This window comes from Nuphar pumila, chromosome 1, assembly GCF_984573655.1.
Source record: "Nuphar pumila chromosome 1, dmNupPumi1.hap1.1, whole genome shotgun sequence".
NCBI classification, from domain to species: Eukaryota; Viridiplantae; Streptophyta; class Magnoliopsida; order Nymphaeales; family Nymphaeaceae; genus Nuphar; species Nuphar pumila.
The window spans coordinates 23,020,535-23,092,623 of record NC_143249.1 but is presented as its reverse complement, the minus strand read 5'-3'; the positions used below and the strand labels follow the sequence as shown (position 1 = coordinate 23,092,623).

General features: G+C 37.2%; 2 protein-coding genes and 1 pseudogene across 3 annotated transcripts in view; 1 reads left to right on the top strand and 2 right to left on the bottom strand.

Moving 5' to 3' along the window:
* Window positions 1-3,118: 3,118 nt before the first annotated feature.
* LOC149848332 (alcohol dehydrogenase 1-like) lies at window positions 3,119-15,559 on the bottom strand (annotated as a pseudogene).
* Window positions 15,560-23,147: 7,588 nt separating this feature from the next.
* LOC149848331 (peroxidase 43-like) lies at window positions 23,148-45,571 on the top strand. Its single transcript, XM_090004023.1, has 9 exons — window positions 23,148-23,167; window positions 23,269-23,309; window positions 23,355-23,622; window positions 25,262-25,415; window positions 25,830-25,908; window positions 43,397-43,593; window positions 43,718-43,897; window positions 44,047-44,212; window positions 44,886-45,571. Exons 1-9 carry the CDS (start codon window positions 23,148-23,150, stop codon window positions 45,305-45,307), a joined length of 1,527 nt encoding a protein of 508 aa, XP_089860149.1. The 3' UTR covers window positions 45,308-45,571.
* Window positions 45,572-59,802: 14,231 nt separating this feature from the next.
* LOC149848330 (GDP-Man:Man(3)GlcNAc(2)-PP-Dol alpha-1,2-mannosyltransferase-like) overlaps window positions 59,803-72,089 on the bottom strand; it is a 19,834-nt gene continuing 7,547 nt past the window's right edge. Inside the window, exons 4-7 of one of the 2 annotated variants that reach the window (XM_090011152.1) lie at window positions 61,122-61,190; window positions 60,829-61,022; window positions 60,365-60,474; window positions 59,803-60,263 (exon numbers count right to left, since the gene is read on the bottom strand). In XM_090011152.1, the coding sequence (XP_089867278.1) occupies window positions 60,028-60,263; window positions 60,365-60,474; window positions 60,829-61,022; window positions 61,122-61,190 (609 nt within the window). In that variant the 3' untranslated portion in view covers window positions 59,803-60,027. The remainder of the gene's footprint in view (window positions 60,264-60,364; window positions 60,475-60,828; window positions 61,023-61,121; window positions 61,191-72,089) is intronic. The other variant, XM_090011160.1, reaches the window with a different exon arrangement.

The following is a 72,089-nucleotide window of genomic DNA, read 5'->3' as shown; positions in this document are numbered from 1 at the left end:
GATTGAGTCTAGGTGATGAGGTGTATTGGACCTGGATCTAGCTAGATCCAATAATACAATGCGTCTGCAAAAGTAAAAGCATGTTAAGTATGTTGGTTGGGACTGATTTTATAAAATTATAGCTGTTCTCAAAATTGCATAAATCTTGGACCTGGATTCAGGGCCAATCCGATTAAGTCCAAGTGGAGGAAGCCAAGCTACAATGCGCTTGATATGGTCAATCAAAGCTGGAACACTAGACACACTTGACTGAACACATTCAGCATAATGAAAGGGAGACCACTCTCTAGCTAGATGGTGAAAATGGGCCAGATTCATTCTGGATCAGGCTGATCCATACCAATTAATACTATGAAACAGTGGGTCCAAATCCATGTCCATATCTAAGCTAAAATTGAAGAGGGAGTCGGATCCAAATCTAATCCTTGTATGGTTACATCAGATCCATTAAAAAATATTGAAAGCAAGAGCTTTACACTTAAAATTTAAAAATTAGATATCAGATGGGTTTGCTTGAGAATGGACAGGATCTAGTCTGGATTTAGGGTCACTTTTTGCACCCAGAGTTGGTAACTTTACATGAACAAATTACAGAATGCAGGATCTGGTCTGGGTTTAGATCCACTTTGATACAAAACATTGAGCTAAATCTAACACTGGTAAACAAACCAACCAGTTTGTGGCTCGGTCTGCTCGGTTTGGTTCGGCTTGCTGAAGATAGTTTGTAATTGTCAAGTTGGCTTTGCGAGATGAGCCACAAACTGCTCCTGTAGTGTAACTGAGCCGTGAACAATGGGTGTTTGTTTGGTTTAGTCACATTTAGATGAGCTTATATAAGATTTATATGTATAGAAGCTTATTTGTTTTAGTTGAATATGTAGGCAACCAAGAGGTCAGGGTTTCCATTTTTACCGTGGACCCTCCAGAAAATTTGTTTTTTATTTTATTTAACAAGCCATCTCCTGACTCAACTCATCTGAATGGGACCAGTGTGACAAATATCGCGAGATTTATGAAAATCTCGCGATAATATCACAAGAAATTGTCTGAAAGTTTAAAACGGCAATTTCTTGCAAGATTTTCAAAATATCACGAGATTTATGAAAAAACATAAATACCGTTATTTAAACACAATATTTACGTCTTAAACAGCTATTTATCAGGAAAAAATCCCATATTTTTATTTTTAAATAATTTTTTATTAATATTTTCTTATAAAAAATAAATTTTATATTTTTTAATTAATTTTTTATTGCCGAGATTTTGCCCAAAAAAATGCAAGATTTATGGATTTTTTTCAATTTCTCACGAGTTTTTGAAAACCGAGAAATTGCCGATAAAAACTTGTGTCACTATGAATGGGGCCCTTACGAGCTTAAGCTCGACTCGGCTTACATGAGCCAGATAAGCCGAGAGCAGTGGCTTGCTGTAATTGAGCCGAGCCCGAACAATCCTTGTTCGGTTTCTTCTGCTTGTGTAGCAAACCTACCTAAACCAAAACCTAGGTTTGACAAGATCCATTTGGAAAAAACCAAAACCAATCTGAACAATAATCTGGATCCAATTTTCAAGTACAAATTTGGGAAAATGTATCAGTTCAAGTACAAATCTGAACAATAGTTATAGGTGAGGGCTATGCAAATTTAGTTTTTCAATGTAGCCTTCTCAGCCTAGAATCAGTCTACTATTCTCTTAAGGCATTAAAGAACCACGAGAAGAGGGACGAATGTCATGAACTTTGCAATTTTTCATAAATGTACTGCGTGAATTTGGTCACGCTTTACTTTGGTTTTTTTTTTCTCTCTTTTTTTATAGATAATGCAGGAAAACCGCTGCTTTGGTTTGGGATTAAGAGGTACCATGTTGATCATGACCTTGTTTCGCGGTGTCTGCAGCACAAAATTCAATAAGTAGCTTCAGCTGCACCCCGGTTTGGTGGCACAAAATTTACTTGGTTGGCTTCGCCAAAAGGCCTCATCTCTATAAGCCCGGCTAGCTATAAGTCCCCCTCGCAGTAGGGAATCTACCCCTCGCCTCTCTCAGTCAGGGGTGGCAAATGAGCCCAATGAATCGAAAAAGAGGGTGTTCAAGATTGGCTCATTTTTCGTGTGAGATCGAACAAGCCAGCTTATATATATATATATATATATATATATATATATATATATATATATATATATATATATATATATATATATATATATATATATATATATATATATATATATATCAGAGTTGAAAATAAGATAATTTATACCCTAAACCTAGTAACAAGCTTGAACTGACTCATTTACAAAATAAAAAATTGTTTTAAACTTGCAAGCAACGCAATCTTATGGATTGCAAGCCGAACACTTCAACCATATGCACTCTACGATAGAAATTCCATGTGAAATATAATATTGTAATAAACTAAAGAGCTTATACGAGCGGAGCCAAGTTGAACATTGTTTGGTTTTCCGAGCCTATTTCACGAGTTCGAACGAGCTTTTTATTGGCTGTTCATCTCGTTTTCCAGCCCTACGTATCCTAAGAATCGTATGAATATTTGTACTAAGTGGATCACCATGAGAAATGTACCCACATTAAACGAAACGATCACACGATGATCTGTTCATCCATACCAGGCATTCTATGATCAGTGGGGTTTGACCTCCATTCAAATATCTGGAGGAAATGGATAATCTCACGTCTAATCTGTGGACTATCTGCCTTTAAAGCATTCCACAATTAGCACCCTCTGACTCTTGATGGCCATGTGGAGCATGTAATCAAGAAACAACGGCATGCATAGACTGCACATGACACGAATGTAATTCTTATATGAGAATGGTATCTCCTAGTTCATTTAGAAATTCAAGGAAACAAGATGGACGCACAAAACTTGGGAATGATTACCATGATCAAAACATTAGAAAATAGTTGGTTTCTGTCTACCCCATATAACAGACACAACTCGTACAGACTGAGAGAAAATTAATCCAAAAAACTAAAAAATTGGAATCTATATATATTCATGCACTAAAAAGGTCGGTCGATTCTGCAGAGTTGCATCAAAGCAACACACAACAAAATTTCCTTTATTTTCTTCCAATTGTATCACTGACAGTCTTCGTGCCTAATCCTGCATGTGGATGATGCAGCGAATGCCTTGCCCGCTGAGCATCAAATCAAAGGCCACATATGTTGATTTCTTCAAATGAAACGTGGTGTGTGATGAACTTGTCCAATTCAAACTCCCGTGACAAGGAACACAAGATTAGTAGGACCCCAAAGAGTAGTAAATACAAACTGAAAAGAAGGTTCCAGTCTGTAAGTGAAAAGAATGAACAGAACCTTTACTACTGCTTTTGGTAGAACAGGAAGGAGGAGAGCTTACCTTCTTCATGTATAACTCAACAACCCCGGGGATATCAGTTCGGGTCTTGTAGTTACCATAGAACGTTCCTTTTAGGGTTTTCTCGTTCAAAAAGTTTATCGGTTTAGTAGTGAATACTGCATCTTTGTGGGGGACACCAACCAGGACAGCAAGGAATTGTTTTAGAACGCTTTCCAATGGAGCAAAGAACACAAGCAAAGGAAAGCCTAATCATCAATTGTGAGTTTAGAAGCTTAAAGGTTTTAGTGAAGAAGAAAATATGTAATTCATTTTGAATTGAGGAACCACAATGAAATATGCAGGTAATGATGAACAATGCATTACTTACACCATGAACACATTCGAAGGCAGAAATCATGGCTTTAATGTTGCCGGTGCACTCAACACTCCTGTCAACGCCACAATTTGTCATCTCCGCAATCACCTGCAAGAGGCCATTAATGCAATTAGTCATTAACTGCTACCCAACAGCATAGGATGATGCATCTAAGAAATAATGCACTTTCCAGTCTAATTACAGGATTTGTTAAAACTAATACATTGCATACTATAGAGAAGAAATAGCATATAGAAAAGAAAAAAAGAATAGTTTATTAACGGAATAATGCTAGGAAAGAAATTAAAACGTGGGTTTGTATATAGAAACCTCTTGAACAGGTCTGTTGTAGTCCAATGGGTTCACAAACTCTGTGCAACCAAATTTCTTTGCTGAAATCATATAAGAGCAGATGAGTCACTGATTTACATGCGAAATAGCAGGAAAGTGAACCAAGACAATGCCATTATAGCTCACCTTCTTCAAACCTGTTAGGGTTCAGGTCAACTCCAATGATTCTTGCAGCACCAGAAACTCTTGCACCCTCAGCAGCCTGATAAAATGTACCATAAAGACATTTAATACCAAGAATGCACAAAAAAAACAAAAAACAAATGTAGAATAATTAGACGGCAAATTACCCAAAAAATAAGAGGGAAAAAAAAACTTACAGCAAGGCCTACAGCACCCAATCCAAAAACAGCCACAGTTTGACCTTTTTTTTTGGTTTAGCAACATTCACAGTAGCACCGAAGCCTGAAAAATGAATTTCAAAGGAATATTAATCACAGACAGAAATTGCTTTAGAAGAACTTTTTTGTTGAATGATACAGACTAAGGATGTGAGGCTTATCCAGAAAAGAAGTTTCTATTACCTGTTGATATTCCACAGCTGAGGACACAAACTTTGTCAAGGGGTGCTTCAGGGTTGATCTTGGCAAGGCAACCGAAATGTACAACTGTGTGTGTATTCACTGAAAGTGGAAGTACCCACAAAGTGATAGATGGGTTGCCCCTTGATGGAGAACCTTGATTGCCCATCAGCAAGCATCACTCCCCTATCTGTGTTGATCCTAAGAAGATCACACATGTTGCTCTCTTAAGAATTACAATGAGCACATTCTCTACATTCCCCAGTGAAGACAGGGAGCACATGGTCACCAGGCTTAAGGTCAGTCACACCTTCACCAACGCTCTCAACAATCCTGCCAAATGGCAAATCAGGCTTTTATAAGGGGAAGAAAGGAAGTAAAAGGAACAAAGAATATGTTCTCTTTATTCATTAAGGACTTTGTACAAAGTCTTAGAAACTCCAATAGACAATCAATGAGGAAATAAGGACGACAAAGGAAAATACATTTACATGGTAGATTGTACAGTATGCGAGTAGAACATAGGGAATGCAAGGACGATTCCAGTTGAGAAATTTTTCAGTGGGGCAAGAAATCTGAGATGGATCGAATCTGAATACATGTTATCGGATCCAATTAGTTATTTAAGGTAGTTGGATCCAATTCAGTTTTAGTTTTTCATCCAAATATGAATCCAACCCTTAATTAGGGGTAGGAAACGGGCCGGGCTGCTGATGGGCCAAGCAGACCCGGCCCGGCCCTCCATGGGCCCAGTTTGGGCCAAGATTTTAGACCCGAGCCTGTTAGGTACCGGGCTGAAACCCGGCCTGCTATATGCATAGGCCGTGGCCGGTCCAGCCGGATGGGCCTGAGTTATTTATTAGCTTTTAAATATAAAATTAAAAAATTAACTATTATTACATAGTAACTTGATAATTATTACTATTTAATTAATTAGTTGCATTAATTTTATGAAAACTAAAAAGCTTATTAGTTGGTTACATGGAAAGTTGAGAACTTTTTAATTATTACTATTTACAAATGAATTTGAGTGAGGTTAGACCGGATCCGGTCAGCTTCACATTGGCCCAAGACCATGCAGCTGCTTTTCAAACCCGAGCCTGTTTAGAACCGGGCCATCTCTGGGGCGGCCCACACTTAAAGCCCAACGAGCCAAGCTCTAAACAGGGCCGGGACTATGCCCACTCCTACCCCGAATCTGATTATACAAAATCCATCAGGTTCAGCAATTGCTTAGATCCGATATGAAGAAACAGTCCAAATGGAAGGACCATGCAGATATCATTCTTTTTATTTTTATCTTTTTTGGGGCAAATAAAATGGGTTGAGGAGAGGTTGGGAAAATAGATGAAGATGGTTTTCATCAAAATGTTGACTGCATTCCCTTGGACTAGGAAAACATTCCTCAATAAAGAAGCCAGAAAATTAATGAAGGGCAAAAGAAAAGAAGGATCAGACCTATACCCAAGAGAGTATTTGGTCAGTTTTTATTAGTTCAAGAACATCGCAATAAAAATGTAAACTAACATCCATAATGTATTACAGAGATATAGTACGTCATGGGGTCAACAAACAGAAAAAACACAAAAGGAAAAAAATATTTCCTCTTTTCAAAAAAAGAAAATACTATTGAATATATATATATATATATATATATATATTAAGGGTTCTTTTTTGTTAGGTCTCGTTAGGCTCCATAGTTGGAAGTGTTTTATGATAGATCTGAACTGTTAGATGTGTTTATCATGCTGGATTGAGTAGGAATCTATTTTTGAATCATATTTTTTGACAAAACAATATTTTTTTATGAGTCAGAAAATTTGCTGCCTTTAGAGACATTGATTTTTTGAATCACTAAAAAAAACCTATATACAGTTAAGATTCGAGCAATCCAAAAACCGCTTCCCACTAAACAAAACCTATAGATTACATCTATGGTGTTAGATGTGATAACAAAATACTAAAAACTATTGATTTTTGAGGAGCCTAACGAGAAAAGGGGGCCTAAGGAGCACATTACTCTCATACACACACGAGAGAGAATAAGCCTTTGGTGCAGATGTGCATACAATATCAATGAGTTGAAACTTTATGGATGTATTCAACAAATTCAATTTGTTAGAAATCAACTCTTAGATCATGTTTAAAAAAAAGAAGCTTTTTTGTCATAAAATTTTGATTTATTACTGCCATTGATTTTTGAATCACTAAAAGCTTACCTTATATATGACAGCATAGTTTCTTAAACGAAAATTAGAATCAATAGATTCAACTAATATGCAACATAATAAAAATATGATAAATAATGTTTTTAATCAAACAAATCAGTTAAATATTGTCCAGAAAGCCATAATACAAATATGTCTGTTACTATTAAATGCATAATATCTTTCCAGTCCTTGACTAGGGAACAACGTCGTAACGTGGGTTGACCTGTCTTATATGCAAATTTGCACTATTCATCATCTTTTTTTTTCTTCTGGTGGGACCCAGCGATCACCCTGCCTTACGTGGCTCACCTCTCATCATCCTTTTTTTTTTCTTAAACATCACTGAGGTGTCCCATGTGGTAAGTGGGGTCCTGTGTCAAGCTGAAGGCTGAGGATTGAATCCCTCTGCCACATGGGAGGGCTGTTGATCTGCCTAACCCCAGCTTGCCTTTAAAAAAAAACTCTTTTTTTTAAATAGTTATTTTTTGAGCGCATGCATGAAGAATCATCTAAGGAAAATTCACCCACTAAAACAAGCAACAAAAATTTCAATGAAATAGTTTTTTTCTTAACATAAATTAAAGCAAAATGGAAAAAAATGTACACCGTTATTTCAATATATAGTGGCATAATTTTTATTTTGAAAGGCAAGTGGGGGTTAGGCCGACCCCCACCAATTACTACTCAATGTACAGTTTGAACATGCAACCGCCCACCACAAGGAGACGTGCACTGATAGCTCCTTCCAACCACGCGGATCCCCGTTAGTACAATGACTTATCTTTTATACAAGGAATATCAACGATATTAAAAAATATCTTGATTTTGTCAAGATATTTTTAGATTACCGTACTTTTTTTTCAAAAGGCAAGCTGGGGTTAAGGTGGCATACCCTTACCAATTTATTTGATGATTTTTTGTAATACCCCAATCTGAAACCTCGAGAGTCCGAGTTTGATTGATATTACTTTAAAAAGAAAAAGCATACAGAGTTCACACAGATAAACATGATTAATTTTTTTTATTCTTTCTCCAATAACTCAGTTTCTTTCACAATATTCATCATTCATAATATAAAAAATAACAAGTACATAAATGTTTAATGACAAGAAAATAAAATTAGCAAGTACTTTGCTGAAGTATAAGTAACCGATCATATTTTGTCTATGCTAGTGTGCCTGGAACCTACACTTGTAATTATATAAGGGGTGAGTCTAGAACCCAGTAAGAAATAATTATAAACAAATAAAGACTTCAACTTACAACTGTAATAGGCTCTAAGCTCTTAGTCTGAGTTTAGTTTTTAATACTTCATACAAGGTTTGTATATTTTAATTATTTCCTATTTAATTCTTTCAAACACTTATTCACACTAAACTAAAACACTAAGTTGGCTATACCGGTCATAACTGTCTATGGGTGTAGCAACCCGTGTAGAACACCCAAATTCTACATGTTGGTTAGACTATAAACCATATACTCACAGTGATCCTCAGACCCCTAGGCACTGTAGTGAAACAAAAAGAAAACCCCACTGGTAGTTAGCTAGGAGGTCAGACTCAATCTTAATCTTGGCATGGTTCATGCTACATCCTAACCATAATAGTTTTCAATCATCCATGGTTATCTAGAGTCCCAAACACTATGTGGGAATAATCTCAAGTCATAAATTAAGTTTATCACATTGAATCATATTCTCAAGCTCGTATTTTACTCATTCTTTCATGAGTAATATTGTGAAATGATCACGACAAATCTCACTCTTTAATCTCAAAATGATATTAGGGTTCACACTTATCTCATATTAAGCATGCAAAAATGTAGAGTTTCTACATCATTAAATCACCGGTGGCCCACTCTCTATAATGGTTGTACTTTGACCGTGAACCAGGTAGCCCTTTCCACATGTCGCTACTTCTGAAATTTAAGAAGTTATGTATGCTAATCTCAATATAACCATTAACATGACATGGATAGAATAAATAGACTCAAGTCTAATCACAATCTTATCATAATGCATGTTATTTATAATTTATCACACAGATATGCTATCACAAAATAATCTCTTTCTAATATGCATGACATATTATGATTAGCATGTGTATGTAATTATTTCATAATTTCATGCATGGTCATTTATACACACCATGTTCACACTCAAGAGCTATCTTTTTAATCATGCTAATTCATGACATTATAATAACATACAACGCAAAAAGGTTTATTCACAACTAAAATTACTTATAATATCCCTTAACTCAAATACGAATGTTTGGCTCTGATCAAAATCGAGTTTCAAGATGCTCTATTAGTAATATCTGATTATTACACAAGCATATTCATATTAACACATAACTTTTTATATTTTGACAAAATTACCAAAATATTTCTTTCAAGTTCACTCATCAAACCTTGATTTTTGTGCCTCTGATTTAACCAAAACCATAGGACACATAGATTTTTCTCTACGATATGAGTCCAACACATCAAATCTCACTCAATTTCGAGTTTGAAGTGCAAAGTTATGCCCATTTTACCTAAATGGATCTTGTGGCACTTTGGTCATTTTGATAATTATTCTCAAAATTCAAAAAACTAATCATAAATTGGATCTAAATTTTTTTTTAATCTAGATCCAAAACTGTCTGACTGGATCCAAACCTATTTTTTATCTAGATCCAGAACTGTCAGACCGAATCTTGACCCAGTTCTGATATGGATCCAAAATTGATCCATTTTGTTGTATTCAGTTCTAGCTTTGATCTGAATCCAGTACTGATCTGAACCATATCCAATTCTATTCTAGATTCAGATCAGTCAGGCAGGATCCTGACTGAGATCTATATGGATCCAATTTTATTTGGATTTGTCCAGACTGATTGAACCCATATTTAGTCTGGTTCAGATCAAACATGATCCAAACTGAGAACCGAGATCCAGTCAAAACAGGCTCGGTCTGATTCACACCCAGACTGGTTCGGTCTGACTGAGTTGGTCCAAACTAATTCTGGTTCGGTTTGGATCAGTTCGATCTGAACCGGTTCGACCCGATATATATATATATATATATATATATATATATATATATATATATATATATATATATATATATATATATATATATATATATATACTACCTGATTCGGCCCAGACCGACAGGTTTCGTCTTCTCAGATGTAGTGGGGCCGACCCTCTCTCTCTCTCTTGGTGCTATATCGGGGTCCCCCCCCCCCCGGCTCCTTGTTTTTTTCTGCGCCTGTAACCTGCTGACCGCCATGGCTGCTGGCCCTCTGTTCGTTGAAAAAAAAAAGGAGAGGAAAGGAATAACACCTTACCTACGTCACTGCCCGTTCGGTAAGTCTCCTCCTTTCTATGCAACAATTTTCCTCTTTTCTTTTTTCTTCGCGCCTCTCTCCCTCTGTCGCATACTTGATCGTGTGGGGGGGGGGGGGGGGGGGGGAGGAACTGTGTGAGGGCTTTTATAGCCCTCATGGTGGGTGAGGATAACCTCACCCCCCTCCCGTCGATAGTGAGGGATGAGGTTTATCCTCACCCCCCCCCCCCCTTCTCTACGAGATTTGGAGATGGCGGTTTTGTCGATTTTAGGGGAAGCGTCTTCCCTCACTTTTTAAAAAAAAAAAATCTCTCCCAGACTGTTTCGTTGAGGGTGGTTTTACATTTTTTTTTTACTTTTTATACATGTGGATCTTTCCTGAGATGTTCTTAATTAATTATGACAATAATTTTAATTAATTATGCCTTGTATTAATACATAATCTTGGGGAATCATGCATGATATCATCACACTTGAACTCAGTTGGTCACTTTTACGTAATCCATTATTCAAGTTAAGGCGAGGAGGACCAAGATCCAAGCCGGCCTCGACACGATTATTATATGTTTGAATGTATTATATTGAATTCAATTAATGAAAAGATAAAGAAGTTTAGATGCTAAGACGCCTTTTGATATAAAGAAGTTTAGATACTATGACTCCTTTTGATACACGTATGTATGGAAAATTTCTATTGTCTTTTCAACTATTTATAGAGAACTGCCTTTTCAGCTATCTACAGAAAAAGGCAGCTCTTTGTAAATAACTGAAAATCTGGTGCCTTTCAGTAATTTACACAAAAAACAATAGAATTTGTCCATATGTATATCCAAATGAGTGTTAGCATCTTAACTTCTTTATCTATTCATTAATTAATTAAGTTCATTATAAAACATTCAAACATATAATAATTGTCTCGAGTCAGGATGGGACCTTGGTCCTCCTCGCCCTAACTTGAATACTATGGATCAGTATAGAATTATTTAAGTGATGTAAAACAAAAAAAACTTTTTAATTTATTAGATATTTACAAAAGACCACCCAACATTTGAGTTATTACATTTAACCACCCATTTTACGAAGTATATTTCAAATGCCTGCCAAAGGTATAAAATGGCTTTAAACTTTCTTATGGATTAAAAAGAATAGATTATGGTCTTTTGCTAAATTGAACCAACAGTGAGGACATTTCATACATGATTTTTTAATAAAAACAAAGGTCAAATTACTTATTTAAGAAGCAAGCATGACTGAAGAAAATAACTTGTAAAACGCATGCGCACGAGTTTTACACTTGGCGACTCCTTGGGGTCGAGGGGTAAGCCCTCGAAGTTTTATGCTGACATGGACAAAGACTGTTAGTATGACAGGCTGAGCCAGCGCGGCTAGGTCTATGTGCGTGAGGCGATTTCTCTGAGTAAAAATCAAAAGAAAAAAATGCATGTGCACGAGTGCACATGAAAGGAAAAAAAAAAGGAAACAATTTCAAGTTTTTCAGCACAGCTATATCTCTAATACTGAGAACCGTAGCTAAAGACATATAAAACATTGATGATATAATACAAATTTTGATGAAAACAATACTGTCATGCCATGAAAAAGGAAAGTATATACTCAAAAAATTGCATAGCACATAGAGGATAAGATATAAGCTAGAGAGGAGGGATTAATTAATTTTTAAGAAATAATTGAAATGACCAAGTGCTTCTCAAATATATTTGAAGGAGTTGAGGTCCAAGAAAACCTAAAACAAAGGTCCATAATTCCTAATCCCAAAAGAAGAAAATGAAAATTTTGATTAAAAACATTTCACAATCATTTTTATGTTCATTGGATAGAAGCTTGAATGGCATATAGCTTCTTTGAATTTGGATGCCTTGTTAAGGTATTCTTTTAGCAGATTCTACTTTATCAAGTTCCAATTAAATTGCATTGAATCTAAATCCATCTATAAATCCAAATGTGGTTCTGCTATGACTTATTTTTTCTAGAAAGCTAGATAAAATGGCCTCACTTACCCCGGTGCTTATGGACCCGTATTTTCATCAAATTGCCTCTCAAAAGTTGAGCCAAAATTTATTGGATCCAAACTGATAAAAATAGAATCTTGCATGATCTAACAGTTGAAATCCAGATCGGTTTTAACTGAACTACAGTTATCTAAATTCCAATTGGATAGAATTGAACCCCGTCTGACATGAGAGAGAGAGAGAGAGAGAGAGAGAGAGAGAGAGAGAGAGAGAGAACCTCATTGTAAAGGGAAGAGAGATCAAACCCGTTAATGGATCGGTGGTGGGTTTGCAAGGCCCCAAGCTAAAAGTGGGTTGAGGTTGTTGACCAAGTGAAAAAAACATCGCTATATATACAGTGAAGAAAATAATTTAAAATGTAAAATTAATGTTTCATTTTTAATAGAATCGCTTTTAAAAAGGAAGTAGACAGTAGTCCTTGAATTTTTAACATGTCATCAAAATGCGAAATGCAGAAACCAAATCAGAAGTGCAGGGATACACATACAAGGGAGGATCCAGGGGTGGGCCAGAAAGTGTCTGGATCGGGTACATTCATAGGGCACAAAATTTGTGCATTAAGAACCTGGTTACCCTCCATCAGGCCTTGGGCCCCACAAATGACAGGCCATTTTCCCAAGATGGAGGGTGATCAGGTGATTAATGCACAAATATTTGTGCAATCATATTGCACCTCGAGCTCCTTTTAAAGTTTTGAAAATTATTAAGAATGTGGTAGTCAATATTTGGTCGATTTGACCTTACAGATTTGAAATTTTGATTTTTTTGAAATTTTGTATATGGTTAATTTTTTTTTATCATCACCATCTTCTTTTTTCGGGATAAGGCCCATAAATAACCTCATTTTGAACAATTTTATTTTATTTTATTATAAAAAAATTTTGTCCCCTTTAAACAAAATCCTAGATCTGCCACTGGATACATAACATGATTTTTTACTTTTAATTAGACCCCTTTTAATATGGGAATAATGCTAATCCTCATATTTAAATATGAAGTGACTGATAAATTTCAGCTAAATGAGAACTGCAAGCACTTGGCAGGTTTTCACAAGTAGAGGAGTAATGTGGCAGGTTTGATAAGGAGTTCAAATCGCTTCTCCCTCGCATCTCTTTTGTTTCACTCGATTCTTTGTTGCTTCTCACTTGCTTTTCTTTTGTTTTTTATTTTAATATTTATATTTTTTGTTTTCCTTCGCTTCTCACTCATTTCCTCATTTTTTTCACATTTTCTTTTTCACTTCTCACATACTATCAAACGGGCCTACTGCTTCAACATTAGTGCAACAGACACTTATTTAAGGTATCGCACTCGCAATGTCCTTCAGTTGATCCACTTAACCATTAAGATGATTTCTTAATTATGATCTTCATCTAAAATCCTTGCCTCGGACTTGTTGCTCATATCAAGGCATCGTTTTTAGAATGGAAGTTGTTCTCCAGATAATTCATAGGGTTACTAAAGATTTGAATAATGGACCTTTAATTGTCCAAAACTCTGGCTTAACAAACCCACCCACTGAATCCATTAACGGTGAGGCATTCATAGACATTTTGGAGAGGTTGGAGATCAAATCCCACCTCTTCAAAAGCGAATACTAAATTTTGTTTAAAACTTGGAGTAAAGCCTCAAGCTAGACCGAGCCGAGTTTGGACAAGGCTGTTTCATAGCAAGCCGAGTTTGAACAACATAGGTTCCACTCAAACCAAGTGACAAATATCGCGAGATTTACGAAAATCTTGCAATAATATCGCAAGAAATTGCCTGAAAGTTTGAAACAGTAATTTCTTGCAAGATTTTCAAAATATCACAAGATTTATGAAAAAACATAAGCACCGTGATTTAAACACAATATTTTATATTTTAAACAACTATTTATCGTAAAAGAATAATGTATTTTTATTTTTAAATATTTTTTATTAATATTTTCATATAAAAATAGTTTTTATATTTTTTAATTTATTTTTTTATTGCGAGATTTTGCTGAAAAAAATTCAAATTCTCGCGAGTTTTTTGGAAAACTAGATTTTGCCGTTTTTCAAGTTTGTCAATATGGCTCGAACTTGGCTCGTGTGCATCCCTATTGATGGGTTTGATCTCTCTCCCCTTCCCAATGAGGTTCTCTCTCTCTCTCTCTCTCTCTCTCTCTCTCTCTCTAAGCAATCCACCTCCACCCTACCTCTCTCATGCTCTCTGCTTCATGGTAACTCATGCCACCCCCACCTTATCCCTCACCACACTTCCCTCCCCCCTCACCATATATGGCAACCCAAATAAACTCAACACCACTGCACTTCCATTGTGCCTCTTACCACTTCGCAACCCAAAGCAACCTATAATTTTCACTACCTCTCTTCCTTTCCCTCTACTTCTAGTAGGACCTGATCGGTCTTATGATCAGGTAGTGAGAGATTTGTTTAAACCATCTATTGACTCACCTCCTCTGCACCCCTATGACCCATTTCCTCACCCTCCCCCTTGCATGGAGAATGATCAGATTTTCTGCATATTTCCAATTATTTCAGAAAGGCTTGTGTCCAAGCCTTGCAATTTTCTCTAATAGGAAAAGTATTCGGGGAAAGTTTTAATGTGCAACAGCTTTTTCTGAAGATCAAGAAGCGCTGAAAGTTATCGGGCAGAGTTTCGTTCTCCCTACTCAAAACTAGGGAGATTTTGGTCACATTGGAACAAGACGAGGATTTTTGCAAGGTCTATAAGGAGGGAGAGTGGTCATTATGGGGGTTCTCTGTTTGTGTTCAGCCGTGGACCCCAGGTACTAGTCTTTGCTTCAAAGATAACGACCTTGCATCAGTCTGGTTCAAAATCCGCTCTCTAGGGCCAGAGTTTTGGACTTTTTGTGTCTTCAATGGTTTAGCAAAGGGCTTGAATGGCAAGTTCATTTGCATGGATGACTCCACTCAGGATAAGCAGCAGATTGATTATGCAAGGATCTGGCTATGACTTCTTGCTAACTTATGCCAGGCCTCCATTCTCTCTTTGATGGTTAACAAGGAGGTGGTCGCCAGTGTGAAGCTGGACACAATAGATCGGCTTTGAGACCTATCAAGCATTCCAAGCAGTCTGAATGGAGTATGGTAACCAAGCGGGGTAGTGCTAGAAGTGGCAGAACTCTCAATTCCCAACTGCCTTTGAAGATAGCCTCCAAACCCTCTGCTAATCGATTTTCTGTGTTGGGGGAGGGCCTTGACCCTCTCTCTATTTCTTCATTGCTTGGGTATGTTGCGGCTTCCTCTCTCCCTCCTATTAAATCAACTTTCGCTCCTTTGGACCTTCCCAAACCTTGTTTGAGAGTTGATGACCTCTCTCCTTCACAACCGCCAGACACATCTTCAACACCAACCAAACCAATATGTTCCACCTCCATCCCCTCTCCGCCTAACCACCAAGCCACCACCATCTCCAATTCAACACTAGTCTTCAAATCTCTGTTCGTGAAGGGCGGTTGCATCAGTTGAATATTGCATCTCAAGATCCTCTTGCCTCATGCCTTAAAGCAGCAGTTGTAGGGCATCTGATGAAGACTTGTGATGCACTAACTGGATTGGTGAGCCTCAGTGTTATTCATCTGGCTGCACAAGCAAAAGACATCTCCGAGCATCCTGCTAAACGGGTTCTTCATCGTCTTGAGCCGCTACACAACTTAACATTTCTATTCCCATTCATATGTCTTCGTCTCTTTTTAAGGAGGAAGCTATGGAGAAGCTCTCCGTTGGCACCCTTTTTGAAGAGAACTCCACTTCCGCACTTGGTTTTAAGCACTCTAAGCAAGGACCATCTAAATATTTATTGGAATGATTGTTCTATCACTTCAGCTTGCTTGCCTGTTACGAAGTTGGCACCTGAGAACTTATCGGAATCAGATTACATATTAAAAAACTAGATTAACAAGATTTTCACCATCTGCTTCCTAATCTGAATCCATATCTGTTTAGCCAATATCGGATTAGTCGGATCTGGTATTGGCTAAGTTCGACCCAAATCTGAACCGTTCACATTCCTAGTTGTTGTTCTGGTTGGGGTACCATTACCAAGCCAATGATCAACCGTGTGATCCATACAGAAAGTATGCTAGTATTTATGATGTAAATGGGTCCAAATCCGATCAGATGTAATAGGATCTAAGTTAATTGTATTAAGAATCGGATTTGGACTCCAACAAATAGAGCCTACAAATAATCGGGTCGGATACTGTGAGACTTTGAATCAGACTCAGATTTGGATTATAACTCGGCTGTAAAAATGCCAAAACCAAACCCAAGACTGGTTATTAGGATGTGATTTTGCTTACCAAACCAACTAAAAGTATTTGGATTTGGTCGATATGTGACCCAAATCTGAGTAGTTTACATCCTTCCATTTGCCCATATTAATTTCTAGACTGCCAGCTTCATGCTTCCATAATGGGTTTCATTCATAATTCAATACATTATTTAAATGTGTTTTCATCATAGCGTATGATTAAGAGATTAATTGCGTTATTTCTATCATATAGGCTCGATTATAAGTGGTAAATTGATAAAACATGAGTTTTCCTTCTCCAACACCTACAAGTCATTTGAATTATGGGTGCAAATGGATTAGGTACAGTCCAATATCCAATCCAAATCTGACATGTTAGCTTTGGATTGAGATCCTTAAAATAAGATTCAAATGTACTTTTGGATCACATTCAGATTTAGTTAGATTATTTTCAGACTAGGTCAGTATTTTGTGTCAAATCTAAATTAGATTCATATCAAAGTCCAATTTGATTGCATTTGAGTTTTTACCTGTAAAGCACTCACTTTTAATCTGTTTGTACAGGTTCTAGTTAGTACTACAACACATTTCAAATCCAGATTCAATCATACCTCATGAATGCGTTCAACATGGTCACAATAGTAGGATTCAACCCTTAGATCATAGTTTTTAGATGTAAAAATATGTTTTTCTGATATTTGGAAAACATAAAACAAAGCTACTAAACTTGATATGTAATGTTCACATCTGGAAGGTCAGATGTGCAAAAAAACTGATGAAAAGAAATTTAAAATATTAAAAACATTACAGTTTTTCACTAGAGGTTCCTTACGAGGGTAGCAAACATTACCCCGCATAATTAAGCAGAAGACGCATTGCACTTAAAATAAAAAAGTAGAAAGAGGCACTATAAACTGCAAAAAGTTGGGTCATGCAGACATGATATACCGCCCCATTTTATTGTTGCTGCTATCCCCTAAGGCATGACACCCTCTTCGCCCAACAAATGCGCACGAAAGGATATAAATGGTGGGAATCGGAGAACCATATTATCCTCTTACCATCAATTTCTGAACTTTGATCATAACAAATGGCACAAGCAACTAGCCCGCAAGGGCTCCGCTAATCTGGTAGGGGCAACTTGTGAATGTCACCAAGTTGACGTGATGTCACAAGTTCGAAATGCACAGGTGGTGTCCCTTGCCGCAATGTATTCTTAGGTGGGCAGAGAGGACCTCCAACTGGAGGCCAGCCAATGTGCAGTTGGTGATGAGGGGCTTTTAACTTGGATTATCCACAAACAAAAAAATGGCACAAGTTTCTGGAAGAGGGATCTACTGATGTAACACGTCCCCTTGTAGGGGTTAGTTCTTATGAATGGTTGAACCATGGCTTCAATATATTGAATAGTGCTGGTCAGAATGGTCTCGAGGGAGATTTCAGCTTGGAGGAACTTAAGGGTGTTGTTTGGACACTTTCTAATGGTAAGTCGCCGGAATTGGATGGGTTTCTCATTGATTTTTTTTTGTTAAATTGGGATTGTATGAAAGGAGACTTGTTTAGTATGATTCAAGAGTTCCACTCTAACGGAAAAGTGCCGAATATCATGGGAAGATCAACCCTTATTCTCATTCTCAAAGAGTCCCAAGCGGAAGAGATTAGTAGATTCCACCCCATCTTCTTGGTGGGTACTTGCTTCAAGATCATCACCAAATTATTGGCATCTAGATTGAAGAAGGTTATTCATTCTCTTATCTCTTCTATTCAAAGTGCCTTCATTTCGAGGACGCTACATTAGGCATGTATATTGACGCATGGGGCTTTTCATTCAATCAATCTCTCAATTGCACCCTCATTTATTTTAAAGATTGATCTTGAAAAAGCTTTTAACTCTCTTTATTGAAGTTTTTTGATTGGTTGCTTAAAAAATACGACCTTTGGAGATGGATAGACTTTATGGATTGAAGACTTGTTAAAAGCCACCTGGATTTAGGTCTCTATGAATGAAAAAAGAGGTAACACTTTCAAGCTTAAGTGGGGCCTTCGGCAAGAGGAACCTCTTTTTCCCTATTTATTTATTTTGGTCATGAAAACACTATTAGTCATGATTACCTTGGTTGAGGGAGCTGGTATTTTTGAAGGTTCTCTAGTAGTATTAGCATTTCACACTTATTGTTTGCAAATGACTTTTTGTTGTTTGGTGAGGCCAGGGAGGATAACATGTGAAAATTGTGAATCATTCTCCGGTATTTTGAAGAGATTTTGGGGCTACATATGAATGGTGAAAAGAGTCAAGTCCTTGTCCTAAATGATGCCATAGTGTTTGAAAATCAAGGGCTTCCCATATTTTTTTTATTGTGGCATTTGCTGCCTACCATTTGAGTACTTGGGCCATCCACTACATTTGGAGGTCTCTTGTGAGTTGTATTAGGGGAGGGTGGATGATCGGATTCAGGCTAAGGTTTAATCTTGTATGACTCGAGTCTTATCAAAACTGGGGTGGATTCAATTGGTGAGACATAATATCTCTGCTATGGTTAATCATTTTTTGCAAATTTTTACCTTGCCAAAAAATGTGGAAAAGAGGTTTGTAACTATTTTTCAAAATTTTATTTGGAATGGTGGACAAGACCTTTAGTACTTTCTGAGGTTATAGCTCAACATGTTGATACATATGATCTCAAGTTGCACCACCTCCATCAATTCAACAAGGCACTCCTAGCAAAATGGGTTTGGGGGTTATGCACCAAAGAAGGAATCTTGGCTACTGTGTTCTCGAAAAAGTATGGTCTTGGTGGTTGGCCGTGGAATTAGTTGGAATCCTACAAATGAAAGGGGGGGTTGCGGGTTATGGAAGGAATGAATCATCAAATAATTGTGTTGCTTCTCCAAGAGTGTGGTGGGTGATGGGGCCACCTGTTATCTGTATCTTTCAGTTACGGTTTTTTGGAAGGATTGAGAATACATTGAAGATTTCCTTCCGTTGTTTTATTTTTGTTTTTTGGGAAGGTACTACCCTAATATAGAAAGGGATAGTTGCCCATCGTCTCTTTAAATGTACCCCATCTCTTCTTTTGCAAGATATATGAAAAAAGAGGAAAAGAGTGCAGAGGGTTTTGTTGTGGACGTAGGCAAACAGCCGAACCACATTACATAGTCGTGTTCTTCTCTTCTGTGCTTCTTTTCTGTGTGTTGATGTTTGAATATTTGGTATCAAAGCTACGAAGATAACATGCTGCCATTCCAGATCATCATTGTGGAGCCGTTTATTGTTTAGATCTGATAGCAGACGTTTCTGCCGATCCCCTTTTTTTATGTTTTATGCCTTCCAGTGCCCAGATCTGATAGCTTCTGCTGATCGTCTGTTGCTACCGTGTGCTAATCCATCTTTCAGCTTGTTGGTGTGGCGTATCTTTATCTATGAACGAGAGAAGGCTGGCTGTCATTTTTTTCGGTGTTTCTTCTCTCATTGTCATAGTGGTAAGTCTGTGCGCTGACTCACATCCTAGATCTGTCTTTTTATTGTTCTGATAGCTGATCGAATGATCAAAGTAGAAATTAGTCACTACAGTTTGGCAAGCTTGTGCTGTTAAGTTCAGTTTTTTGGGGGGAGTCATGTTCAAGTAGTGTTGCATTTTTTCGTTATTGGTTGTTTTTGGCATAGCCGTTTTTCATATGGCAGAATCTTCACGACTCACGGGTGTAGCGTCTGAACCCGCTTCGCTGCATCTTAATGGCGAGCTCAGATCTAGCTATTCGGAGTCAGGCCACTTCCTTCGCATCACCACGTCGATGTTCTCAGGAAACAACTATATTAGCTGGGCGAAATCGGTGAAACTTTTTTTGAGTGGCAAATCAAAGGTGGGATATATCACAGGTAAAATAAGTAAATCTGATGTATCTGATCCGACCTATGAAAAATGGGAATCAGAAAATGACATAGTTATGGGTTGGCTTCTAAATTCCATGGAACCCGAAATTGCAAAGAGTTTTTTATTTATGGATACAGCAAAAGACGTGTGGGACGCTGTAAATGAAATATATGGCGAGAAAAATAATCTTGCTCGAGTGTATGAGCTGCAGATGGAGATTGCGAAATTCACCAAAGAAAACAAATCTTTTAACACATATATCGGTACGCTGAGAGGAATGTGGGACGAACTTCTTCAATATAGGCCACCATCCGGGGATGTTGGGATTAATCAGAAACGATTTGAAGAAGACAAAGTCTTTAAAGTTCTGGCCGGCCTCGGTCCCGACTACGAACAATTTCGTAGTCAAATTCTAATGACTACTCCCCTGCCATCTTTCAATATGGTATGCTCTATGATTCAGCGAGAGGAGACTAGAAGAAAAGTTATGAACCCACCGTCTCAAAAAAACAAAGAGGAGCAGCCTGAACAAATGGCCCTTCAAGTGAGCGATAAGAAGGTAACTGATAATCATACTGGTTTTCTTTCTAATCATGATCGTCAAAAATTCAGATCTAGATTTAAGTGTACTTATTGCAAAAAGACCGGTCACACAAAAGAAAGATGTTGGGATCTTGTTGGCAAACCGACTCATGAGAAAGACCAAGGAAAAAATACTGGATCAAATCGTGAGGATGCAAATTTTGTCACCAGAGAAGAATTAGCTCGTTTTTTCCAGCAAATGGGTAAAACAAATTTAGTGTCATCCACTCCCATTAACTCCGGGTGCTCTGACGACAAAGGTAAGAATGCTAGTGCTTATGTCTCTTACACCTCTGAAATTGAGTGGGTTGTTGATTCTGGGGCCTCCGATCATATGCTAAGCAAGGATATATCTATCGATCAGCATACACATGTGAAACCTGTGTATACGACCGATGGGTCTATCATAATGGAAAAAGGGTCACAAAAAATTGAAACTTCTCAATAAGCCTGATAATTCTGAAGTTTTGGTCATTCCTAATTTGGCTGTTAATCTTATGTCTGTTAGTAAGATCACTAAGTCTCATAACTGTTTGGCCATTTTTTCTCCTAAGGATGTCGTGTTTCAGGACCAGACGACGAAGAAGGAAATTGGTAGAGGCGTCGAACGAAGTGGATTATATTATCTTAACTCATCTGGAAAAGCCTTGTTTAGTCATGGGCATGCCCCGAATAATTTTAATGTATGGCATTCTCGCCTTGGTCATGCTCCTCATAGTGTTCTAAAACTTTTGATTCCTAACTTACCTTCTGAAAATACCTCTTGTGATGCTTGCGAGTGTGCCAAGGCTACTCGGTTACCTTTCCCTAAGTTAGCTACTAGAAGCAATGTTTTGTTTGACTTCGTTCACTCTGATGTGTGGGGACCCGCGCCTGTCGAGTCTGTGTTTGAATTTAAATATTATGTTACCTTTATTGAAGATAAATCTCGTGTCACTTGGGTGTATTTTCTTAAACAAAAAAGTGAAGTGACTAAAGTCTTTAAAATGTTTTACAATATGGTGGTTACACAATATAATGCCAGGATTAAGCATCTTAGATCTGATAATGGGGGATAATATGTCAATGAAGAATTAAAATCCTTCTTGGATGAGAAAGGCATAATTCCCCAAAACACTTCTGCTGGGACCCCCGAACAAAATGGGGTTGCCGAGCGGAAAAATCGTCACTTACTTAATGTTGCTCGATCCATCATGTTTCATATGAACGTTCCTCCTGTTTTTTGGTCTGATGTTATATCTGTTGCTTGCTACATTATTAATCGCATTCCTAGCTCCAGTTTAAGCAATCAAATCCCCATGGAATTACTTCAGAAGAAAGAGATTTCCATAAAGCATTTAAAAGTGTTTGGGTGTAAGTGCTATGTTCATATTCAAGAAAGATTCAGGAACAAACTTGAAAGTAGAGCAGTCAAGTGTATGTTTGTTGGATATTCCGTCTCAAAAAGGGGTTTTAAATGCTTTGATCCGATAAATAAGAGATTATATATATCTCGAGATGTCAAGTTTTTTGAAAATGAGCCATTCTTTATTGATCCTTCCTATGATAGTCGACATCAAAAAAAAAGAGATAAGCAAGAGCCCAACATCGTCTTTCCCATATCTCACAATTCAGAATTGGTATGTGAAGATATTCAGGAAAGTACAAGTCCCTGTGGTGTTGTTGAGCCCGGTGAGAGTGGTTTTGCTGAGCCCGGTGAGAGTGGTTCATCTAATGTGCAAATTCAAGAGAGTGTAAGACAGTCTGAACGTGTATCTAAATCGCCAGTCAGATTGAGAGACTGTTATTATTACTGCTCAGATCAGATGCCCAGAAAGCATTCTATAGAAAATCGGTTTGATTTGACAAGACTGTCTAAGACTTACCTTGCTTTTTTGGCTAACACTTATAGGCATCAAGAACCCACGTCTTTCAAAGAAGCTACGCAAGATTACAAATGGAAATCTGCTATGAAGGATGAATTAGAAGCATTGCTAAAGAATAATACCTGGACCATGGTGAATTTACCAAAAGAGAAGACGACAGTGGGGTGCAAATGGGTCTACAAGATCAAATATAACAGTGATGAAACTATTGAAAGGTATAAAGCTCGGTTAGTGGCAAAAGGGTATACTCAAAAAGAAGGAATTGACTTTACTGACACTTTTGCACCTGTTGCAAAAATGAACTCCATCTGAATTCTTCTCTCAGTTGTTGCCAATAAAAATTGGGGAGTATTTCAACTTGATGTGAAAAACGCCTTTCTTCATGGTGATTTGGACGAGAAAGTGTATATGGATCCTCCCTTGGGATATGACCATGAACCAGGCAAGGTATGCAGACTTAAAAAATCCATATATGGGTTGAAGCAATCCCCACGAGCCTGGTTCTCAAAGCTAAGTTCTGTTCTTACTGATATTGGATTTCAACGTAGCACTGCTGACTACACTATGTTTATCTCTTGTATGCCTCAAGGTATTGTTATCCTCTTAGTCTATGTAGATGACATTATTATGACAGGTAACAATGAACAGATGATGCAGAAGGTAAAAATCATTCTTCACACTAAATTTGAAATCAAAGACCTCGGGAAACTTCGATATTTCTTGGGAATTGAAGTTGCTCACTCTGACAAGGGTATCTTTCTATGCCAAAGGAAATATATTCTAGATCTTCTAAAAGACACAGGGATGATGGGAAGCAAGGAGGTGGATACTCCCCTTGAAGCCAATACCAAACTGAGAATAGATGATGGAAAAATAGTAAGTGAGGTTGAAAGCTTTCAAAGGTTAGTTGGAAAATTGATTTACTTGACTATTACTCGACCTGATATATCTTATGCAGTCAGTGTAATAAGTCAATTTATGCATAAGCCAAGATCTACACATGTTGAAGCAGCTCACCGTATTTTGAGATATTTGAAAGGAAGTCCAGGCAGAGGTATTATTATGAAAAGGAATCGGGACTTCAGTGTACTAGGATATTGTGATGCAGATTGGGCAGGAGATCCAAATGATCGAAGGTCTACTACTGGTTTTTGTACGTTTGTTGGTGGAAACCTAGTTACCTAGAAAAGTAAGAAACAAAGTGTAGTGGCTAGATCCAGTGCTGAAGCCGAATATCGTGCCATGGCCACGTGCTCGTGTGAGCTTGTTTGGATTAAATCTCTTCTTCATGATATGCGAATTGATGTGACCGAACCGATGGAGCTAAAGTGTGATAATATGGCAGCTATTTATATTGGAGCAAATCTTGTTTTTCATGAGAGAACAAAGCACATTGAAGTCGATTGTCACTTCGTGAGAGAAAAAATTCAAAACAAAGTCATTCGCACATCTCATGCTGAAAGCAACGAACAATTGGCCGACATTCTTACAAAACCTTTGCATCGAGATAAACACATTGATATGTATAACAAGTTGGGGCAAACTAGCATTTGCGCACCAACTTGAGGGGGAGATTGTTATCCGTATCTTTCAGTTACGATTTTTTGGAAGGATTGAGAATACGTTGAAGATTTCCTTCAGTTGTTTTATTTTTGTTTTTTGGGAAGGTACTACCCTAATATAGAAAGGGATAGTTGCCCATCGTCTCTTTAAATGTACCCCATCTCTTCTTCTGCAAGATATATGAAAAAAGAGGAAAAGAGTGCAGAGGGTTTTGTTGTGGACGTAGGCAAACAGCCGAACCACATTACATAGTCGTGTTCTTCTCTTCTGTGCTTCTTTTCTGTGTGTTTATGTTTGAATACCATCACCCTCTTTTGACATGATGTGTGGCTACATGACTAGCCTCTTAAAATTATTTTTTCCGACCTCTACCGAATTGTTAGAAGAAAGTATTGCTACATTAAGGAATGCTGGTTGGAGGACTTAAATAAGTGAGACATTGTGTTGAGAAGGGACCGAGCGGAGGGTGCGCTTTAACAATGGTCTCTACTAATGGCTGATTTGGAGAGCATTTCTTTGTCACCAGCTACTGATCATTTGAGCTGGACATTAACTACTGATAGTGTTTATTCAACCTCCTCGATGTATAGAGCTTTATTCTTTTTTCTTCCATGCAATGGCTTCCTAACAAGACGCTTTTGGGAGGTTGTTTGCCATTGAGGGGCTCATTAACAAGATGGGTTATCATGCAAGGGAAAATAAAAACTGCTTGCAGGCTTAAGAGATCAGGCATGCTTTGCAGTAGATACCCCTTATGTCTCCATCATGAGGAATCGAGCTAGCAGCCTAGCACTTGTTTTTTTTAGTGTGAGTACACCAGATATTTGCTGCTACAAGCTTTGGGTGACTTTGGATTCAAATGGAATAGCATCACCTTCCCTGGACAGATCCTCATAGCTAGCCACCTCCATGCCAAAGGAACAAAATAGATTTTCTTGTGGTGTATGGGTTTTCACGGCATGGACATTGATATGGCAGGAGCGCAACAACAGAAACTTCCGGGATAAGTGCAGGGGACCGGATTATCTGCTCCATCTATTGCGTTGGGAGCTTACTTATAGAGCTCGCAGAAAATGGCCGGATGATTCTATTTCCTGGGTTGGCCACAATCAGATTGGCTATTAAGTTTTTGGTAATAGGTAAAATCTTGTATAATTCTGTTTTTTTCCTAGTATTAACGTTTGTAATGGTGGTGATACCTTATCACACCTGCTGGTTACGACTCCATTGATTGAATACATATATTTTCTTTCAAAAAAAACACATCCCCTTGTGGGGAAGGAGGGAAGAAAGCAAGGGATGTGTGGCATCCGTTCTATGGTGTCGGGGCACTGAAGCATCTCATATGCATGAAGCACTCAAGGGGAGCTCACAGCCCAAGTAGTCAGGGAGAGGGCTTACCACATGATCGTTGGTACCTCAGATGTAGCATTGTTTCGGGAAGCAGCACTGCAAAGTGATAATGTGATGCTTCTTATTCGTAAAACAACTATCACAAATAAAGAAACTATCTAAAGCAACTTTAAACTGAAAGCATGTCTTCAAGGTGGTGCTAGAATCTTCACCAAGAGACATTGTGGCAGCTACTATCAGTATTCTGGAGGGGCGTGGAGTTTATAGGACAGGTGATGATGAGAGGAGAAACCTTATGTTCAGCTTTAATGCTTTCAAGTGAGGTTTAAGAAGAGAAGTGATAACGTGATGCTTCTTATTAGTAAAACAACTGTCACAAATAAAGAAACTATCTAAAGCATCTTTAAACTGAAAGCATGTCTTCAAGGTGGTGCTAAAATCTTCACCGAGACATGGTGGCAGCTACTATCAGTACTCTGGAGGGGCGTGGAGGTTATAGGACGTGATGAGAGGAGAAACCTTATGTTCAACTTTAATGCTTTCAAGTGTTAAGTGGTACATATGCAACAGAACTATATACCTCGATGTTTGGATAGAATTGAGAGGTTCTGAAGGGACTCAAACTGGAAGGACAAACCTCCAGATTGGTTTCCAAACATTCATTAATTGTTTTCCCTTTGATTCATAGTTGTACTGGCCGGGGTCTGCCTAACCCCAGCTTTCCAATAACTAAAAAAAAATACATGCATAAAATCCAAGTTTGAATCAAGCATATTACTGTACTTTCTGTGTGACTTGATGTAATATAACACTCTGTACCGAATTATGAGCCTCATACCAACGGGGGCTCTGCTTGTCTGGTAGGAGAAGTTAGTGGACGTCACTTTGTGTTGGGACACTGCCAGTTCAAATCCCATTGGTATGGTTGTATAATTGGTAGGGTCTGCCTAACACCAGCTTTGCCTATAAAAAAAAAAAGAATTATGGGCCTCATGTGGAAGGTCACAATGTTGAGTCTTAGACATCTCGATCTTTTATGTGACTACCTTTTTTGCCATGAAATTCTTGCGCACATAATTTGCCTTTTGTTCATCCTAGCTACATGAATCCTTGAATGATCTGAACCCACTCAAATTAAGTAACTCGTCGTAACTCCATCTGAGTTAGCAAATATGTCAGGCAAAATGATGACAAACTTTCTTTGCCAAGATGTCATCAGACTCCAGATCAGTTGAATCGTTGGTAGCTTCTGCAATGAACTTGGCCTTGATATCTTTAGCATTTTCACTCTTAATAACAGACTAATATTTGGTGCTAACTATTGAGCTGAAAATCATATGTTTTAGATTTCTTTTGTGCTTAAATCTTATGGATGTGGTAAATGAGTTTTGAATTATATGATTGCAACACATAAGCAGGTTTTCGAGGGCTTCAAAAATTAATAGTTTACAATGCACTAAAATTTCATGACCCAAAAAATCATATTTTTGGATAAAAATAACATGATCCAAGGTTTGATCCTTAGCAAATAAATAATTTGTCTATGTGATCAGATTAAGTCGGTAAAGCTTGAACCTATGATTTTCAGCTCAATAGTTTTATATAATTATGTGCCTTCAATAACAATAAATATTAAGCCCCTTAATAACACCCCATGATGTTCTTTCGAATAATTAAGCAATCTTGGGATATCAAGACAAGTGTTGGTTTTTTATGGCTCTAGTTATATCAGCAGCTGCAACCACCTTGCCTCACCGAGGTGGTATCCCATATGGTAAGTGGGGTCCTGTGTCAAGCTGAAGATTCACGATCGAATCCCTCTGCTGCCACATAGGGCTGCTGTTGTTCTGGTTTGCCTTTCAAAAAAAAAATCACCTTGCCTCCTTTTTTGGCAATGAGCTGGAGCAGCCCAAGGGGGCAGGTTATATGTTCCCCCGGAACACGCACTATAGCTACAGTGCATGTTCCGGGTCCCAACTGAGCACCTACGTGAAGGGAATAAAATAGAAAATGGAGAGAAAAGTTGAGAACAATTATGGAGAATGACTTCTAATACTTTTACTCAAAAAGGCTCTTCACACTTTGATACCTACAATGACTCTTAGACTAGGCTTTTATAGCACTAGTAAGACCTTTCTAGATGTATTGAGACTCTAAAAGACTCTTAGAAACTTGTACCTATTTAATAACTCTAGAAGACTCTTAGAAACTTGTACATACTCAATAATTCTAGAAGACTCTTAGAAGCTTGTACATACTCAATAATTCTAGAAGACTCTTATTCAAGTTTAATTTATTTTCAACAATGCCTCTTCTAAATTAAACTTGCTCCTTACGCCCAATCTTTCTACATTTCTCTTGAAGACTTGTCCACTAAGTGGCTTTGTGAAAATATCTGTCATCTGATCTTCCGTTCTGCAGTACTCCACATGAACATCACCTTCATTCACAAGTTCCCTCAGAAAATGATACCGAATCCGAATGTGTTTGGTCCTTCCATGAAAAACTGGATCTTTCGCAATTGAGATAGTTGAGTTGTTGTCACAGAAAAGAGTTGTTGGGTTATTTTGCTTCTGCTTCAAACTCTCCAAAATTCCACGCAACCAGATTAACTGACAACCTGCAAAAGATGAAGCAATATATTCTGCTTCTGTAGTAGAAAGCGCAACAATTTGTTGTTTCTTTGAGCTCCACAAAATTGCTCCACTTCCAAGATTAAATACATAACCTGAAGTTCTTCTGCTATCATCAACACTCCCTGCTAAGTCACTATCAGTATAACCAATAAGGTTGACTGCAACATTAGTTTCATAAAGAATTCCATAATCGATAGTTCCTTTCACATATCTTAGAATTCTTTTTGCAACTTCCCAATGATTTGAATATGGCTTATCCATGAATCTACTCACCAAACTGACAGCATACATAATGTCAGGCCTTGTGGATGTGAGATACATTAGATTTCCAACCAAACTTCTAAACATAGTGGAATTGACAAGTTTTCCTTCACCTTCTTTAGATAGCTTCAAACCTGAAATGCATGGAGTCGAAAGTGGATTAGCATTTTCCATCTTGAACTTCTTTAAGATCTCTTTTGCACAGCTCTCCTGTGAAATAAAAATTCCTTTCTTGGTTTGATAAACTTCAATACCAAGAAAATGATGCAATTCACCCAAATCTGTCATCTCAAACTCTGTCATCATTGAGTTCTTAAACTCATTCAACATCTGCATATCATTCCCTGTGAAAATTAGATCATCAACATAAAGACTTACAATAATGAATCTTCCTTCTGAATTGGCTTTGATGTAGAGAGTATGCTCATATGGACATTTCTGAAATCCACACTTTTCAAAATATGAATTGATGCGGCTGTACCATGCTCTGGGTGATTGCTTCAACCCGTACAAAGCTTTCTTCAACTTGTACACTTTATTCTCTTCTCCTTCCTTAACAAACCCAGGTGGTTGGTCAATATAGACTTCTTCATTAAGAACCCCATTCAAGAACGCAGATTTCACGTCCATTTGAAAAAGCTTCCAATTATTCTGAGCAGCAAGAGAAATAATTAAACGAACAGTCTCAAGTCTTGAAACAGGAGGAAATACCTCTGTAAAATCTTCTCCTTCTTTTTGCTTGTACCCTTTTGCTACCAGCCTTGCCTTGTGCTTGTTGATAGAGCCATCTGGATTCATTTTTGTCTTGTACACCCACTTTACTCCAATAGAGCTTTTGTGTGGTGGTAAATCTGTAAGCTCCCATGTATCATTGTTTTCAATTGAAACAATTTCTTCTTTCATGGCTCTCCTCCATTTTTCTTCTTGACATGCATCATCAAAAGAAATTGGATCTTCACCTGCAAAGAAGGCAAAAAATATGGCATCATTTTGACTAATTTCTTCTGTGACATCATATAATTCTTGGATGCTTCTCATTTTTTTATAGGGCTGCTTGATGAAGTACTTAGGGAAGCAGGAGAATTTCCTGCTTGGGCACCATTTTCATTATTTTCAAATGCTAGATCATTCTCTTCTTCTTCAATCTCAAAAGGAAAGATAGGCAAATTTTCCTTTTCTGCCTCTAAGTCTTCAAATATGGAATTTTCATCAAATCGAACATCTCGACTGATCACAATCTTCTTTGTCACCGGGTTGTACAGCTTGTAAGCCTTGCTTCTTTCGCTGTAGCCTATGAAAATACACTTCTCTGATTTATCATCCAACTTGTTTCTCATAGCAACTAGAACATGAGCATAAGCCACGCTCCCGAATACCTTAAGATGGTGAACACTAGGCTTTGAACCATACCATGCTTCATGTGGTGTGCAATTTTCCAAGCTTCTTGTTGGTGATCTGTTAATAAGATAAACTGCACAAGAAACAACTTCTGCCCAAAATCTTCTTGACAACTTCTTCTTCTTAAGAATGCATCGCGCCATCTCCATAATTGTCTGATTCTTTCTTTCACATACACCATTTTGCTGTGGTGTATGTCGGACTGTCATTTCATGTCGAATACCATTGTCCTTGCAATATTTTTCAAACTCATTTGAAAAATATTCACCTCCGCGGTCAGTCCGCAAAGTATTGATTTTCAGCCTAGTAAATGTTTCAACTTCCGCCTTGAAGTCTTTGAATTTCTGAAAAGCTTCAGATTTTTCTTTGACACAATACACCCAAACTTTTTGTGAGTAATCATCAATGAAAGAGATAAAATAACGATTACCTCCCAAAGATGTCACCGTCATCGGACCACAAAGATCTGAATAAATAAGCTCCAAAGGTCTTGTTGCACGCCATGATGATTGAGGAGGAAATGGATTTCTGTGTTGCTTTCCGAGTTGGCATGCTTCACAAACTTCATCAAGATGATCAATTTGAGGCAAACCTTTGACCATCATCTTCTTTGAGAGAAGCTTTAAATTTCCATAATTCAAGTGTCCATATCTATCATGCCATAGCTTAGAAACTCTATTATCAATACTTGTAAAACAAGACAAATTTTTATTTTGAAGAGTGAGTGAAAAGAGATTATTTGAAGCAACTCCAACTCTTGCAATAATTTGCTTTTTCCTTGACAAGTAGCAAGCCATGTCATGAAAATGAATGTCATATCCCTTCTTCAAAAGATGCCCCACACTGAGCAAATTATTTTTTAAACCAGGAACGAAATAAATTTCAGACATTTTTTCAATTTTTCCTGATTTTGTTTTGAACTCCATTTCACCAACACCACTAATTTTGTAAGCCTTTCCATCTCCTACTTTAACTTCACCATAATTAGATTCAAACAACTTAGAAAATAAATTTTTGTTACCTGTCATATGTTTGCTAGCACCATTGTCTATGTACCAGACATCATCAAGACCTCCACCATGAGACACAAGCAACAAAGTGTCATGATTTTGCTCTTGGTTTTTGTTTTCATACACCAAACGAGCATCATGTCTTTCTTTCTCCTTGTACTAGCATTCACTTGCCATATGACCAGGTTTGTGGCAATTATAGCATTCAAAATAGCTACGGCCTCTCCCTCTTTGATTTCCACGACCTCTTCCTCTTTGCGAGCTTTTGAAATTTTGATTTTGATTCAAGTCATTCTCCTTGCTTGAATAATCGCCTCTTCCACGAGCATATGAGGCTCTTCCTCTAAAGCTTTCACTTCTTCCACGACCACGTCCTCGACCTCTTTGATTTTTGAAATTCTCCTTCTCATTTAGAGACAATTTCGACTGGAGTGCTTGATTCAAAACTACTTCTTTCTTCTTTTTGATTAGCCTTTCTTCATGAGCTTGCAACGAGCCCGTAAGTTCATCAATGATCATGGAATTCAAGTCCTTTGATTCTTCAATGGCTACCACAATGTAGTCAAATTTTGAATCCAAAGAACGAAGAATTTTCTCAATAACACGAACATCATCCATAGTTTCACCATTTCTTTTTAATTGGTTAACTATAGATAATACTCGTGAACAATAATCAGAAACTGATTCTGACTCCGTTTTGTGCAAACATTCAAACTCACCTCGAAGAGTTTGCAAACGGACCCTTTTTACCTTTTCACCTCCTTTAAATGAACTTTCCAAAATCTCCCATGCTTGCTTTGAGGAAGTAGCACACGCAATCTTCTCAAAAGCGACTTCATTTGAGGTTACTCCTTGATAGATTACCACAAGAGCTTTCTTATCTTTCTTTCTTGACGCTTTTAGACTCTCTCTTTGAGCCTGTGACATTTCTTCTTCATTTTCAACTTCAACATAGCCTTTTTCGACTATCTCTCACAATTCTTTAGATCCAAGAATAGCTTTCATTTGGATACTCCAATTGCCGTAATTTTCTTTGGCTAATTGAGGGACGAAAGGAAGAGGAATAGAGTTGCTCATTTTAATCGAACAAAGCTCTGATACCAATTTGAAGGGAATAAAATAGAAAATGGAGAGAAAAGTTGAGAACAATTATGGAGAATGACTTCTAATACTTTTACTCAAAAAGGCTCTTCACACTTTGATACCTACAATGACTCTTAGACTAGGCTTTTATAGCACTAGTAAGACCTTTCTAGATGTATTGAGACTCTAAAAGACTCTTAGAAACTTGTACCTATTTAATAACTCTAGAAGACTCTTAGAAACTTGTACATACTCAATAATTCTAGAAGACTCTTAGAAGCTTGTACATACTCAATAATTCTAGAAGACTCTTATTCAAGTTTAATTTATTTTCAACACTACGGTCACGTCATACGCCTTCATACATCCTGCAGGCGGGTGTACGGTGTGCCCGTACACTCGACTGAGCGCCACGCAGCGCTCAGTCGGGACCCCGGAACATGCACTGTAGCTACAGTGCGTGTTCCCCGGAGAACAGGCAACACCCTCTCGCAGCCCAAGAGCCAACATTTTCAAATATCTGCAGTGCACTTTCCATAGTCAGTGAGTAGGGCCTCTTTAGCAAAGAGAATTAATGGCCTCTTCCAGTAGGTGCTTCTATACCAAGAGAGCCTCCAAGATCCTCCAGTCACAACTGCAGGTGAGTATCCACGTACGGAATTTTGAATGTTCATCTAGAATCTAGGGCATTGTCTGAGCACTGCATCCCATATCAGATGCATGAACATCTGTGTTAACTGTTAACCCAATCAGATCATCAATCTTTTGAGTGAAATCTCAAGTTAGAATCTCACGAGGCCTGTCCCACAGATTGCTTATTAAAAAAAAAAAAAAAGAGCCACACCCAAGGTCGTAATATGTGTGCAAATTTAAGGAGTCCATATGAATGAAACCGTATCAGGTTAGAGGCACCTCTGAAAATAATATCCTCTCGTCAGAGGTTCCTTGGATGCCGTTAGATGAACGGCAACCTAAACACTGTCATTTTTCCTTATTTTTCAGTCGTTCATTTTTTGTGCTTTAGATGCCGTTCAACTAAAAGATGAATGAATGAAAATTTTTGTGGGATCCATCTGAAAAGTAAACAATCTAACCATGGTGTTTGGGTTGAGGTCAATCACATAAATGAGTGGCATCTAATTAGGCAGCTTTGATGGATATTTCCTGTGTCTATTAGCATCAAAGATGCCTCTGACCTGATCTTTCTTTTATGAATTGGGCATGCACCGCAAGCAAACAATAATAGACACATGCACAATGAATTTTGCATTAAATGGGACAACAGCCTGCATGCTCATTCTTGTGGTATCCTACTGAAACATGTGGAGTATTTGGCGGGCAGCCAAATGGTAGCTGGGAATACCAGCCAGGTGCTACACAGTTGCCCAATCTAATAACCGATTGTTCCCACCTAATGTATTTATGTTCCACTGAAAATGAAAAACGGACTGTGCAGCTTCAGATTTTTATTTTCTATGGTTTTCTTAATGAAAGACAGGGAAACCATTCTCAGAATCAGAAACCTAATCGCACTGTCTAAGCCTACGGTCGCTGTCCTGACAATATAAGCTCGCGGCTCACCCCTTGTCCACAGGGAGTTGTCAAACTTCATCTGATCAAGGGTTTATCTCTTGCCGTCATTAATGCAAGGAGCTGATGCTCATGAGAATTGATCAACCCTGACCACCAAGTGATCAACAACCTTTCCACTGCACCAAACCCCTTGGAGCTTTTATTTGCACCATAGAATTCTTATCACACAAAATACATAAACATTCAAGTACTTGGTACTTGTGTAAAAAATGATCCAAATTAGTTTCCATGAGAAAACTTAAGGTCATATGATAAATTTTATTGTAATGCATATATCAGTTGAATTGAACTTCTCAAAAAATATCAGATGAATTGAAACGCAAATAGTTTATATGTTCTCTAAATAAAGTAACTATGTTAACAAATATTGCTAAGGCCTTCTTTTTATGCAGCAGTGTTGTATGCAGCTCTACTACCAACATTTCTCAAGGACAATGCACCCATCTCGAGAAATGCCAAGATGGATAGTTGCCAGGCAGGTACTGTTATACCTCCAAAATGAACATCTCTCCTGATCTTAAATTTCACATGAATCACTAGCAAACTAGACTGTAGGAAGGTGGAAGGCTAGGAATCACAACGAATGCACTTCATCATCTCTCTTCCTCTCCTTTGTCTCGAAATGTTTCTTTTCCCAACCCCATTTCTCTTCCTTCATCATGTTCGCATTGTGGATGAGAGATATGCTTAGCATAAGAAAAACAAAGAATTAAAACCAATTCCCCATATCCAACCTTTAACCCACAAATAAAATGGCCTCGATGTTCAAGTGCTTATACAGCTAGCCAAAACAACTGCTTTTTTTTCACTGGAAGAAACTACCCCAGGATCATAGACCTAATTGCGCCTACTTAGAAGAGGTTATCATCTTCTAATGCATCCATAAAAATGCCTCTCCACCTATAGTGTCACTTGGCTTAGATAATGGTGATGGTTAAATTGGAAATTCTTATATATAGTTACTAAGTTCTTTCATATATATGCCTCTCCACCTATGAGTAGGTGTGAAATGATACTTGTTAATGAGTTTTTCAGTGTTTTTTTATCTTATTTTTAAATTCTGACGATACAGATGTGATCTATGTACTTGATTTTATAGGGATCAGCCTGTTCGATTCAAACACATGGGTGGGTTTTTATAATGTTCAAAAAATCAACGGTCCAAAATCTTTATAAATTTTTTAAGCTCTAAATATCATTTTTTTCATCAAAAACACATGATCCTGGTAAATCGACCATGCCCAACACATTTATGGGGTCGGAACTGCGAAAAAACACCGAAAGAAAAGAAAAACCCATTTAGTACTTATCAATTTTGCACCTACACATCTCTCTCTCTCTCTCTCTCTCTCTCTCTCTATATATATATATATATATATATATATATATATATATATATATATATATATATATATATATATATATATATAGTGACTAAGACTCCATTTGATATTTAACAAAAACAAGGGTATGACCCAACGTTGACTATGGTAGGATGCACAAATTAAAAAAGTGTTTTGCATAAAAGATACAAGGACACATATTTTTTGTTTTTAATGAATAAAAAACTTTTTTTGTTATTTTAATACTATAAAATGCAGTTTTTACTATAACATTATTAAAATGATTAAGAATACTCAAATAATGCCCATATATGTATGTCGATGTCTGTCATCGTGTACAGCTGGGTGGATATTCAACAATAGCTTATGTAGTGAAGGTTGCAAGGCTTGTCACCAGCAAAACCATTAATGGACACAAATCTAGTTTAGAGATGAATCTAGGTCTGATAAGCAAATATATGTCCCAAATCCATCTATCACTTGAACTTGGTATATATTTGTAAATGAGCCCTGGGAAGGGTGCAAACTGGTCGGATCCTGCTAAATCTGAATCTGAATCCAAAATGCAAACAGTAGATTCATATCTAAATCTTGGTCTGAATTAGATCCCATGAGGTACGGTTGAACACAACTCTGAAATACATTTTTTTTAGATATATAGGCTAATCTGCAATACAATTGATAATACTGAATCCAGAAAAAATAGAAGAAAACAAGCTATGTACATGCAAAAAATGCAAACAGATTGGATTTTGATTCGGACCAATTTTAGATCCAAAATAAAATAATGATCTGAATCTGACCCAAAATCGGAAAGTTATTTGATTGAACATGTCTGAATCCGTCCCGAATATGCATTCAGATTTTACTTAAAGGATCCAAATCTGGAAATAACATTCAGAATTGAATCTGATATCCGACCATTACCGATCCATTTCCAGCCCTAGCCCTAGCCCTAGGACATGGCCCAGGTCATGGTGAGCGTTGTCGGTGGAGCTGGTAAATCACAATCTTAATTTTGTGCAACAAAGTTCATGATATCGACATATCACCAAATTAATTTTCCTGATGGTAACTCTTTCTTAACCATTTAAGAAACTACTTGCCGTAGAAGCCAGTGTCAATGTATAGTTTGAAAACAATGTCTGTAAATTGCAGTCCTTGCCTTGCAAGTAACACGTCAACATGACGACACGTTACCCCAAGTTCTATTTTTTTGAAAAATATAACAATAATTTTTTAATCAGTAAAATTTATTTTCAATATTTTAATAGTAAAAATATTTTTATTTAAATAATAATAAAAGGTATTAAAATAATGTCCCTAAGTGTCTGTGTGTCCCCTAGTATCACCAGGGAATGCATCCAAAATGGTGTGTCCCTGTGATATATTGTTAAGTTCCTTTTTTTTTTAAATAAGTAGGAGAAACCATTGTTATGATTCAGATATGCCATTATGAATCAAGAGGTATCATGTTGACTATGGCTCTGTTTTAGGCTTCACTGTCTAAAACTCCACAAGTACTTGTTTTCTATGAGGTTGAGGGGTAAGTCCTCTGAGTTTTAACACTGATAGGACAACGACGAAGGCTGAGCCAGTGCAACTAGGTCTCTTCACCTGAGGGCCGAGGCGGTTTTTTTTGAGTAAAATATCAAAAAAAAGAAAAAGAATAGTTCCTTGTTAGCTTCAACCTTGTGACTACAAATTCATACCCATAGTTTCAAACTCATGTACAACATCCTTCAACTTGAACACCTTTTAAGCAGACCCACCAAGCCAAGTGTGGAGCCCTTGTGGGAGAGGTCTTCTTCAACTCTATTCAAGTTGCCCTTTTATAATCATACTCATGGTTCCCATAATTTTAGTCCATTCATGTTCTTAATTTTGTGCTTTCTATTATTTCTGATTTATGAGCACAAGAGATCAAATTATTGAATTTAACTCCGCTTTGCCCACCTTAATGTGTGTTCATCTTTTACTTCACTGCCATAGTAAAAATGAAACTTCTGCGTACAAGGGCTCAGCTAATCTGGTAGGAGAAACTTACAAAAACATCACTAAGTTGATGGACGCCATGAGTTCAAAACTCACGATGGAACATCCCTTGTTGTAAGGTCGAAGCTGGGCGTACTTTCCGGTGGATAGAGGGGTTTCTTCTCTTGACCAAGCTAAAAAAAAAAACTTTTGTGTATAGAACTCTTTTTGTTTTTCTGCTTTTTCTCCTCCATGAATATCAATCTCTCCATCAAGCTTTCTATACTAAGAAAGCACATGAGGTCATATCTAAATCCTAATTTGAAACATAACCATGTAATGCATATTGCAGGGTCCGCCTTTTGTTTGGAAAGGTATGGACCCCACCAACGGGGGCTCGGCTTGTCTGTCTGGTAGGAGCAGCTAGTGCACGTCACCTTGTGATAGGAACATTGAGGATTCAAAACCCAATCTTATAGTTGTATAACTGGTAGCGGTAGGGGTCTGCCAAACCCCAGCTTGCCCTTAAAAAAAAAAAAAGTGTGGACCCCGCACACCCCATGAACACTTGTTGAAAACTTCTTGGTCTATTCTCTTACCTAATGCAATAGGCTTTGAATTAGGCTAATAAGACAATTTGGTGCACGCTTTAGATTCACTTTATCAAAATTCCAAAAAATTACTCTTTTATTATTATTATTGTTATTATGGCATCATTTTCATCTTCTACAAAGCTTTCTTACCTTTTATTTGTTTAAGTTACTCTAATTAATGTTGCATGATTTTGGGCTCAATGGGAGCTCCCTGGGATTAGCATTAGGCACACTAGGGTATCTTTATCTTTTTCTTGAAATGCAGGCAGTAGGTTAGGTGAGAAGTCAGTTTTAGTGAGTTCTATATTAATCTAAAGTTGAAGCCATTTTTTTGAAAAGCATTCACAAGGTTATGCTCTATTAAGCTTAAATATTAGGGATGGCAGTGGACTGGGGCGGCGGGGGACAAGGTCTTCACCCCCGCCTCGTTTCAAAATCCGAACCTCCATCCCCATGCGGGGATGGATTTTAACCTCCACCCCCGCCTCCATCCCCATTTCATGTCCTCCATCCCCGGTCCAAATGGGGGCCGAGCTGCCGGGCGGGGCCCCGTTTTTCCTTAGTCTATAGTCATCACTTAAAAGGATTGGGGACGTGGTGGGTGAGCCCAGACCGAACCCGGTCTGGTGAAGGCTAGGATAAGGAGAAGGCTCCATGTCTTAGCTAGGCTGGCCAACACCCAGTTGACTCGGTTTGGGTAAACCCAGACTCAGTTCAATTGGAAATAAAGGGAAAGAGAGACAGAGCTCTCTGTCTCGATATATGTGGTTTGATGCCAGACTAACTTGGTTTGGGTTCACCCAAATTGACTCGATCTGGGACTGAGCCTAGTCACAAGCGCAAGCCAGACAAACTCTATCTTAGCCTGCTTGCAGACCGACTCAATCTGATTAAAACTAGACCCAGTCCGATCATTTTAGGGGTGAGACAAGCCCTATTAGCAGACCGAGTCTGGTCATTTTAGGGGCGAGACAAAGCCCTATTAGCAGACCGAGTCCAATCATTTTCGAGGTGAGAGCCCTGTTAGCAAACCGACCTAGTCTGGTCATTTCAGGCGCAAGACAGGAAGTGAAAACTTTTTCTCAACCTGGAGTAGGACTGACTTGGTCTAGTTGAAAGCAAACCGAGTCTGGTTGTTTCGGGGGCAAGACAGAGGGATTTTTCTCCCCATCTTGACCTAACTTTTAATATATATATATATATATAGAGAGAGATTGATTGATTGATTAATGGGGATATATATACATATATTTATGGGGGGAAATTGAGACAATGATTGTTTCGGTTTTCTATCTTAAACTGAATCTGGGTTTGGATCTAGTAGGATCAAACCAGATCAGATCAGGTTTGGATCCAGCTCAGACTCAAACCTGTTGCTTTGAGTATTGGTTCCATTTTGTACAAAACCCAAGATAAACTGGGTCTAAATCTGTAGTATTAGATCTAGATCTAGTATAAAAATCAATGACTAAATCTCTGTTCGGTTTGGATCTATATTAGAATAGATTTGAATCTAGATCTAAGTTGAAAAATCAAAATTGAACCAAGAAGGTCCAGTTTGAATTAAACCTAGACCAGACTAAGTCTAGGTTAGGTTTAATGTGAAGAAATGACTAAACCTAGCTCATGGTGGGTTTGGGTTAAGTTTTCTGAGAGGTTAGGTTCAGTCTGGGGAATGAACCCATATCAGGCTAAGTCTAGGTTAGGTTCAATGAATTTAAAATTTGTCAAAAAGATGAATAATAAAGTATGAAAGGGTGTGTTGGGATTTGAACCCCCAACCTCTCATGCGCAAAAAGCCACTCCTTACCAATATGCCAACTTGGGATAGATGATGAAAGAATGGAAAAAATACATGTATACTTGTTTTGGGTTGAATATTTAAGATTTGAATCTTGGTCAAATATGATCTAAAATTTTAAAAACAGATCATGAAGGTCGTCTGGATCTCTCGAGATCTTGTTACTCGGATTTCGATCTGTTGGAAAGGCAAAAAAGACTAGTTTTCCTTTGTTATGCGCAGTCTGTAAATTGGGCATAACTCTTCACTTCGATATTGGATTCGGGTGATTTTTAGATCACTGAACTTCTCTCCTCGAAAATGATCCATTGGCATAGGGCAAGATAGAAATTTTTAAGAATTTGATTTCTGCTCATTTTAGGTCAGGAATTGCAGAAAGATTAAGGTTGATTCTTAGTTTGAGATTTAGGTGATATGAGGTAAGTGAACATTCGCAAATAACTTCTTAAATAAATAAGATAGAGTCTTGTTCATAAATGCATCTTATTAAGTGATTTCATGTATTTTATAAGTATGTGAATTATTTCATGTATATGAATAGATCATTTGAACTGCATGATAGATGTTTTAAATAAGATGCATGAGGATTATGCTATTGTGATACATATTACATATTTATTTTTAGTACTTGATCATGTCATGTAAATGTTAACAGATGATATGACTCATAGCATAAATGTGCTTGTTGTAGAAATAAGAATAATGTTTGAATACATGTAATATATTGTAAAAAATAGATTATTAAGCTTTGAGAATGAGAAGAAGAGTTTCAAGGTTCTCAGAATATGATTTATTTTGAGAATCTCACACTTACAGCTTGAGAACAGTATTATAAGTGTCGTGACGTGATAAATTCATATTGTGTTTCTGTGATAGATTGTTATCCCTAAAACTAAGGTATGTGTTTGTGATTGCATGATGAACATTAGTTAGTAAACATACATTTGATATAGTACAATACACTAACATTGTGAAATGAAAGGAACTGAACAATACACCTAAGGTGACAACACATACAACGATAAAAAAAACTCTATTAGGAAGAACATGATATAGGGCTTTGTTTGAGATATGAGTACCTCAGTTATACCCAAAATTTTTGTAGAATTTTTGGGTAACACTGTCTATTAGATACATATAGAATGTAGCATGAACCACAAACCTTAGGGGGTAAGTATAATCTCTCAAACACCTTAAGGGCAAGTATAGCTTCTCGGGATCTTCAACTAGCTATCGACCGGTATTTTGGGCTCTCCAACTTGTAACCGGTGAACAAAGTTGTAATAATTGTGAGTCCATAGTTAAGACCAATTTGGACTATGTTGTTGTAAGTGGTTGATATGTTTAGTTAACACCGTAGACTCTAGAATAGTTTACATGAGTTGCTATGCCCAAGAAACTATTTTTAAAATAATCGATTAGTGTAGAGTACAACATTGAGAATGTCTACTTTGAGAATGGAGAAAGAGAAATGATAAAAAGAGGATAAAATATATAAACAACATGTGTGCTTAGTTAAAAAATTAAACTAAGAATAAGAGCTTAAAACTTACTATGATTGTAAGGGTTATATCTTAGTTGTAAATGAGAATTTATTGAGTTTTAAACTCACCCCGCTTGGTTACAATTGTAGGTTCAAGTGGACAAGAAGTTATGACTCGTGGACAAGCCGGTGGACTTTGAAGTATTTGCTTTTATTTTTGTACTTTTATTTTTGAGACATCAATGGTTAGTATTAATTCTGGATGAATGAATGGTTTTTAAGGTTTTTTTTTGGTAATTTCTTTACGAGAATTAATGAGAGGCCCCCGGTTCGGGTCGTTACAGCCACGGGAACCGTCATGAACCAAATATGAAGTGAGTTTAGGATGAAACCCAATAACGTTGCGGTAAGCTAAGCTTGTCCACCATGGTGGGCCCAAGCCTCTATCACCACAAGTAGTGATGACAAATTATAGAACAGAAAGGTCAAGTTCTTCTCATGTCATTGTGCCAACTGCACGAGAAAGAAGAAGGTCAAAGAAAAAAAAAAGGCCACTAGGGCTTTAACAATCCGAAACATGATGAAGATCGTGGAACCTGTTGGAGAAATTATCTTTCCCATCTTCCAACTAAAATGTTGCGAGTAGTTGATACCAACTCTCCCCATAAAAGCAAATAAGATACAGTTGTCAAAGGGGAATCTGACTAACCTTGTTCACATGTTGCGTTTGATAGACATGATATCTCATAAATGTACATACCATGGAGTGCCACGCACAATCATTTCTAGCTCTGTAAACAGGTCAGATCCAGCTGAGTCCAGGTCCATATCAGATTCATCCTAGTCCTTCAATGGCTCTATGAATCTTAGATCAATGTAAGAATCATCTCAGATCCTGAATCGATTTTCAAATTGATCCAGGGAATCGGGCGATTCTAACTCGGGGCTGATTAATCAGCCAACTTTTAACCACAAAAAGACACGTATTGCAAAAATATTAAAATAATTATATAATTATTTAAAAACTATTTTAACCTTTTTTTTAAATTTATTTGAAGATAAGATGGTTTGGGTTAGTTTCTTATCGATTTTCTACAGATATGATATGAATCCGTCTGGAGGGCAAGATCCGAATCCTCAGTCAGAGCTAATATCGGTGCTGCATCCGGCCTTCATAATTTGAAACCCAATATTTGGACAATTTCATATGTACAAAGTGTTGGTCACGGTGAGTTTTCCTTTAGCTTGGCCAGGGTCAACATCAAATCAGGTCTCAGTAGGATCAACACTTCCTATTCATAGCATCTGGGACCAACTTTGTCAGATGTGGGTCCGGATCTAACTAGCAAGCACCTTGCTTTTCCATAATAATCCCACTATGACTCGAAAACATACTTAAATTAGTTTAAATGCATACAATAGCAATATGACATTCGAACTAATCCATTCCATCTAGGAGCCCCAAGAATTGGCTTTCCTTTTCATACAGCTGAGATAAATTATTCGAACACATTGATATTAATTACCATGAGAGGTATTCCAGTAGATCTATGCATGATGCATGAGAGGTATTACAGTCAGTCTATATAAAAAAATCAGTAAATTAAATTCCTTCTACAAGGTGAATTTAACAGAACCAAACATGCATTAGCCTTTGAACTTAATACTAAAGCATTTCCATGAATTGTCAATTTCTCCACCATTGGTCAATTTATTGTAAGGAAAATTATTAAGCAGTAATTAGTTAAGTTTTTTTTTTTGATGAACCCTCACCAAGAACCGGGTCACTTAATGGGCCTGCCTCCCTGCAAGGTAAAACTGGTTAATACTGGAATTTAGAACAAGACACACGGAAAATTGGTTTCTGCAATATTGTGTCTTGTGAACTCTGATTCAATAAAATTTACCTCGGTAAATTTGCTAATTTTAGTATCTTCAGTTTTTTTCAAATTTTCACATCATTAACCAAGAAATACCATCAAGATAAGAACTAAACCAACAGACCTGCCATGGGAAATAAGTCAATAGCATGGTTAGCAGCAATGACAAATCAATTTGGAAAAGATGCTTGCTGTATTATCTTGGCAAAAAACTAATAAAACTCAACATGAGTAGAATAAGCAGCATTGTTTACTTCTTTCAGTAAGTTTCAGTATGTTGTAATCTTCTACCTGATAATTACCTTGTATAAATCCTGGTAACATGTTCAAGGCAAGGGATTGCATATTAGTCTTTCTCTCACAGAACATTCTAATCAACCGCAAGGGATTGTATATTAGTGTTTATCTTCTGTCATTAATTGTGTGATAAAGTTTACACTTACTCATTAATCAAGCGACCAATAATACCATCTTGTGTTGGCTGTCATGACCAATATAAAAAAATTGCCAATCCTTGGAGTCCTTATCAAAATAATACCACCAAATAAATGCATCCAAAACTAACCCCTTCTGCAATTTGACAAAATCGAGGCTAGAATACTATTTCTTTCAAAGATTACATTCTTCATTATTATTTACATCCTTATATAAGAGTTGCACCCAGTTGATCTACTTGTGCAATCTTAGCTCCATCTTTAATGGCAGGCAGCACTATAATTCTCTTCTTCTCCCTTAATTTACTATTAGAATTTTCATGGGGAGCACTCCAGGTAGGTTTTTATGGCTCAACATGCCCTACCGCAGAGTCCGTTATTGCGTCCACCGTTCAAGCTTCAGTTGCTGCAGATCAGACTGTAGCTGCTTCCTTACTCCGCCTGCATTTTCATGATTGTTTTGTTCAGGTATTCTATAGCCTTGCTTTTTCTGAACTTACTTGGTCCTGTTCTGCATATTCCTGAGACTGCGCATGCTCTGTTAGTTACATAATTCATTGATAATTAGCAACATTTGGCGGTCTGTTTGTAGGGATGCGATGGCTCAATTCTGATCGACGGACCGACGGCAGAGAAAAGGAACGGTGCGCATGCAGGCGTAAGAGGATATGAGGTAATTGACAGTGCAAAAACTCAACTGGAGCAAGTGTGCCCTGGTGTAGTTTCCTGCTCAGACATAGTGGCAATGGCAGCAAGAGACTCTATTGCATTGGTAAATAGCACAATTTTCATATTGGCATTCATGTTGGTTAATCAATTCAAGTTGGATTTCCCTAAAAAAAATCAATTCAAGTTGGTACTAGTAGCATGTGTCAGCCAAAAAAGAACTGGAAAACCTTAAGAGATCTTTCTTTCTTGCAGAGTGGAGGACCACGGTATCAGGTTGAGACAGGCAGAAGGGATGGCTTTGTTTCTTTGATTTCCGACGCGAGCAGCATGCCGGAAGTCGATGATACGATCGATGTTCTTAAAGCAAAGTTCGCAGCAAAGGGACTCTCTGCTTCAGACTTGGTTCTTTTGAGTGGAGGTAATTGAAGCATCCTCCATTCAGTTTGCTAGTAAACAATAGTAAAGTGATGACGATAATGCTAACAATCCTCATGATCATCATAATGTCCTAGGACTATTCACTAATTTTTAAAAGTTATTTGATTTTTTTCATTTTGAATACTGAAATTAATGCCGGGTAAAACTTCACTGCTAACAGGTAATTTATTAAATGCTCACTTCAAAGTTCAAACAAGATGGAATTTATAAATTGACTGAATTTTGACCATAATTACACAAAAAACTTCAACTATTAAATAAAAAGTTACTAAGAAACAACAACTCGGACTAATCATCTAAGACAACAGAGAAAAAAAAAGAAGACAGGGATCATGGGTGTCCTCACTTTTACAGGCCACTGCTAAACCTGTAATTTGTAAATTGGGAAAGTGCGCTGCTTCTATGGGAAACTCAGCATTGTGAAAACATGATTTGTCCCAGCAGTAAAAATAAAGGGGCTTGTGTTGCAGTTTCTTGAAAATATAGAGAACCTTCTTCTATAATGAAAAAAAAACAGGCATTATTTTCTCGAAATTGCAAAACAGTGCCTCCTTCCTTATGCTTTTGACTTTCTACAAAAAATTCCATTCAAGTACTTCTTTCTCAAAATTTCTGCCAAGTACTTAATATTATGAAATCTTTGAAATTGGCAGGAGGCCATACCATAGGCACGACCGCATGCTTCTTTATGACTAAACGCCTCTACTCATTCACACCTAATGGGGGGTCCGACCCGTCCATAGATCCGTCATTCATGCCGGAGCTCCAAGCAACGTGCCCGCAAGGCGGCAACGTCAATGTCAGGCTAGCCATGGACCGGGGAAGCCAAACAGTGTTCGATGTGAGCATTCTTAACAATATAAGGACTGGGTTCGCCGTTCTCGCATCCGATGCCCAACTCTATCAGGATCCATCCACTCAAAGTGTTGTGGATTCGTATTTCGGATTCGTTGGTGGCCTCTTCGGACCGTCGTTCAATCAAGACTTTGTCAACGCAATGGTCAAAATGGGTCGGATCGGCGTAAAAACTGAAACTCAGGGCGAAATCCGAAGAGTTTGTTCAAGTTTTAATTAATTGCACACTTGTCTTTTGGTGGGGGTATACGTACAGTTTGCTCATTGTTTCAGTTGTGTCATTGCAAGGGGTGTTTCAGATAAATGTAAAGTTCAATGTGGCTTTTGTCATGGTTTGTAAGTTAAGAGGGTTTGGGAATAAGTGCTTCTTATATCACTTGAAAAAGAAGTCATCCCATGTACATCCTTGCTTTTGCTTGTGTATGAGTGACAATTGTATTTCACTTTAAGATCTACAGAAAAATCTCCCTTATGTTCTCTAAAATTTTGTTATTCACTGTTTCTTGATCTTCTGCAAAGTTCAACCAATTTGTTGTTGGCATGAAGACGATGACAATCTAGATAGAGATACTTAATCGAGAGAGGAGAATGTCAAATCATAACCCACATAAATTCATAAGCATCCAAAACACAAATTAGTATTTGAGACCAAGTGGTTTTCCCTTTCTTTTCTTTTTATTTTTTTCACTGCATGTCAAATGATAAAGAAGGCATCGTCCTTGTATTAACCTGAAGTTTTGTGCTGTTTGGAAATTTCCAAAAGCTAGTGTAATTTTTTACTATGCAAAAAAGTTAGGTGCCATACTGAAAAATGCTTTTTATGATTTCTTTGAAATGGCATATACAAAATATAACCTCATTGGTCTGTTCTTTTGAATTTATGATCAAGAGCCAGGTAGACTGGTGGATTCCAATGTAAATGTAAAAGGCCAAAGAAGATGTGACTACTAATAAGATTTCCTTATGTCCACATTAATTCTTGTACCCCTAATCTAAAAGTAAATATAATGATTGGATCAATTGATACTGATAATATATTAGTTCTTGTAACCTTAGGTAAATATCATCATTGAATACATTGCTACTGATAATGGAACATAGAGAAGATATGCACTCACCATGTTGGTGTTGATACGTGAAGGGAACCAAAAACTTTCAAAATCATCTTTTACCATCATCAAACCTTGTGACATCTGCGTGGGGCCTGCCTGTGATTCTTTCTCTTATATTGAATAATATATAAAGGCCTGCCATGTGATCTTGATACATACATCATAAAGATTGAGAACAATGGGGGACAATGTTTAGAACAGTCAACAAAATATTAGTTTAAATAATCTGCAATAATTTAACTTATTTTTCAGATGCTAGACAGATCAGACTAAGCATCCCCTTTCGATTAAAGAGTACAGGACATTATCTCAGTTGCATAAAAACCTTGAAACAATATATGAAGAGGACAAAGTTATCACTTTCACAACAAGTGCAACCAAATTAGATTAAATAAATGGCACATGGCTAGCAAGCTGCATTGGGTGTCAGCCTACCATCCCTATACCTAAAGATTTAGGGAACAAACTGATGTAATGTTTTCAAGATTATCTGTTTCTCCATCATCCAAATGTTGATTTTGGCTTAATGATGTCGGTCGTGAAGGTTGCAGTTGCAGATAGGGCTGGTAAATGAGCTGAATGAGCCGAGTTTAAAAGCTGCAGCTTATGGCGAGCCCGAGCTAAATGAGTGAGCTCAAGAGCTCGAGCCAAGCTGCTTGCTCGTTTACAGAAGAAATATGTCAGCCGGAAGCAATTAGCATTTGGAGGCTAAGCATTTGCTTTCGTTGAATTCGATCTTGCGGCAAGGGATGTACACTCTCAGGTATTGAACTCGTCCTGTGTCAAGCTGAAGGCCCAGGATCGAATCCTGCTGTCACATTGGGGCTGCTGTTGCTGACCCGGAGTTTTACCTTTCAGGGAGGTGGGCCTGTCAGTGACTCGGTTCTCGGTGAGGGTTCTTTCATCATAAAAAAAAAAGTACTTTCAACTTGAAGGCTTAAGCCAACCCATCTTGCTAGCCAGGTGTGTGGAGCCTTTATGGGCACTTCAACCATTTGTTTTATACCATAATAGGTAATGTAAAATAGAGGAATGGGTCCGTGTTAAACCCATTTGGGGTTAAAGTGCATGCTAAATAGGTTTTGGGGGATTTTTTCATTTTATTTTTAAATTTTGACCATACAGGTGTGATCTATGAACTTGATTTTATAGGGATCAGATCTTGAAGCATTTGATCCCAAACACATAGTTGGATTTTTATAAAGTTCAAAAAATCAATAATCCAAAATCTTTATAAATTTTTGAGGCCCCAAACATCATTTCTTTCATCCAAAAACACATGATCCAGGTGTGGATTCTTAGTAAATTGACCGTGCCCAACACATTTATGGGACCGGAACCGCATAAAAAGCAACGGAGAAGCTGAAAACCCCATTTAGCATGTGGTTTAGCACCAAATGGGTTTAGCACGGATCCATTACTCATGTAAAATATATCACATTTATTACTATTTAACAAACTTATTGGAGGCAAGTCAACCACATCTGTCATTGGTGTTCGGCTTTCCTGGCCTACTTTGCAAGCATGAGCTGAATCACAAGTGGTTCATCTCATTTACGGAGAGCAGATAAGGTGATTTGACATCATCACCGTCCATTGCTTCATCTCACGAGAACCTCACGATCCTTGTCTACATTGTGGACGGTGAGGATGTCAAATCACTTTTCTAAAAGTGATTGGGCAGATCACTTGATCTTCCCTAAATCATAGTGACAAAAGTTAAAAACGGCAAAATCTCGATAAAAAAAACTCAGGACATTTTGAAAATTTTCATAAATCTTGCAGTTTTTTTGGCAAAATCTCAGGAATAAAAAATAAATTACAAAAATATAAAAAATTTATTTTTTATAAGAAAATATAAATAAAACATATTTAAAAATAAAAAAACTCAGGGGTTTCAAGATAAATATCTTTTAAAAATATAAATATCGTGATATCTATCACGGTTTGAAAATCTCAGGAGAAATCACTGTTTTAAACTTTCAGGCAATTTCTCGCGATATATTGGCAAGAAATTTATAAATCTCGGGATATTTATCACAGAGCTCTCAATTAGCATGCACTTTGGAGCTCTATCATAGATCAATATATATATATATATATATATATATATATATATATATATATATATATATATATATATGCTTAGACCAGGATGTCATCCTTGTAGACAGTGGAAAGCATAATTTTTTATATTTACACAGAGAAACTGCCTGCGTTGGACTTATGGTCATTGTCCTGACAGCTTAAAACTCCGTAAGAAAGCATATTAACCGTGACAGCTTGCAATCTCATGGTGACCTTAATAAAACAAATGAAGTTTCTTCGTTTTTTGAAGAGGAATAAAACAGGTTAAATCATATATTATTTCAATGATAATAGTGTCCATAACTACGATATGGACAACAACAATAATGTTGAATCAAATCAGTAAATAATTAATTACACTAACAATAGTGATAACAACGGCAGCATTTATGTTGTTGTTGTTACGTTATTATCATCATTAATATACTGTAGGCGACCTAATATTAAAATAAATCTTTTAATCTCATCTGCGTTCCTTCTATTGTGAATCAGTTAATGGTAGGGATGGCAGTGGACCCGGGGGAAATAGGGCCCCGCCTCGCCCTCTTTGGACCAGGGATGGAGGACATGAGGCAGGGATGGAGGTTAAAATCAAAACCCGTGCGGGGATGGACTTACGTGTTTTTTCTGCCCTGTTCCGTCCCCACCTTGCCCTGCTCCGCCCTGTCCTCAATCCTTCTTTAGGGATGACAGTGGACCGAGGGGAAACGGTACCCTACCTGGCATCGCCCCGTTTGGATCGGGGATGGAGGTGGTGATGGAGGTTAAAATCTCGGGGATGGTGGCAGTGATAAAGGGCAGGATTTTGAGAGGGGAGGAGGTGGAGACCTTGTCCCCGCCCCCGCCCCGGTCCATTGCCATCCCTAATTAATGGCTAAGACCCGAGGGGTTAGTATAGTTGGAACGGGCCTCGGCTGTCAGATGGGCAGTCGGAGTTCGATTATTGTGCATGTTATCTCCCTTGCATAAGCCGAAGCTGGTGGCTCCCTAAGGCCGAGAGGTGTGCCCGGGGTTAAATCCTCTCGGATGGTTCTTCTGTCTTTCATGAAAAATAAATAAATAAATAAATAAATAAATAAATAATGGCATAAGATAGTCTAATGAAGATTAGCATTTTGTTCAACAGGTCCTAGGGGCAACCTCCGACCATTGTGCTTAGCCACAAAAATATTCATATAATGCAGCTAATTAATGTCATAAATCTTGAATTTTCATTACATGAAAAAATCGGAAAATCATGTGACAAAGTAACAAATTTATTTTTCTTAAAAAATATTGGCATATATAAATCTTAAAAATTAAAAAATATGTAAAAAATAAAATTTAGATGTAGGAAGATGTAAAAATTGAAAAAGCTGGATGTACTCTCCCGATGGCTTGCCATGGTCGATTGGTAATTGTTCCCCTTGCGCCAAAAATAAAGTTAAAAAAAAAATACTAATGACACATCAATATCACAATAAAATCAAGATATTTCAAACATAAACAATATTTTGAGAATATTATATTTTTCCTTTTATATATAGGCTTTTGAAAATATTGAAATAATAAGTAAACTTTCGGTAATTTACCTATAAGCTCCTAACTTATGGCAAATTTTCATTTAGTTGCTTTGGCCTTGCATCAAACAATGCCCTCATAGGTTTAGAACAATGGTTATTCTATGTCAGGTGACAAATCACGCTCCTAGCAAAAAAAGGTGGAGCTCTTTTGGGCACCTGAGTTGCTTTTTCATTTACCCAACTCTAGTTAACTTTTTGAGAATGATTCTAGCTGAGGCAGTTAAATAGCTAAAATTTTATTCCCTATTTATAACCTAAGTGAGCTAAATGTAAATTTACCATGTGTTAGATGCTTACACGTAAATTACAGAAAAAATTTATAGGAAAATGATTGCATTGTCCTCTAAAATGATGTATTTTTCAAAAAATGTTCTACAATTTTGGAAATTCACCCTATGTTCAAATTCACAAATTTTAGGCTTTAAAATGACCTTTTTATCTTTCATACAAGCAAATTTTTTTTAAAGATATACAAACTTCCTCTGAAATATCCAAATACTTGAATTTTCTCCTAAATATGTAACTTTTCTCTCAAATACGAGAATACGTGATTTTTTTGTCAAATATGTGATTTTTTTAATATACAAATTTCTTCTTTAATATGCATTTTTCTCTCTAATATATGCAAATGTTGTATTGTATTTGTGAATGTCCTTTTATCCGTGTTAAGTTCGTACAGAGGATATTCACAAATGTGAAAGTATTTACTAAAAGAAAGTTTACACATTTTGGAGACATTTATAATTATACACTACAAGAAAAATGTTAATTAGCGACTGAAATTTGCGACGGATTTTTTTCGTCGCAAATTAGCGACGGATTAGCTAGAGAAAACTTTCTTCATGAATCCGTCACTAAGTAGCGACGGATTAGCGATGAAAGTTTTCTCTAGCTAATCTGTCGCTAATTAGCGACGGATTAACGACAATAATTATTTCGTCGCTAATTCTCAATACCAGAAAAACATTTTAGCGAGGGAATTTTTCCGTCGCTAATTAGCGACAGAAAAATTCCCTCGCTAAATCCCTCGCTAATTTTCGATTTAAACCGAGCGCGAAATTTTCCCTCTCTCCCTTTCGAAATTTAAATCGATCGCACTCGATTTAAACCGACTTCTTCGGAGGACGTCGACGTCGGAGAGTGCATTGGAGAGCATGTACATGAGAGTGGAGGACGGCGACGCCGGAGGACGGTCGGCGATAGCTGGAGGACGTCGGCGTCGGTTCACGGAGGACGGCGACGCTGGTTAATCACGGAGGATGACGGCAACGCCGGTTCACAGAAGATGACGGCGCCGGTTCATGGAGGACGGCGACGCCGGAGGACGGTCGACGATCGCTGGAGGATGTCGGCACCGGTTCACGGAGGACGACAACGCCGGTTCACGGAGGGCGGCGACGCTGGTTCACGGAGGATGACGGCGACGCCGGTTCACAGAAGATGATGGCGCCGGTTCATGGAGGACGGCGACGCCGGAGAGCATCGGCTCACGGAGGACGACGGTGACGCCGGTTCACGGAGGACGACGACGCCGGTTCATGAAGGACGACGATGCCTGTCGGGTGCGGTATAAGTCCGGCTTATTGCTGCCGGAATACCGCTCGACAGGGATCATTTTTTTTTATTTTTTTTTTAAAAATTTAGCGACGGATTAGGGACGAAATTAACGACAAATAAGTTTTTTCGCTAATTAGCGAGCAAAAATTCGCGATGGTCTCTATCCATCGCTAATCCGTCGCTAAACTGTTTAGCGACGGATTAACGATGGATATAAGCCGTCGCTAATCCATGATTTTCTTGTAGTGATAATGTACGGTCATTATATATATATATATATATATATATATATATAGAGAGAGAGAGAGAGAGAGAGAAAATGGTAGCTACCTATCACTCAACCGAAAAGATGTCAATGAACTCGTGCACGCTAAAAGTAAAAGAACTTTTAGCGGTACTTTGCAAATACCATGCATGAGGCTCTTTGCACTTTTGAAGCATCACTAAAGATTTTTTTTTACCTTTAGTACACTTTTAAAGTGCCACTAAAGGTTTTTTTTTTACCTTTAACAATACCTTTGCAAATACGAAGCAGGAGGACCTTTGCTTGACATGTCCTAACATTCACAAATACAGTACAACATTCGCAACCATGAGTTATACAAGTCTTAAAAATATCAGGAGGATGTTCGCAAATGTGTGAGGGCATTCGTGTGTCAAGGTTAGGACTTTCACAAATGTGAGAGTATTTAGCTAAAAAAGATATGCATATTTTAAAGACCTTCACAACTCATGGTTGAGAATGTCCCCAAAATGTGCAAGCCTCATTTTTAATAAAATCATATAAGGGCAGGTGTGAAAGAAAATTTGCATACTTAAAAGAAGTAATTCACGTTTGAGAGAAAATTCACTTGTGCGAATGGTAAAAATATCTTTTTTCTACGGAGATGATTTAAAAAAGTGTAAGCCATTTTTAGAAAACCCATCATTTTTGTAATACAGTATGATCATTTATTTTATTTTATTTTTAAAATATCATTTGGCCATGATTGCGACAAAGTCTTTTGTATCTATTACCTTTTCTGTTTCCACCATTTACTTGGCTTTTTGTGTGCTGTAGTCATTGCAAATGTCAAAGAAGCGTGTGACAGGCAACTCATGACAATGTTGTCATCAAAAGAAAGTTCTTTGTTCCTTGTCAGTGAAGATCATTCACAAATCGGTAAGGAGAATCACTTTGAATGATTTGTTCCTTTTATTTCAATTGAAACCGATAGGCACCCCTCAACTAATCCCTTACGTACCATTCTCTAAAGAAAAAAGGAGAAGCTCATTAACCATGCTGGTGGTTCACGAGTTACTGTAAACATACGTTCATTCTTCTTCCCAATGGCCCCTCCATTCCTTTTTTTTTTCTTCCCGATTTTTAGTTTCTAATCTGCACTGCATTTCCTAATAATGTAAACATTAAATGCCAACTTGGTCCACGAATGAGACCACTTTCAATTTTATGAAGGAATTGCTTATTTTATCCCAAAAATTCATCCAGGAAATATGTGTTTCTTTTGAAGGTGGAACTGTTGCGATCATCCAGGACATTTGCATTCCTTTAAAAGGCGGACCTCGAGAATGCATTGGATATGGTATGGTGCAGTGGGTTTACATTAAACCATGTTTGGCAATGATGTGCTACGGTACCAAGTGGAGAGTCTGGGTCCCATGAGATTCTTGGACCCATTTTTATCTCAAACAGCATCAATGGGAGGAGGGGAGATTTCTGCTTTTTATTACTGCTACAGAAGAACTGAGCTATATGCTTTATAAGACAGTGCCTTGAGAGGCTTGTTTAAGGGTATTGTGCTACTCTCTCTCTCTCTCTCTTCTTATTTGATTTTATAAGAATCCCTTCTTGGATCATCTGATTCTAATCGGTTTTAACAAAGTTTAAAATCAATGGTCTAAATTTTTCATAATATTTAAGGCTTAATTAAAAAACATATATTTTTTATCGAAAAACATGATGTAAGTATCATTCCTAGTAAATTCACCGTACCCAACACATCTATGATCATATTTAAGGAAGATATGAAAAACAAAACTTTTCAAAAACTCAGTTAGTTGGCAGTTAGTAGGTATCACTTTATATATATAGGAAAATGAAAACCTACCACTCAAACCTACCCAACCTGAAATATTTATCAGTGTTTTGATGTTTTTTTAATTCTGTTGATTTACTAGAAATCGACAATTGGATCATGCATTTTGGATGAAAAAAATGGTATTTAGAGCATCAAAAATTTTATAAAATTGTAACCCGTTGATTTTATAAACCTTATAAACACCTATCCATGCATCTGAATCAAATGCCCCAGGAACTGATTTCTATAGAGACAAGCGCATAGATCACATCTTTAAGGTCAAAATTTCAAAAACACACTGAAAATTTGATAAATGCATCGGAAGGCGCCTGTGTCACCACTTTTTTCTCTTTCCATTTTTTCCCCTCCCACCACCTCCACCACCCAGCCACAGCTGCCCGGAGTTATCTAACGACCAGAAGGGAAGAGAGAAGAAGTTGAAAAGGGGATTATACAGGAATCATCTGATCTTTAGATCGGATGGCTTCTATTAGTGCTGGTTTGCATATTCTAGTTTTCCTATATATATATAACTCTTGTTTGTATTGATGTGGCCACCAAATGGTAGATATGTTTTAATATGGTTCGGTCCTATTTTTGAGACACTAAAATTCAAAAACTCATAAACAAATACGCCTTTATCCCAAAACAATTGGGGTCGGCAATATGAACCAAAAAAGAAAATCATTCTGGGTCTTCCACATGAATCCTTCTCCTCCAATCATTTCTATCCAATGTCATGTCCTCAATGAAGTTCAAAGCATTCATATCCTTTCCTATCACCTCCATTCATGTCTTCCTAGGCCTACCCCGACCTCTTTTAACTAATATATTTTCCCATTTCTCCATCCTTCTAATTGGAGCATCATTAAGTCTTCGCCGAATATGTCCAAACCACCGTAAACGATTCTCTCTCATCTTATTTTCAATGGGTGCAATGCCTACCTTCTTACGTATCTCTTCGTTCCGAATCTTATCTTTTATTGTATTTTCACACATCCATCTCAGCATACGCATCTCAGCTACACTCATTTTTTGAATATGATGTCTCTTGGCAGCCCAACATTCCGTACCATATAGTAAAGTGGGCCTAATAGTCGTCCTATAAAACTTTCTCTTCAACTACAATGACATTCTACGATCGCACAACACTCCAGTTGCACTTTTACATTTCATCCACCCAACCTTTATCTTATGATTTACATCTCCATCAATTTCTTCATACTTTTGAATGATAGATCCCAAATATTTGAAACAATCATCCATCGGTATTTCTTGCTCACCAAGCTTCACTACACTCCCATCACTACTTCGTTGCTTACTAAACTACATTCCATATATTCTGTCTTACTCTTACTCAACTTAAAACCTCTTGCTTCAAATGTTTGTCTCCATAATTCTAACTTAGCGTTAACCCCAGCTCTAGACTCATCAATCAAAATAATATCATCAGCAAACAACATACACCATGACACATTTTCTTGAATTGATCTCGTAAGCTCATCCATCACTATAGCAAATAGGAAAGAGCTTAAAGCAGATCCTTGATGTAACCCAACAGTTATAGGAAAATTGGTTGTCACCCCTCCACGAGTGCGGACATTGGTTACTACTCCTTCATACATATCTTTAATTATACTAATGTACTTGAGAGAAACACTTTTTTTCATCATTGTTCACCAGAGAACGTCCATAGGTACTCTATCGTATGCCTTCTCTAAATCAATAAAAACCATATGCAAATCTATGTTTCTCTCTCTATTTCTCTCAATAAGTTGTCTAAGAAGATGTATAGCTTCCATAGTTGATCTTCTAGGCATAAAACCAAATTGATTCTCCGATATCATGACAACCTTCCTCAACCTAGACTCAATCACCCTCTCCCAAAGTTTCATAGTATGACTCATGAGTTTTATACCATGATAGTTTGTGCAATCTTGTATATCACCTTTATTCTTATATAGAGGGACCAAAATACTCTTACTCCACTCATTAGGCATCTTATTTGTCCGCCAAATCTTGTTAAAAAGATTTGTCAATCATTCTAAACCTTTCTCGCCCAAACATTTCCAAGCCTCGATAGGTATACCATCTGGGCCAACTGCCCTTCTTGATTTTATTTTCTTCAAAGCCTTTGCAATTTTTTTCTTTTGAATCTTGCGCATCACGATTCATCTCATGAAAAGGAATGGAGAAGCCTCCAAGATCCTGAGCATGACTTTCATTAAATAGTTTATCAAAATAATCTTTCCATCTCTACTTAATCTCCTCATCTTTGACTAAAACCCTTTGCATTTCATCTTTGATACATCTAACCATACCCAGATCCCTCGATTTCCTATCTCTCATCTTTACAAGCTTATAAATATCCTTCTCGCCCTCTTTGGTATCCAATTTGTCATAAACCTCCTTATATACCTTATCCTTAGCGTTATGAACTACTTTTTTACCTTCCTTCTTTGCTATCATATACTTCTCCAAATTCTCATTATCACGACTCTTACTTAGATTTCTATAGCACTCTCTTTTAACCTTAATAGCTAATTTGACATCCTCGTTCCACCACAATGTATCCTTACCTAGTGGTGTACAACCTTTAGACTAACCTAATACCTCCTTAGCCACCTTTCTCATGCCACCCGCTATCTTATTCCACATTGATTCTGAATCCTCCTCGAGACACCAATCAGCGTCCTTAACTACCTGCTCTACAAACATTTATTGTTTAGCTCCTTTGAGTGCCCACCACTTAATTCTAGGATCTATTCTATGTCTATTCCTTTTGCGGCAATGTCTAATTCTAAGATCTAAAATTAAGACTCTATGTTGTGTAGCTACACTTTCTCCCGGTATAACCTTACAATCTATGCAACAACCCCTGTCTCGCTTTCTAAGTAGGAAAAAATCTATATGACTCGTATTAACCTCACTTTTAAATATTACTAGGTGAGACTCCCTCTTCCTAAACCAAGTGTTTGCTAAGATCATATCATAGGACAAACCAAAATCTAAAATCCTTTCTCCACTTTCGTTTCTTTCTCCTATACCATAGCCTCCATGGATACTCTCAAATCCATCTCTACTAGTGCCTACATGCCCATTAAGGTCACTGTCAATGAAAAGCCTTTCTCCATAAGATATCCCTTGTACTACTCCATCTAAATCTTCTCAAAATTGACGCTTAATGGAATCATCTAAACCTACTTGAGGTGTATAAACACTCACAACAACAACTACGCCTTCATCCCAAAACATTTGGGGTCGGCGATATGAACCAACAAAGAAAATCATTCTGGGTCTTCCACATGAATCCTTCTCCTCCAATCATTTCTATCCAATGCCATGTCATCGGTGAGGTTCAAAGCATTCATATCCTTTCCTATCATCTCCATCCAAGTCTTCCTAGGCCTACCCCGACCTCTTTTAACTAATATATTTTCTTATTTCTCCATTCTTCTAACTGGAACATCATTAGACCTTTGTCGAATATGTCCAAACCACCGTAAACGATTCTCTCTCATCTTATTTTCAATGGGTGCAACGCCTACCTTCTTACGTATCTCCTCGTTCTGAATCTTATCTTTTATTGTATTTCCACACATCCATCTAAGCATACGCATCTCAGCTACACTCATTTTTTTAATATGATGTCTCTTGGCAGCCCAACATTCTGTACCATATATTAATAATATCCGTACCTAATATTAATTTAATAAGTAAAATCCTATCACCCTTTCTATGGACCTCAAATACATTATCTATAAACTCATGACTCATAACAATCCCTACTCCATTCCTATTCCTATTCCTATTCCTATTTATTCCTGTATATCAAATCTTATATCCCCAAGGTTCTATCACTTTTGCTTTCTCACCTACCCATTTGGTCTCTTATAGACATAAAATATCAATCTTTCTCCTACACATAACATCTACTAACTCTACAAACTTACCAATTAAAGACCCTATGTTCCAAGTGGCTAACCTAATTTTATGGTCTTGGACTAACTTCTTTACCCCCACCCATCCAACAAAGTGAGGGAACCCTTGCCTATTTGACACCACACCCGGGCGCCGGTGTGACACGTTGCTTTCGGGCGACGACCTAGCAACCCTTGCCCATTTATCACTGCCTCCGGGCCTATAGAGTACAACGCGTCGCTCAGTAGGGAACGCCCCGACGAAATTCTCATATTGGTTCATATTCATAGGGTATGACTAATTTTGTATGCTGGCTCTCACAAGCCTACCACAACCCTCCTCCTTTATCCGAGCTTGGGACCGGCAGTGTATAACTAAACAGTTATATACAGGCGGAGTTAAATTCAAAAACTCATAATTCATGAAAATAAGAGTTTTAGAAATGGTATAAAACAGCATACTTCAATCAACTTTAAGACATAAAAATAGCAAGTAGAGCATGTTAAACATGATCTAATCTCATTGTGAGTCAAACTATTTCAAGGCTACAGGAAGATCAGGAAAGTTCTAAATTGCTTGGGGCGTGGGGTCATGTTATCAGCTGGGTCCCAGAGGAACTCCAAGTCCTATTCTTGTGAAATGACCAACCTTGCCCCAAATTGTCCAGGGGAGCTATTTGGGAAGATGTAAGTGTTAAAGCCAGCAGTAACTCCCACGATAATTCAGATACATTATCCTCTCTACAGCTAGAGTCCAATGAGGTGGACACTATCTTTCCAAGGCTCAACACCAGATTGCCAAATATCGAAAATCATGTCATATGCCTTCCAAATGCAGCTCAAAGCAACCCTGAGAACAAAAAAAAAAGCAATTCTGTTGTAACCGATTTATTTACTTTTGTAAACTTTCTCATTTGTTAAGTATTATAAAATGGTAACCATATACAGTTACCAAAATCTATCGTTGTAAGTTTGGTAGCAACCAATAGTTACCGTTTTTCTAGTCATATATTGAATATGCTCAATCTCACAGTGTACAAGTGAGAAATTTGAGGTTTACCCTGTGAGTCTCTCCAAGGGCTACAAGTAGAATTGGAGGAGATTCATCTAGGCACCGTATGTCCATCCCAGGGCAGCATGGTACCTCTATCTTGCTTGTAAAGAAAGGTTGCTTACCCTGAACCAAGTCCAACGTTTAGTCCAAGGGACCTCGGCTGCACATTGGCTGGCCTCCCGTTGGTAAAACCCTTGAACTCCCCTCGGACCACCGAGCAGTATACCCAGCTTCGACCTTGCAGCAAGGGATGCCACCTATGAGTTTTGAACTTGTGACGTCCCTTCAACTTGGTGACATTCACAAGTTGCCCCTACCAGATGAGTGGAGCCCTTGTGGGAAGTATAACATCGGACACAAAAGGTGCATCAAACAGGTGGACAAGTGGTTGGGAACCGTGTTGAAAAGGGCTTGAGCTGTGGTTGTGTGCACATCTGACGCTGTGTCCATTGTTTACACGTCCAACGTTACACCTCTCTCTCTCTCTCTCTCTCTCTCTCTCTCTATATATATATATATATATATATATATATATATATATATATATATATATATATATATATATATATATATATATACAACAACAACTACGCCTTCATCCCAAAACAATTGGGGTCGGCGATATGAACCAAAAAAAAAATCATTCTAGGTCTTCCACATGAATCCTTCTCCTCCAATCATTTTTATCCAATGCATGTCCTTGGTGAGGTTCAAAGCATTCATATCCTTTCCTATCACCTCCATCCATGTCTTCCTAGGCCTACCCCGACCTCTTTTAACTAATATATTTTTTCATTTCTCCATCCTTTTAACTGGAGCATCATTAGGCTTTCGCCGAATATGTCCAAACCACCGTAAACGATTCTCTCTCATCTTATTTTCAATGGGTGCAATGCCTACCTTCTTACGTATCTCCTTATTCCGAATCTTATCTTTTATTGTATTTCCACACATCCATCTCAGCTACACTCATATATATATACATTGTCATTGTTCCACTATGGATATAAAGATTGGTCTCTTTTTTATTTGAGAACACTCCAATGAAGGGATTTTCCATGAGAATTCAAGGACAGAGCGGCACAAGGTTCGAGTAGCAAAGGGGGCAGTGGTGTATGATGGATGCTTTTATGTTGTGGCTCTGCTTTCCCATTCAACAGCAGTGTGCGGTTTCTTGTTCAATATTACCTTGGTTAGCCTTTCTATGAAAGGATTTTCATTTCAAACATGAATCATAGAACAAAGTGACGGTTGAGGATCAGAAGATGGGAATCAACTTTAAAAATGCATTAAAAACTCTTGAAAGTACATGTGGACATCTTGAGAATTCCAGTATTTTCTACATTGGAATTCATGAACTTGCTCATGTCTACTGTGATAAAAAAACACAAACTCAAATAATTGTGGTCTGTAAAAGAAATAATACAACTCAACCCTTATTGCTCATCTTTAATGCAGGAGAGATTCAACCCTGACTGGACCACCAGAGTTTTCTGTAAACCACAAAGTACACTCAACTTCCTTTTTTTACCTAGATTAGTAAGGAGAGATATCAGCAACAGCGCTCTCTCAGCTACAAAGAACTGGACGGACAGCAGCCTTAAAATCTTCATAAAACCTTTCCTCAGAGAACCTACTGGCACGCTTCCTAGCAGCTGCTGCAATCATAAGCCGTGCATCTTCTGGCATCTGCAGGATATCAAAGATGGCATCAGCATATCCTACGGCATCACGAGCTAAGAACCCTGTTGTTTGGCCATCTTCTTCAACAACGATGTCCATCTTGGGACCAGCTGAATCATGAGCTGGGCACATAAATAATATAACATGAATATGAAATGGAGCTTCCAGAGGAAACCGAAGCAGATTAGTAGATTTCAGAGCACCAAGGGGTGAAGACACTAACCAATTGCAATAGCACCTGCTGCCATATATTCTACAACACTTATACCAAAATGCTCGTCTATCATGGAGTGAAGCCCCGAGACAGCTCCACCAAGAAGCTGCACCAGGTCCCTGTAATTGATTTTGTGTGGTCAGAAGAATTGACACAATACAACGTAACAGCATCAATTAGAGGATTTTTTTTCCAAATTTTTGAGGACTGTGACCTATTGTTCGTAAATTGTGCTGTTTGGAAAGGCTATTTACTTTGTCACTATTTGAATACTCCAATACAACTCTCTCTCTCTCTCTCTTATTTATTATACCTAGTTTTTCTGAAGATTTAACAAGACTTTTTGGCTCTTTGAGAAAAACGAGGAAAGTTCAGTACTAATCTCATGATTATCCTTTTCCAAAAATTGACTCATTATTGCATTTTCTTTGTCAAGACCCAAAACTAACGACCCATTTTTGAGTGCAGCAAACCTGTACTTCAAATCCTCATGAAACTCCACATCTTCTCCAATGTTTAATTGGATGCACCTTTCTTTCAACTGTGACAATCTTTCTTTATCTTGCATGTTTCTACAACTTCCAACAAACTGGAGCTTGGGTCTCGGTGCATCTAGATGTAGCCTCTTCATAACAAGTGCAAAAGCATCGATCTGAAGTGCATGTGCCTAAATAAGAAAAAGAATACCCAAACAAAGACCATTTAATGTTTAATAATCAGGTTAAAGGATTCAACTAAACCCTTTGATACAGTTTCTAAGAATCACCTTTTCAGGACGAAACTGAGCAACAGAAATAAATTTAGGGTGTTCTGTTGACCGTTCCAATGGGAGTGCCTGTCTGGACAGTAGAGATTCATGCATTAAACTACATAGTATGATCAATTCAAAACAAAAGAACAGAAGAATGCATGAAATGAACATAAAAACAAATTTTCTAGAAATAGGCATTGCACAGGAAGTATTTCCTCACATAAGATACTGACAGCAATTGTGTGTTGCCAAAATAATGAATTGGCATTCGAATCATTAATTTTGATTATGGAAGAACTAGATTCATGAGACAAGGAAATACCAATGTTGTGGTGTGGTGATATAAGTAACCCTACAAGATCATTACGCTACATTGAACACAATGTTTCTCACATTCAACCAGTAGAAGAGGGATGCTCCAAAAGAAAGTGATCAATATCATGCTGATAGATAAGGTGTATACAAGTTGAGCTGAGCCTGAGTCTGGCCTATCCAGATCAGATCAGTACATGTACCAGGCTTGAGCTTGAACCAAGATTGGACATAGGCATTCAGGTTTAGCAGAGTGGAGTTCAAGCCAAGCAATATAATAATTCAAAGAGGCAACAACTTGAATCTGTCACCTACTGTCTACAAGGACTCCACATTGCCACATAATCAAGCTTTTTAGTATCGTGGTATAAGCAAAATAATGAGATTATCAATTATCTACCAACTTAGAGCAATCAAAGCCACTTCATGAACCAGAAGACATTCAGTAGCATAAGTTGAAGTGCATTTCAAATCATGTCCTACGGTTACAGGCAGAGGAACAGTGCATCTTCAATCATGCAAGCTGAAACAGTTCAGTGTGAATACAATAACATTAACACTTAAAGTTGAAAGACCTGGAATAAGGTAGGGGAGTAGGTTCACATCAGATCGATATTGTTGATCACGAGACTGCTGATTTAGGACACATTTGCTTTGTCCTGTGATTCTTGAACTTTCACAGCTATCTGTGATTCTTGATCACAATCACAGAAGAATCACAAGCTACACAAACATAAAAAGGTACAGCCTGTAGTTCTGAAATCTCAACTGTAAAAGTTAAGACTTTTTAACACATGAAAGTTGGTCATAAGTGTGAACATGTGACCAGCATTCACAATGTCCAACAATGGACAAACATAAAGGAGACAATAGCCGAGTCCACTATGGGACAATACATAGACAAGCCTTGAGAAAGGCACAAACTAAAATATAAAATCTCTTTATTGAGAGAGAGAGCACTCAAGCTTGAAAGATACAAAGGGGTTCACCCCTATTTATACAGAAGGAATAGCCTCAAAAGAGGAGCCAAAAGGAGGGCCAAAAAGGGGGCTCCCATAGTGTCGTTGGGAGCCCCCAACGGTCACATTTGTGACCGTTGGGGGCCCCAACGACTCTATGGTGGGGCCCCTTTTTGGCATGTGTTGAATAAAAAAAAAAGAAAAAAAAAGAAAAACCTAATCTAATAAAATAGTTGTTTATTAAAACAACTATATGAAAAAACATAAATACCCCTATCGGGTATTATATATATATATATATATGGATACATATTTTAACACCCCCCTCAAACTTTATGGGGAGATGACCGAAAGTTTGCCAAGAAGAAACATGAAACGAGAAGTAGCAAGGGCTTTAGTAAAGAAGTCCGCCAACTGATATTCTGAAGTGACATATGGTAGAGTAACTGTTCCTCGTAGGTATTTATCACGAACATAATGACAATCCATGTGGCAATATAAATGGCACTCTTGTTGTCACAACAACATAGTTTTGAAGCTCCAGTAACGTCAACCCTCATATATTTGAGAAGGCTTCGAAGCCAAACAAGTTTCATTGTAGTAGTCGACATAGCCCGGTATTCAACTATAATAGAAGATAGCGAAACTTTCTGGTGCTTCTTGCATCTCCAAGTAATTGGGAAATCTCCTAAAAAGACACAAAATCCATTAGTTGAGATTTTATCATTAGGGTTACCTCCCCAATCCGCATCAGTATAAGCAAGCAAATTTAACGAAAAAGATGAAGATAGAAATAGCCCTTTAGTTATGGTGTTTTTGATGTATCGGATGACTCGGAGTACAACACGCATATGCACAGTTGTAGGAGCATGCTGAAATTGGCTAGCAGAGTGAACAACATGAGCGATGTCTGGTCTGGTGATAGTCAAATATGTGAGAGATCCAATGAGTTGTCTGTAGGGTGTGTGATCTTCTAGAAGGACCCCATCCTCCAACCTTAATTTTGCATTAATTACCTCTGGAGTCTCTACATTTTTATTATCTAAAATGTCAGATTTAGTATATATATCTGCAACAAGCTTCATCTATGACAAAATATATCCTCGGGGAGAATATGCAACTTCAATGCCAAGAAAATATCTAAGCAATGTTATAAAAAATGAGCCTTGAGGCGCAAAAGGCACATCTTGCCTTGAGGCGCGACCCTCTATGCCTCAAGGAGCAAAAAAAAAAAATTACGATAAGATTTCAAAAACATAATCAACAAAGTTTTTGTAGGTTAATCTCATATATTTTCTAGTTATTTCAGTTATGTAATAAGTTTATTAGTATATTACTATATTTTAACTTTTGTTGGTTAATCTCGTATATTTTTCAGTTATTTCAATCATATAATTAGTTTCTTAATATAATTTAACTTTTGTTGGTTAATCTCATATATTTTTCAGTTATGTAATCAGTTTTTTAGTTAATCTCATATTTTTTAGAATAATCTCATATATTTTAACTTGTGTAGGTTAATCTCATATATTTTTCAGTTATTTCAGTTATATAATCAGTTTCTTAGTATATTTTAACTTTTGTTGGTTAATCTCATATATTTTCAAGTTATGTAATCAGTTTTTAGTTAGTTTTATATGTTAATCTCACATTTTTTAGAATAATCTCATATATTTTAACTTTTGTAGGTTAATCTTATATATTTTCCAGTTTATTAGTATATTTTAACTTTTTTTTGGTTAATCTCATATATTTTCTAGTTATGTAATTAGTTTTTTAGTTACTTTTATATGTTAATCTCATATTTTTTAGAATAATCTCATATATTTTAACTTTTGTTGGTTAATCTCATATATTTTAACTTTTGTTGGTTAATCTCATATATTTTCCAGTTATGTAATCGGTTTCTTAGTATATTTTATCTTTTGTTGGTTAATCTCATATATTTTTCAGTTATGTAATCATTTTTTTAGTTACTTTTATATGTTAATCTAATATTTTTTAGATTAATCTCATATATTTTCCAGTTATTTCAGTTATGTAATCAGTTTCTTAGTAAATTTTAACTTTTTTTTGTTAATCTAATATATTTTCCAGTTATATAATCAGTTTTTAGTTACTTTTATATGTTAATCTCATATTTTTAGTACTTATTTGAGATTTTCTATTTCTATTGGTCGTTATTTCATCAATAAAGCATTTCTTTATTTATTTGTATTTTTAGATATTTTTTTATAAATTTTTTAAAATTTTCAAAAAAAAAAATTAAGGCTTACTCTTTACGCCTCGAGGCTTACGCCTTGCCTCATTTTTTGGTGGAGCGCCTCGCTACGCCTCAACGCTTTTCATAACACTGTATCTAAGGAAGCCTATATCAGACATGTCAAAGTTATTTTTTAACATATTTTTAACATTAACAATACTATTTTGATCATTTCCTGTGTCATCAACATAAAGTAATAAGATAACAATACTAGTACCTGCACGTTTAACAAAGAGAGCAGTGTCAGTATAACAGGAAAGAAATCCCAATTTAATCATGATATCACTAAATCGATCATACCAAGCCTTGGGAGCTTGTTTAAGATCATATAAAGCTTTTAAAAGTTTATGGGTTTGACCTTGTCCAATATTAACTCTGGATGGTGGATCCATATATACTTCTTCATTTAGATTCTCATTTAGAAATGCATTTTTCACATCGAGTTGATATATAGGTCATTTTTGGTTAATGCGACAACTATTAAAGTTCTGACACTAGTCATTCGAGCTACAAGGGCGAATGTTTCCTCATAGTCAATTCCATATTCTTGTGAACATCCCTTAGCCACTAATCTGGCTTTATATCTTCCTAAAGATCCATCGTTTTTTGTTTTAACCTTAAAGACCCATCGGCATCCAATAAGTTTTTTATGTGAAGGGAGTTTGACTATTTTCCAAGTATTAGCCTTTTTTAACGTATCTAATTCTATTTTCATTGCTTCAACCCAACGTGGTAGAGTTTTGGCTTGATTATAATGAGCGGGTTCATAATATGAATGCAAGGTTATTAAACATGCCCGATAATTAGGTGTTAGGGACTCATAGGTTACAAACTGATTAGGTGGTATTGATTCTCTAGAAGATCGCAAATGGTGTTTTTTTTAACGATTCGGTAATTTTAGAGAATTTCTCTAAAGCACTAATAGGCCTTTCTTGATTTCTTCGGGTGTAAACATTAATTTTTTCATTACTAATATCACCATTTTGTGGTGGTATATCAATATTGGATACATCACAAGTATCCTCTATACTCTCGAGATGATTCATAGAATCATCACATATATCCTCCATAAGATCATGCAAAAACATATAGTCGATTTCATTTTCTTTATCGAGTTTTTTAAATCCATTCTCATCTTCTAAGAAGGTCACGTCTTTTGAAACATAAAGTTTGTTATTTTTAAAATCAAAACACCTATAGCCTTTTTTATTTTCCCCATAACCTAAAAAAATGCATTCAATTGCTTTTGCTGACAACTTATCTCTCTTATGTAAGAGAACACAGCATTTACAACAAAAAATGTGAAGGCGATTGAAGTCGAGTGAAAATTGAAGAGTTTTTCATAAGGAGAGGCATTCTATTGATTAAATACGTTGAGGTTAAGACGGCTTCAGCCCAAAAAAAATTGAAATATTTTTAGAAATAAGCAATGTTCCAGCGGTTTCAATAATATGCCTATGTTTTCTCTCTGCTAACTCATTTTGTTGTGGAGTTCTAGGACACGATTTTTTATGACAAATTCCATTCTGTTTTAAATAATTTTGAAATTCAGTAGACAAATATTCTCCACCGATTTTGTATTTTCATATAAAACTCTTTAAATAAGGAAAACACTTCTGATTTATGACTAAGAAAATAGATCCAAACATATCTAGTGAAGTCATCGATGAAAGTGATATAGTAAGAGTAACCACCTTTAGACATAACCGGAGATAAACCCCAAACATCTGAGTGCACCAATTCAAAAGGTCTTGTAGAAAGAAAAGTTCTAGTTGGAAATGGAATAAACTTCATTTTCTAAAAAATGTAATCTTTGCAATTAATGCCTTTTTTCTTACAAAATTTGTTTCCAAATGAAAAAGGATACATTTTTTAATAACTTGGATGTCCAAGTCTTTTATGCCAAGTTTCAATGCTTTTATCTTGGACATAAGTACAAAAAGAGTTTGTAGGAAGATTTAGATGATCCATATAGTAGAGATCCCCCTTTCTATGGCCTTGCCCAATCCGCTTCCCGGATTGGAGATCATGCACAAAGCAACCATTAGAAAAGAAAGATATTTCACATCCATGGTCGGCAATTTGGGAAACTGAAAAAAGGTTCAAATTTAGTTTTGGAACAACTCTTACTTTAAGAACAAAAAAGTTTTGAGAATTTTTAGAATTAAATGGTTCAATACTTGTGATTTTTAAAAAAGTCCCATCGGCCGTAGAAACACATGAGCCTTTTGAACGGGTGCATACATCAATTAAAGCATTTTCATGAGGGGTCATATGAAAGGATGCTCCGGAGTCTAAGATCCAAGAATACGTATCGGGTGATGATGTAGACGCAATGACCGCACCCGATGTAGAGGAAGTAGCTTTAAGAATTTGTTGAAGAGCCATAGATATTTGACCAAGAATCTCCTTGAAGTCACCGTTCTTGCCTTCATCTTCTTTGGTGGTGGATTCTTCAAGAGAGGCCACCTTAGGCTTGAATGTTCTATTGAGCTTTAAGGAAGCGGGCTTAATGTGACCCGACTCATGGCAATGATGACATACAATCATCTTTCTTCCTCCACTATAGTTTCCTTGTTTTCCAAAGTGGGGTGGTTTATAGGTTTTGACATTGTTGCCGGGTTTGGATACGTTAAGCACTTCATCAATGTTCTTAATCATGCCAAGCCTAGTTTTCTCTTGAGTGATTTCGGCAATGACGTCCTCTATTGGAGGGAAAATGGATCTATGGAGAAGGGATGACCTCACTTGCTCAAATTCGAGACGTAGACCAAACAAAAATTAGAACAATAGATCTTATTCCATTTGTTTTTGTCTTAATTCAACATCTTCCACAGCTAGCCATTTTGGCTCTAAAAGAGCCAACTCATCCCATAGTGGGTTTAATGCACTATAGTAATCTTGAATATTTGAATTACCTTGTTTGATGGTTTTAATTTTTTCTTGCAAAAAGTATGTTCTTGCAAAGTCTTTTTGGGTATACATATCGTTCATAAAGAACCAAGCCTCATTGGCTCTGACAAATTTAGGTATGTTAGCACATGCCTTGAGTTTAACATTGTTCATGAACCAAGCAAGGATTTTGGCATTATTGTTTTCCCAATCTTAACTTTCTTTTGGTGGTCTTTAATGGCTTTAAGGCGAGCATCTCCCTCAAGAGCTTTTTCATGGCCTCCTTTCATCTTGGTGAGCTCCAATTGGGGTTCCAGAATAGAACCTATAACATAACCCCAAAGTTTCTTACCTTTGAGGTTGTTCTCTATTGCCAATGCCCACATCATGTAGTTCTTTCCATTAAGCTTGAAGGACAGGTTGATTTTGGATTCCATGATGTCACCAAAGAGTGTGAAGGATAGAGACAATGTATGTGAAAATGAATTTCACGCTTCTTCCTCTAAGAATGATATGGCCGAAAAGACATGAGAAGCAAAAGACCAAGGTCATTTTCCAACTAAACATCGGCTAACTCTGTGCCAGCAGCCGCGGGTTCCAAAAGGGGCAAAGTTCAGCACCAACTAACATGAGTCCCAAAAGTGCTGAGGTTCAGCACCATGGAATTACGATGGGTAACACCATGGCCTCATAATAGAGGACAATTCTAACACACAATTCATTCTATAAGGTAACAAATCAGTTAATGCCCAAGATAAAACTATAAACTACTAAGGAGTATAACAGTTATCTTTACATATTGAATTCTTCTAGGATGATACATTATTACATTATCAACCTTAAAACTCAGATGTTGGAAGATTCAGAACATCTCAATATGCAAGGTATGATCTTAGCCCCTATTGGTAAGTCACAACAATTAATGGATTCAGATCAACTTGTGGTAAGTTCTGATCTTCCTTTAACTTGAGGCTTAGCTGAACGCTTCCCCTGAGACAATGGAATATTTCGCAAAGTAATGTCTTCAAGGAGAATGGACAGCTAAAGAAGTGTCAAAATTATGCACAGGACACCAAAATTTCCAAGCCATTTAATATTTAAGAGAGGATTCATCACGTAGACCATGTGAAGGGAGCACAGAATCAATGATAGAAAAGCATAACACTTTGGTTAGGGATGTAGGAAAATTTCAAAAATATATGGTAAGTTCCTTTTAAGCCCCAATGCACATAATTGTTGTGTTGAAATATGTAATCAGGAAAATGTGCTAGAACATACAACATTTGAAGGAAGATAACAAATATGTAAGGAGGTTCTCATTTATAAAGTTATTGTAATGACCCCAACTCATACCCCTTGAAAATGCAAAAAAAAAATTCTTTTTTTTTAAAACCATTGCAGAAACATTTCCAGAGACCCGGGGTCTTTACAGTTCCACTCCCAATTGGATAAAACAACCAACCACAATAGAGCTTACACTTATCATCCCAACTCATAGCAACTCATTATTTATTAATCATAAAAGAAAGAGAATCTAACAATAATTGTATCAGAGTTATTTTATTGACATAAAAGTAAATAAAGAAAAAGACTGAGTCACGTTGCCCCTCTATGAACTGTCCAACAAAAGTGTGACACTCGTAGCTCTACCAGAAGTTAGTCGCTTCACTGGTCTTCTGCGGCTGCGAAAAAACACAAATAGAAGATATCAGAAATCCAAAAAATTCTACGTACGAATCTCTCTAATGAAATAAATGAGCATAAAGAATACAAATAAGATTTTATACAATAATTTAGATGAATGCAATTATGACAATTACATAATTCAGTTAAGCATTCATGCAACATAAAACATTTATTAAGCATGAAAAAACATTAATCAACAGCCGGAATCACAATTTAAGTAAGCAAGACATTTAACATGCATTAACAATTAAACATCATGCCTCCACCAACATGTAACAATTTAGGGAACAGGTAAAATATGCATGTTCTAATGCATAACAGGATTATGCATGATTTATGTACAATGCATGAACACTTTATTATTTTTCCTTAGAGTTTTCCTTTCATATGCAAGTCCTTATTAAATGCATACAATTTAAGTTCCTCTTTTTAATTATCGTTGCCCGCGGATACACCAAACGGGTAAAATCCCCGAGGTCAAGTTAAGTTCCCAGGGTAACTTAACACACAAGTTATATTTTATTATTAGGTTTCAAACTTAGTCCTCGACCGAATCACCTTTGAAACATTAGACATCTACATCTAATGTCGGGAACACTAGGGACATTTCACGCCCACAAGTGCTACTTCTTTGGTATACCAAAACAACAACTGTATCGAACACACCACCCCGAGGTAAAGTGGCAGACTCTCCCTAAAACCGTGGCAAAGAGAAAGAACCTCAATATCGGGTTCAAGGGTAAACATTAGTGCACACGAAGTCTTTTTTTGTATCCTCGTGGTCCCCCAAAACCGAATCTCTAAGATTCTTATTCTTCCAATGAGAGATCCCAGAACGTATATTACATTGTTATTATTCATTATCTTTTTATTAAAAGCCAATTATTGAGTTTTGCAATTCAGCATGTAAAAGCTCGCATCTACCCCTGCGAAAACCATCACGGGACTCCCGCCGATGAAAACACATAGAACAATGCAATATAGTGAAATCAAAATGAATATGATTTTTGCGATGCAATTAAAAGTAAATAAAGAGCAAACCAAAATTCAAGGCTCTCCAGGCCTACGATGATTCATTTCGATCATCGATGCACCGTATGCAAAAATCATAACAATATGCAATTTATGCAATGATACCAACATGATTCCAAATGTGCATTCATTCATACCAATTTAACAATGTGCATGAGCTATCATAGTCATATGCATGTGTTCACCATCAATATGAAATTGATTTCATGTAATCACTTAACACACATGCATTCATGATTCATAAGTACATGAGAACATTTATGCAGGATTGTACATGTTAAACACACATCAATTTCATGTATGCAGATGCCCTTGAAACCAATCCATAAATGCACGATAATTAAACATGTCTCATAAATATAGGCACATGAAACTTTTTATTCATAACATGTGTTAACATCCACACACATGAACATAACCCGGATCTAGAAATTGAATTTTAGAGTTACGCATATTCATATCGTGTATGCACCTGTACCAAAACAAACTTTGCAATAACATGTTAACAGGCATGCATTCATATCCAACATGCTAAAATCAAACTAAAGCATAAGAAGAATTTCATTCATCAGATTAAGTTCATCGTACTTTAGCAAAAATCTGGAAAATAATCACATCACTAGGCACGTTCTTTTTAAGTGTATACGAGCACTTGGAATCACTTGAGATAGTATGTTGCTAATGCGTATCGTATCAATTCCGAGCATATGAAACCAAACCCCATTCTTTTATACACAACAAGCCAACTTTAGTTTAATTAACAAGTCTTGAAATAAATTTAAAAAGCATAACTGAATACCCAGAAAAAAAAATTAAACCAACTATAAACAAATCAAATCATGTGCGTGTTTAAAAGAATCTAACATGAACATTAAGCCTATTTGTGTATACTTATTCAATATATATATTCAATGGTTTCAATAAGTACACCATTACGCATATTTTCGGAAAAAACATATGTAAACAACATGATTTCAAATACATACTTTCATACTTTTACACAACCCATATCAAAACCCTCCGTTGGAAATCGATAACAGGTAAAGGGCTCCTAAAAGAACCCCTCCCATCAAGAATAAAAATTCTGTTATACTAGTACAAAATTTCTATTTCATCAAAAGGGTAAAGTATACAAAAAAACATAGCCATGGAGGACGATCCATGGGTCATCCTCCATGGGATCTTTAAGAACACATACTCTACATGTTTTTCCCATGGATTTTCCAACCAAAATATTATATGGAATCGAACTGGCATTCAATTTCTCACTTGAAACCAAGAGAGAAGATCTAGCCATGGAGGACGATCCATGGGTCATCCTCCAAGGGATCTTTAAGAACACATACTCTACATGTTTTTCCCATGGATTTTCCAACCAAAATATTATATGGAATCGAACTGGCATTTAATTTCTCACTTGAAACCAAGAGAGAAGATCCGTACCTTTGATAAAAATCGAAAAATAGAGAAGAATGATGATGGAACAAGGGCTGTTGGAGAAGAGGAACCCTCTTTCTCTTCTTCTTCCTCCTTTTTTCCTCGCTTTCCTCTTTTTTCCCTACCTCGGGAGGTTGCGTCGTCGCGCGTGTGTAGACTGTAGGCGATGTAAGACACAGGTTGCAGGGCACGAGCGTGATCCGTCGCGCAAAACTGCGAAAGTGTGAAAACTTATAAAGTTGTAACCATACTAAAGAACAAAAAGGGACAGGGGTACAACCCTGGTCCGCCTATCAATAATTAGCAAAGGGTCAGGGGCGTAGCCCCTGCCCGCCATACTACGGGTAACCCTAAGAAAGGGGCAGTGGCAGAGCCTGCCCTGCCAACGGAGAGTATGAGCAG

Excerpts from the sequence above, each read along its gene's own strand:
- LOC149848331 (XM_090004023.1), top strand. The coding sequence starts at position 23,148 with ATGACCATGAACCAGGCAAG. Across the intron at positions 23,623-25,261 it reads GAGGTTGAAAGCTTTCAAAG|GAGCGCAACAACAGAAACTT; the intron begins GTTAGTTGGAAA and ends TTGATATGGCAG. Across the intron at positions 25,416-25,829 it reads GATTGGCTATTAAGTTTTTG|GTGGTGCTAGAATCTTCACC; the intron begins GTAATAGGTAAA and ends CATGTCTTCAAG.